Consider the following 72,089-nt stretch of genomic DNA (forward strand, 5'->3'; position numbering starts at 1 on the left):
CAACACTTCATGGAAATTTCTTGACAACGTCTCCTCGAAGTGCTAAAACTATTCTATTAATGTCTTCTAGGCAAGACCCTGCAAAATATTTATGAAAATAGCCACTTTCTCTTTGACCTCTAAATCGTACTCCCATTTAGGTTCTAGTAGGCCAAAGTCGGCAAGAACTTGGCACAACAATAAAAAACGTTCTTCGACATACCTATCACATCTTCACAATGCCTATGATTGCCCTGAAACAACTCATAAATCTATAACCGTCTTGTTAGTATAGAGGTATTTCATGGTACTTTGTGGAAATTATTGTAATAATATGTTGCTACACTGTTGCACTCTGCTAACAAGCTCGAATCAATTTCCTCTACCATGTCGACAACAATTTCATCAATTGCATCTCATAGTGATTGGTTACCACCGAAATTAATAGGACTGACCTCGTTATTGATTTTACCTATGAGAAGCTATAATGGAATGATTGAGGACAACAATCACAAACAATAAGGACACTTGTGCAACTCATAAATTTGTGAAGTACTGTAACAAATATTGTAATTGTTTCTTGATGTTTCGTACTTTCCACAACTTGAAACATAAAAACCTTTATTTAAAATATATATATATATATATATAACCATAGCAAACAAATCTGTTGGGTAATAACCAAAATTTTTATGTAAGCATTTTTTGGGTTTATCTTTGTGAAAAGGCAAAAAAAAAAAAAATGACGAAAGCAATAACTAAAAAATATACCGATTTTTATGTAAAACAAGAGAAAAATTGTTTCTTTGCCAAACATTTTTTTGAGAACCAAATGAAAAGTACAACTCACAATCCAAAAAATACCTTCAATTATGTGTTTTCAATGGCCAAATGAAATAATTCACACCCTTGAAAAAAAAAATTATTACAAGACAAAAGTATTTTGAAAAAAAAATAAGGACCAAGACAAAATTTTAATCTTGCTATATGTAAAAAAAAATTGGTATTTTTTTAGAAACATTACCAGACCAAAAGTCAAATACAGACGTTGCATTATGAAATAAATTAACTTGGTGGAAATTGATTTTTGTTGTGCAAAAAAATTACAAAACCAATCGACATTTTTTGTGAACAAAAAAACCATTGAAGCAAAAGAAAAACATCCATTAAAAATAGGTTGAAACACATAATGAAATAAACAAAACCTGCATAAATGGATAAACCAATCATAGTGTGTTTTGATAACAACAACATAACATAAAAATAAAAAATAAAAAATAAAAAAACTAGAAATCAACAACTCCTTATTGCTGAAAATACCACCCAAAGGAGAAAAAAAAGAAGAAAAAAAATAACCTTAAATGTTTCTATAGATTGTTTAAATTCTTTCAATTCTTGCAAGCCTCCCTCAAGTTTTGGTTATGACTTAGCTCAAGTTCTTCAGGCCTTAGGATAATTTGCAGAAGCTTAGAGTTGCTGTAGGTGAGGGAATTTCATGGCTAAGGCAAAGAGGAGAAGAAAAAGTGGTGTTTGGCTCTTAAGTGCTCTCAAAATGCCTCAAAGTATTAACCCCTTGAAGAAGAAGGGGAGGAGCTCTTTTTATAGGAGGAGAAGGTTTTGGAGTCTCTTCTAGGGTTCCATCGCTTGTTCGCTTTGCCTCCCACCAAACATGCACTAAAATTGAGTTTTAAAAAATAACTCTATCATGCTCGGATGTGCGCATACACCATTCTCGTGTGCACGTGCAACGATTGTGCACACACACAGATAAGGTGCGTACGCACTCTTTGCCATAGTACACGTGTCATCCTTGCATACATTCCATGCTGTTGGCTTGCTTGTAGCCCAAGTAAGTCCGAATTGTCTTTTGATCAATGTTTTTGATAAAAACAGGTTACTAATTTTGGAAAATAGGTTTGATCAAAGTAGAATGAGGCTTATCTCTCTTTTTTGATGTTAAAAAGTTAATTTTTTGGCTAAAAACGGATTCAGGGGCAAAATGGTCATTTTTGTAAAAAGTTAATTTGTTACCAAAACAGGTTTACATAGAAATTCCAAACATCCATAAGTATTCTAAAGATGATGTAAATACCATTTTATCATCAAGAGGCTCTGCAAGTGCCCGAACTCTTAGGGTCAATCAAAATGAGGTGTCTACACCAATGCATGTATAAGAAAGAGATGTTGGAAATTGGGTCAGGTTTAGAACCCATACCCGATTGGGTCGCCCTTGGTGGCATGCCGCATGAATCATTGAGAGATCCAATTAGAAGTGATTCATTTTGAATCTACTTGACCTAGAGATAAAAGTATAACCCCACTATCTCATTTCTTAAGAAGATAGAGTTATGCGTGGTTATTAAATAACACCCCCATTATAATGTATGTATTTTATGGGTGAGATTGATTTAACTGCATGTGAGTCTACTAGTCTCTCTCTCCTACTCTCTCTCTCTATCTCTCTCTCATTTTTTCTCTCTATAGAAACATAGAACGAAGCGTTTGTACTGTAAATAGTATAGGTAGCCCTCTAGTAGTTCTACTCCACTGCTGGGAATTGTTCAAGTTCATCATGAAGGCACGTGATTCACTCACATGGTTCATGGATTCGATTTGAGCATAAAATGTATGCCCGAATCCGTTTATTTTCGCTTTGTATTATTAGTGAAATTCCTACACCTAGGGCTGTTCACGGGTTAGACTGGTTCAGATTTCATATGCATCCACTACTCAAACCAACCACTTCGGATGGGAGAATCCAACATCCGATTCCGTCCGACCAACTGCTTGAAATCGGCCACTTCGAGTCAGAGATGTAGCGGTCGAGTTTCGGTTGAAACTATAACAGATCTTCTCTTCAAGAACATATCTCCACCAAACAAATTTGAGTGGGATGAGGAAAAGAATGATTTTAGGAAAAGAGAATCGAGAGAGATTAGAAATGAAAAGAGACGAGATGAGGGCCACTGCCGAGAGAAGATCAAGAAACCACTACTGGAGATGATTAATGTTCAGATCGAACCAGTTGATACAAGAGATCAGGAAGACGTCTCATCAATCTGAGAGAAAGAGAGCACGCCACATCTTTATTAATAAGAAAGCAAAGAGACATGAGAAAGAGAGAGAGAGTTTGATCAGTAATAGATATAGATCTCTGTAAAAATAAACAACAATGTTAGGTGACCTGAAAAAATGTGGCTCGAATGGCTCGAAACACCCAAAACGACGTCGTTTGGGGTGTAAAACGACGTCGTTTTGGCATATTCGAGCCATTTGAGTCATATAAATTCGGGCCACCAAACATTTTCCAAAAATAAAAGTCATAATGACTCATTGGGACTATGAGAGAGAACATAGTTGAATTGATTAGGTATAGTCAAAGATAGTGTGTGTTCTTTTGATAACCTATCATATGCTGCCAAGTGTATTTGGAGAGTTTAAATAGACAAGGGGATAAGTCTCTAAAGATAAAATGTATTTTTGACTTCTAATCCTAAAACACCACGTATACTTCACATTATAAATTTGGACGGTTCGGGTGTAGTGAATAATTTTCCTTGGGAGATCGAACACCGACCGATATATTAAAAAATTTAGCCTTTTGAAGCCGGTGACCGACCGTGCGGTATTCGAAATCGACCGTGACTCATCGGTTCGAGTTGGCCAGGTCGGTTTATTCAGATTTTACGGGTTTGTGAACAGCCCTACCTACACTTATATTAACCTTTATGAAGTTATTATACATTTTTTTTTCTTTTTCTTTTTTTCTTGTCTCACCTTCTTTATCCCCTATTTTCTCTCAAATAGTAAAACAAATCATTTTCTATGTTCGATCAACACCATAGTCAAAAGTGTTTACCAGCATTTTGTGTGTCGACGATGAGGGTTGGAGAATATTCTAGTGGTGTAAACAGATGGATTTGGTGGTTGGTGGATGAAAATGAGAGTAATATGATAATTTTATTTTGGTATTATAGGTTATTTGCATAATTTATTTTTTATTTTTGTTGTTGTTGTTGTCGTTGTTGTTGTTAGGTCAATTGCAGAAAATTTTAATGAGATATTTGTAATTTTCAAAATGTGAGGAGGGAATTCATATTTTTGACAAGCTTCAGGGATATTTTTTTAATTTACCTTTTTATTATAATTTCAAGAAAAATACAAAAATAAATAAATAAAGAAGAAATAATGAAATAAAACAGGCATTATTTTGAAAATGACGACAAACAAACGAACAAATAAATAAAAGATCTAATAATTATGCATGTAGAGATATAATGATATGATATTTTAAATAGTAACTCATACAAAAGAAGCATATGTGCTAGTTATGAAAAATACTCTCTTTCAATTAACCCAAATGCAGAGGACCTAGAGATTAAATATTTGCCTTGGAGGAACTTGTTGAACCAAATAGCAGAGTCTTTGGGGTATCTTCTCAAATCATGCTCGTAGTCCACAAAAGTGATCCCAAAACGAGCCGTGTAACCAAGTGCCCACTCAAAATCATCCATGACTGACCATATAAAATACCCTTTCACATCAGCCCCTTTTCTGCAAAAAAATATTACATGCAGTGTCAATGTCTATGCAGAAAAATTACACCCAAATTTTGTATTAAGAATATTATTAAAAAATATAAATGTGTGATCAAAGATGACTTTACAATAGACGATTTCAATTTGAGAAATGTTACGCGTAAGTCATAATATTTGTAGATTTGATTACCATAAATATTATAATTTAGTCTTGTAAAAGTCATAATTAAAATAAAAAATATATAAAAAGAATTATAACAAAATACCACATAAAATATAACTAAAGAGCTCTTAAATTATAATTTCACAATAAATTATAACTAACACAACACTATATTATTATCAAATATAATAAAAGTCATAACTAGCCCTTTTGGTTATATTCTAAGTCATTTTAGTCATATAGAACTGTGAGTACTTATGCCTTGTTTGGGAAGCCTTTTTCGGCTAAAATAGTCAACAAAATAAAATAGAATAGTTAATAAGATAAAATGTTATATTTTACACATCAATAAATAATTTTTTCTCTTATAACCAACTAATCAAGTACAAAAAAATTCACAAATCATCCCAAATATAATTTTGTTTCATTTCATAAAAAAGTAAAGGGTAAATTACAAATACACTCCTTGATGTTTGTTTAAAGTACAGATTGCCCCTGTGATTTGAAAAATTACAAATATTCTTTTGTCAGAATTTTTTATTTAACAGAATTAAGTAAAAAAGTGAAATTCATAATTGTTCTCCTATACAATAATAAAATTACTTAAATTATTAATTCAAATGTATTTCTAACATCATTAAAAACTATTAATTGACTTGATGATTTATTAATAAAATGAGCGATTTGTTATGAAATTAGAAACTCTAGGGAGTGAAATATAATTTCTAGAACTATAAGAAGCGATTCATATTTTAATCAAATCTTAAAAGATATATTTATAATTTATTCTAAAATAATTAAAAAACTAAAAAGCTAACTAAAATTGTCTAGTTCCATATCTATTTTTAGGGTGGTCCTCCTCATTCCTCACTTTTTACTTTGTATATTTTGGTTTATATTTTTAATATATAAAATGACGCTTGGTTCATAAATTTAAATTTGAATTCATATTGTCTAAAAGTCTAGCCTTTTTTGGGAAATGCGTTAAAAGTTACTTCTCAGCTTTTAACCTATTTTGGGTTATATCATCTCTTATATTTTTTTACACATTTAAAAAAAAAAATCAAAAAATCAACTTTTAACCATCTTCCCAAAACATCCCAAACATGATTGTATAAAATGACCAAACTATCAATCTATTTATCTATATATATGAATGGGTAAAACAAACCAAACCAAACCAAACCAAGCCTTAAGTCCCATCAAATGGGGTTGGCTACATGAATCATCCTTCTCCACGCGGTTCTATAAAAGGCCATTGCGTTAATCAACTTAAGTAGATTCACATCTCTATTTACAAAGCTAGCCAACGTTAATCTAGGCCTACCTCGTCCCCTAACATTCTCATCTACCGTTACAATATCGCATTGCATCATATCTCTTCACTACTGCCTCTGTTGGTCTCCGTTGAATGTGACCAAACCATCTCAATCGATTCTCTCCCAACTTATCTTCTATCGGTGCTACTCCTACCCATTCCCAAATACACTCATTCCTAATTCTGTCTTGTCTAGTCTTACCACACATCCACCTTAGCATCCTCATCTCAGCCACACTCATTTTATCTACATGTTGTTTCTTGGTTGCCAAATACTCTGTTCCATACAACATCGTTGGTTTAATAGCCGTTCTATAGAACTTACATTTTAGTCTATTGGGTATTCGTTTATCGCACAGTACCCCAGATGTACTTCTCCACTTACACCATCCCGCTTTAATTCTATGAGCCACATCTGCATCAATCTCCCTCACTGTTGTGATAATTGACCCTAAATAACGAAAATATTCACTCTTAGGCAGTTTTTGGTTCTCAATCTTCACTTCTCATCTGCTTTCATTATTACTGTTACTAAATTTACACTCCATGTACTCTGTCTTAGTTCTGCTTATCTGGAATCCTTTAGATTCAAGAACTTTTGTCCAAATCTCCAACTTTGTGTTAACTCCTTTAGTCTCATCTACTAGCACAATATCGTCTGCAAAAGTATACACCATGACACGTCATCCTGAATATTTCTCGTCAACTCATCCATAACTAAAGCAAAAAGAAAAGGACTTAAGGCAGATCCTTGGTATAATCCTACAGTGATAGGAAATTCATTTGTCTCTCCAGCAGGCGATTTAATAGTGGTCACCACTCCTTCATGCATGTTCCTAATCACACCAATATAACCTTTTGTCACCCCTTTCTTCTCTAACACACACCATATTATATCTCGGGGCACTTTATCATATGCTTTCTCAAGGTCGATAAACACCATATGAATGCCTCTTTTCTTTTCTCTATGCTTTTCTATTACTCTCCTTAAAAGATAAATCGCCTCCATTGTTGACCTGCTAGGTATAAACCCAAATTGATTCTCTGACACCTTTGTTATATTTCACAATCGGTGTTTCATCACCCTCTCCCACACTTTCATTAGTTGGAGCGTATAGCAATGGGCTATTTTCAAGACTTATTCTCGACAAATAACCCACTAGGTATTGTTACAGTTTTGGCTTCAATTAAACCTTGTGTTACATATGATATTAAAGAGAATCGGAATTGTTGATTGTATTTTCTCAATGAATGAATTTACAGAGATGATGATTCATCATATACAAATATAACATGTATCTTAACCTAACCATAACTACCTAACTAACTATAGTTAACTTCTAACAAACTAACCACTCGATTATACATATGTTGGAAATGTTGAAAGACTAAACACTAGTGCTGCAGCCTGAGCTGTGGTTTGTCTAGAGCTTGTGGTATTACCTGATGCTGCAGTGTAGACTGCAGCTCATGTGCAATAGGGTGCAACTCTTGCGTAGCTTGTGCATGAGGCTTAGACTCTTCAGGAGCATACTTAGGATGATCTGGCTTACTATTCCTCCTCAAACTCATAGGACTAAAAAAGAACTAAGAGTTTGCTTTGAAGATACTAAAAACAAGCCACGGACAAAGGTTTAGTAAAAATGTTTGCAATTTGATCAGTAGTGGGAACCTGAGAAATATGGAGCTTCTTTGCTACAACCCTTTCTCTAACAAAGTGATAGTCAACTTCAATATGCTTGGTGTGAGCATGGAAAACATTATTGGCCATAGTAATAGCAGATAGGTTGTCACACCAAAAAGTAGGAACAGGCACAAGAATATGAAACTCTGCTAACAACATTCCAAGCTAACTAAGTTCTACTGCAGCTTGAGTTAAGGCCATGTACTTTGCCTCTGAGGATTATCTAGAAACAATGGGTTGTTTCTTAGCAATTTAAGAGATTAAGTTGGAATCAAGATAAACACAATGGCTAGTGGTGGATCTCCTACCAAGGACCCTGCTAGCTCAATCAGAGTTTGAGTATGCATTAAGAATGAGAGGACCACTAGTGAAAGGAAGACCATGAGCCAAAGTCCTTTTCAGATACCTAAGCAACCTTTTAACACCAGCAAAATGACTATTTAAGGGTGTTTGCATATATTGAGAAACATGATTCACTGCAAAGGCTAGATCTGGCCTAGTGATAGTAAGATACTGAAGAGCACATTCTAAACTTCTATACAAAGATGGTTGAGAAAATGGTAAGTCATGACGAGAAGAAGAAGAAAAGATGGAACCCCTAGCCATATGTAAAGAATATGGCTTACAGTCACTCATACCTACCTTGGCCAAAATATCATAAGCATAGTTGTGTTGAGAAAGGACATAGCCTGGGGAGGACTTGGTAACAGAAATTCCTAAGAAGTAATTAACGAAACCAAGCTCTTTCATGGAAAAAGTAGCATGCATTTGTTGGATAAGAGAACCAATGTAAAGAGGATCACTACCTGTGAGAAGAATGTCATCTACATAAATAAGGAGAATAGTGATAGAAGTAGGAATCTTTTTGACAAACAAAGAAGAGTCACAGTGACTAGCAACAAAGTTTTGAGTGAGAATAAAAGAGGAAAAGTAGAAAATCAAGCTGTAGGAGCTTGCTTTAGACCATAAAGAGCTTTATTTAACTTGCATACAAGAGATGACTTTGTTGGATGAACTAAACCCTATGGGTGAATCATGTACACTTCCTCTTCGAGAACACCATGTAAGAAAGCATAAGAAATGTCAAGTTGCTTGATTAACCAATCAAAATGAAAAACAAGACACAAGAGAACCCTAATAGTTGGTTGTTTTGCTACAGGGCTAAAAGTTTCATGGTAGTCAATACCTTCAGTTTGAAGAAAACCCTTGGCTATAAATCTAGCCTTATGCTTAGCTATAGTGCCACCTGAATTTTTCTCTAACCTGTAAACCCATTTGTAACCAATAACTTGTTTGCTAGGTAGAAGAGGCATCAATGACCAAGTGCCTTGTCTTTGAAAAGCCTCGTATTCATTAAGCATAGCAGCTTGCCAAGCAGGAGAAGAAATAACCTCTTTATAGGTTTCGGGTTTAAAATTATCAGTAGAAACAGTGAGATAGAAAGGACTTCTGGTCTTTGATCTGGTAAGCATAGGATGACCATTAGTTGGAATGCATGGAAAATCAATGAAAATGTAGGAAACAAGAATCTGAGAAGATTGTGGGACTGCAGGGATAGTAGGTTGTGAGGCCGAAGAGATAGGGTGTTGATCTTGAGCTTGTGTAGAGGGAGGAGAGTGTGATGTGGTTGAAGAAGATGGTGATTGATGTGCTCCAGAAGTACAAGGTTGATGTGCTGCAGATGTAGTAAGTTAGTGCTTAGAAAAAGAGATAGGAGAAGAAGAAGAACTGCCAGCTTAAGAAGCAGGCCAAAAGAAATCAAGTAAATGCGGCACTAAGGAAAAAGAATGAGAGGAAGATTGAAAAGAACAAGAAGATTCATCAAGGATCACATGTCTAGAGATGTAAATTTGGCCATGTTAGTAGATATTGGTGGGGTCAAAGGGGAGGATAAGTAGAAGATTCAATAGAAAAAAATGGGATTTTTTGTGCTTGCAAAAGCAGGCTGGCGGTATGGGCTTCAAGTGTTTGAAAGATTTTAATCTTGCAATGCTAGCTAAGCAAGGATGGAAACTTCTCAAGCATCCCGATTCCCCACCGGGTCGCATTTTGAAGGCTAAATATTTCACCAAGGATCCTCTAGAGTTTTTTTTCCCTAAAGTTTCCTAAAGTTGTGTGTTGTATGGGTGAGATTTAATGCTAAAAAATTGATGTAACTTGTCATTAAATCTCAACCATACAACACACCACTCTAGGAAACTTTAGGGAAAAAAAACTCTAGAGGATCCTTGCTCTAAATATTTTCCACATACTTCTTTTTTGGAAGGAGAAATTGGCACAAATCCTTCCTATACTTGGCGTAGCATTATTCATGCACAATCTCTCTTGGCTGCGGGTATTCGTTGGAGGGTTGGGTGTGGTGAGAATGTTTAGATTGTTGGAGATAAATCAATACCAAGGCCGAATTCATTTCAAGTAATCACTGTTGAATTTGCCAAGTGATTTTAAACTTCCGAATAAATCAAGGTGTTCGTATGGAAAGCGTAATAACATATTGCTAGTGAAGTCTCTATTGTGGAGTCAAAGAATTCAGATTGATGATACATGTTCGGGTTGTGTGCATAAGGAAACATTGCTGCATTGCCTCTGCTATTGTGATGCGGCAGCTCAGTTGTGGAAGCTAACTCCATTGCGAAATCTCATGCAATGGGCCCATAATCAGGATTTCAAGGAGTGGTTTTGGCAGGTCATGACTCTTGCGGATGATTCTAGCATGGGTTTGTTTATTGCCTTCTGTTGGGCATTTAGATGCAGCGTAATCAGGTAATATTATCTTCTGCGAAAACTATTTTACTGCAGAGGCCATGATGAATACGGTGTGTGGTTTGGTTAATGATTTTACTCAAGTGCATCAAAGAATTCAGGGTACACTGTAGAGGGTAAGTGACATTCGTTGGTGTGCTCTGGAGGAAGGGTGGTTCAAGATTAATTTTGACAAGGCGAGGTTCCGAAAACAGCAATTTGTTGAGGTTGGTGTGGTTATCCGCAATTATATGGGTGAAGTTATGGTTGCTATGTCGGAGCAACTTCTGTTCTAGGTAGAGGTCGATTGTGTGGAAGCATTTGCAGCTACTAAGGCAATTGGATTGGCAAAGGACTTGGGCTTTATTGATATTCTCTTAGAAGGGGACTCTTTAAAGATTGCAAAAGTTTTGCATGAGGAAGATGATTTCTTTCTTATCTGCATATGGCCATTTTTTGTCCCAAGCAGTGAGTGCTAGTAAATCTTTATGGAGCTTTCAAGCAATCCACATTGGTAGAAATTGCAATATGTTGGCACATGGCTTAGCAAGAATGACTAAAGGTTTGAACCACCAACAAGTGTGGATGGTGAAGGTCCAACAATCCTTGATTGATGTTGCTGCTTTTGATGTTGTTTGCTAGTTGTTTTCTTTGTAATATGTTTACCATTAAAAAACAAAAAATAGAATGCAAAATAACAAGACTTGAACCAATTATTGGAATTATGACTCGAGTAGTATGTAAATTAATAAATATTCTAATAACTTAAAATTTTTAAATGGATTTAATAATGCATATTGACTTTATAATTTTCTCCTTTAATCCATCATATCCTTTTTTTTCATGTGAGTAGACTAAACTATACATGTAAGCTAAATATAGTATACAACAAAAAGACTTGAACCAATTCTTAGAGTTATAACTTTGATAATATATTAAGTCAGTAATAAATTAAATTTTCAAAAATTAAACTAACAAACATAACATAAAATATTGCATATTGGACCTGTTTGGTCTAGCTTATTTTGAGCAGATTATAGCTTTTGGTTTTTTAAAAGTTATTAGAGACTGTTTGGTTGAGTTTAAAGGCAGCAACTTCAACTTGTATAGCTTTTTTTTGAAGGCAAATTCGCTTAAAAATCAAAAGCAACTCTCAGCCGCTTCCGCAAGTGGATTATGCGGGGATGGGGGGCTTTGAAATTACTTAAATATCCTTAGTATTTGAAGGTATTTACTCTTATACCACTATATATATATATATATATATTTAACCCTAATCTTCTATTTACTGTTCACTGAGACTCAAAGAAAGAGAGAGAGGGGAGGCAATTTTCGGCGGGTGATCGGCGATTTCCGGTGAGGCTCCCCTCTCTCTATTCTGATCAAGAAACCCTCTCCTCTCTCTGTTCGTTGCCGTCCCTCCATCCTCCATCGCGATTGATGGTGAACAAAAGCTTCATTTTTCAGTGAACCAGAGCGCTCTCTTTCTCTCCGGCGTTGTACCGTGTCTGCGATTTCTGACTAGGATTTCAAGCTGTTCTCTGTCTCTCTCTATTTTTCTCTCTTTCTCTCACGACCCGTAGGGAAAAAGCCCTAGCATCAAGATCAACAACCCTAACCCTAACCCTAACCCTAACCCTAACCACCGCCAGGAACGGCGTGACGATCGACCTTCCGTGCTCTCACCGGCATTGCGAGATAGCCTGACGGTGATGAACTAGAGCTCACCATCGCATCTGCGATCTCAAACCAGAGTGATCCTCATCCTACCGCCATCGCGTTGCTTGTCGCCGTCGCGATCGCAATCTGCGATATGAAACCCCAGCCACCAGCGATGGTAGCTAGGGTTTGTTAAAAAAAAATTAATAAATTAATAAAATTGGTATATTTTGTAATGAATTAATAAATTAAAAAAATAACAATTTTTATATTATTAATGGGTATTCTAATGAAAAAAATTAATAAAAAAGAATCACAATTTTTTTAAAATTAAAATTGAAGAAAATGAAAAATTAACAATTGTTGCTAATTGATATTAATAAAATCACAACATTAATACAAATACATGAATATTAATTGATATTAATTATAATGAATTAATAAATTAAACAAAATTAACAAAGAAAGAAGAGAAGGAAAAAAAAATGACAAAAGAGAAAAGAAAAAAGAAAGAAGCGAAAAAAAAGGAGAAAAAGAAAAGAAAATAAAATAAAATGAAGAAAAAAAAAGTATTGTAAATAAAATCACAAATTTTATAACTTATAAAGACAAAAAGGACATTACACAGTAAAAAATTATTTTACAGCTTATTTAACTAAATATTACTTTGTTGATTAAATCTATAATCTCATAACTGCACCGAATAGATTAACAACTTATGTTCAAAGCTATAATTTATAATCTATTAAGCCATAATCTATAATTATTTTTCTATAACTACACCAAACAAGGCGAATATCTCTATTTCTTCTTTCTTATTATTAATTATTATTTTGGGGAGTGGGGAGAGGGAGGTAAGTCTCATGGGATGATCTCATAAAAGGTTAGGTTCCACAACTTTTCATTAATTCATGATGTCATGTTGACTTCGATTATTGGTAATTTAGGTCCTTGATTTTAATTTTCATAAAAGATTGGATTAGATTTTTCCTTCTCTTATGCGTTTTGAGGCATTGTTAAGGTGTTTGATTAGTTTATATATATATATATATATAAATTTTAAATTACACATTCGTACTTTTAAAATAACAACATATTTTACTCATGTTATGCAATTTTTGTATAATTGTCAAAACTTCCATTATTAGAAGGGAAAAGAAAAAAAAAGGAAAATAGAAAGACAAAAGGACAAATTATACTAAACGTCCCATAGTTTAAGGCTTGTTTTATTTTGATTCATGACTTTTTAATTGTGACACATTTGACCATAAATTTTGAATCTTGTTTCAAATAAGGACGATTGAATATATTATTGCTCAATTTCAAGGGTAAAGTCATCAATTTAATAAAATATAAAATAATTTGACAAAAATAAATGTCAACAAAATATTTTTAAATTTTTGAAAATTATTTCTACCCACCAAAGATAAAATTATGTAAAATTGATAAATCTTTTACACATTTATTTTTTTTTTTACGAAATTAATTTTTATTATGTATTTGGATGTTGATCGTGTAATGGGTGAGCGGGGCGATGAGGATGCCGCAGACGCAGCCTGGGATATTTCGATGTTGTTATTGCAAGATCAATATGTCCTCAGTAGAAACTTCAACCGACGATCATAGATCTGAGATCATCGGCTCGATCGTCGACGTTTGAGCTGGCCGTCTGCAATGAAAAATCAAAAAGAAAACAATCCAGAGTGCTAAATTAATAGAAAAACTCGGTCTTTGAAGCAAATTCAAGGTCTGGACTCTCGGGAGTAGAACGAGATCGTATTGAACGTAGAGAGGAGTGGACTGAGAGAGCATCCATGGAAGAGAAGAGATGAAAAGAGGGTTGTGGAAGGAGATGATCCATTTAGAGAGAGAGAGAGAGCAAAAGCGAGGAAGATGAAAGAGAAACTGGAAGGGAGATAGAGATAGGGATGTGGATGGAGATGGGAGTAAGGGAATGTGCGATGAGAAAGCGAGGGTGAAGAAGATTCTGGAGAGTGGGATTTGGTCATCTGCAATTGTTCCAAAGGGTTATGGCGGTGGTGATGGGAGAGAGAGAGAGAGAGAAAGTTGAAATGGGTTTCAAGCCAATATTATGGACGATTATGCGATGAAAAATGGGCAAAGGTTCTTGCGTTTTTCTAAATGAGCACAGGTAAAAAAGCTAGTCTAAGACTACAAGTTTAGGGTAGCCACTTGGAATATAGGAACCTTAGCTGGTAAAATGATGGAATTGGTAGATGTTATGATTAGGAGAAGAGTTAGTATAGCTGTGAACGTGAAACTAAATGGACATGTGAGAAAGCTAGGGAAATTGAGGATACCGATTTTAAGTGTATTATAGTGGTAAGGATAGATGCAGGAATAGGTTAGAAATTATAATTGCCAAGGGTTTTATGGAGAATGTAGTGGCGATCATTAGAAAAGGAGATAGGATTATGTTAGTTAAACTAGTTATTTGAGGGAATACAGTGAACATTATTAGTGCATACGCCCCTTAAGTAGGATTAAATGATCAGACTAAGTGGGATTTTTGGGAGCAAATGGATGAGATTTTACAGGAGATACCCATAAGAGAGAACCTGGTTATAGATGGAGATTTTAATAGCCATGTAGGAATAGATAAACTAGGCTATGAAATGGTGTATGGTAGATACAGTTTTGGTGACAGAAATGAGGCTGAAGAGAGTATCTTAGATTTTGCGCTAGCATCTGACCTGGTGGCGGCCAATACTATGTATAAAAAGATGGAGGAGCATTTGATAACCTTCAAGAGTGGGTCAATTAAAGCCAAATAGATTACTTCTTAGTGAGAAAAGTAGACCGCCTAAAATACAATGATTGTAAGGTAATTCCTGAAGAGAGTCTGGCCTCTCAACATAGGATTTTGGTACTAGATTTATGATTTAGAGGGCAATACCAAGCTAGGAAGGATGGTGGGCATCGTAGGACGAGAATGTGAGACCTAAAAGGGGTAAATTAGAAATATTTAAGAATAGAATGGATAAGGAAGGTACTTGGGACTTGGAAGATGATACTAAGATAATACTAACACTATATGGAACTTGATAGCCAATTGTATGAGGAGAATCTCAAAGGAAGTGCTTGGAGAATCGAAAGGGACGGGACCCAACTCTCAGGAAACTTGGTGGTGAAGGGAAGAGGTTCAAGCGGTAGTTAAAGCAAAAAAAGAGTACTTTAAAAAGTGGCAGAATAATAGAACTGCGGAAAACCTTAAGAGCTATAGATTGGCTAATAAGGAGGTCAAAAAAGTAGTGAGAGAGGCTAAGTTGAAAGCTTATGATGACTTATACACCAGACTAGATAGTAAGGAGGAAGAAAAGAGGGTATAAAAACTTGCTAAGATAGGAGAGGGAAAAACAAGAGATTTTAATCAAGTTCAGTACATCAAAAGTGAGGATTCTAAGGTGTTAGTGAAGGATGAAGAGATTAAGGAAGAAGAGATTAAGGAAAGATGAAAAAGCTATTTTGAGAAACTATTAAATGAGGAACATGGAAGTATGACAATAGGGAAAGAAATAAGATCAGTAATACGATAAACCAAGACTATAAGTTCTATCACAGGATTAGCAAGTTTGAAGTGGAGATTGCACTTAAGAAGATGAAATCAAATAAGGCTTTAAGACTCGATGATATCCTTATTGAAGCTTGAAAATGTTTGGGTAAAAAGGGAGTTGGTTAGTTGACTAGATTATTTAGCAAAATTTTGTTGACTAGGAACATGCCAAATGAGTGGAGGAAAAGCATTTTAGTACCAATCTATAAGAATAAAGGAGAAATTCAGAATTGCAACAACTATAGAGGAATCAAATTAAAGTGTCTTGATTCTAGTGCGAAAGTCGATCACTAGTTTGTTTCACATTTTGAATAAGCGTATCCATTGAAAAATCTTCTGTATCCACCCAACAATCTTACACAATTGATTCATAACTAGCATCACATAACCACATTCGAATCAATAAATTTTGGGTTGTCTTCCTAACAATAAATCACGCGTCTTCTTCCCCTCAACATCCACCAAGATGGGTAAGTGATTCGAAAGCCAAGAATAAAAGAGAGTAGAACCTTGCATCTAGAAACTGCTACATCCATTCATCAATAGTAAAAGCCCAATCAAGAAGCTCCTTAATTAATCCCGAAGGTAGATTATTGCACCACATAAACTTGGGCCTAGAGAAACCCAAATCCACCAAAGAGCATTCTTCCATCGCCTCCAAAAACCATCAATCTAAGCTCTTTGCCTTGTGTGTATCCCCAACTTTTCATGAGAGAATAGAATCTCATTAAAATCCCCATGGACCAACCATGAATTAACTGAAAAATGGGCTAACCGCCTCAATAATTCCAATGAATCCCGTCGTTTAGAAACATCTGGATTCCATAAAAACCCGTCAACCTCCAATTGACATCATCTACACCTGAATTGACAATAGTACCAATATGTTCACACGGATAGGTCTTAATTGTTCCTTGAGTATGTCCTTTCCAAAAAAGGGCTAAACCCTCACTCAAACCAACCCAATCAACAAAAAAATCCACTGGAAAAACCAAACTTACGTTATAACTTTTCTGTCCTAGCCACAGTACACTTGGTTTCCATTAAGAAAACCACTTTAGGATCTTTAGACTTCATAATAAGTTGGAGCCCTCGAACTATTCGTGGGTTCCCAAGCCCACGACAGTTCCAACCTAAACAATTCATTGCTCTCGGCGGAACTGCAGGGCTGCCGCCACTGTTGGTTGAGTTGGTTTTGACACCAAAAAATTGACATCAGTGGGACAAAGTTTCTTTCCCAACTTCTAATCCATGCCACTACCCTCACTAGCCTTATGACATTGCTTTCCACTTGAGCATCCACTCAGCAGCAGTAGAAGAGAAAGATCGACATGCAATTTAGCAGTACCACGAGCAAGTCGTTTCCACTTTTTCCCTGTATGAACCTTTCCATCTACACCCCCATCATACTTCGAGCTAAGGAGAGAAGCAGACAACCACCATTAATCTGGGTCATCTACTAAAGTCTGTCCCAAAGTAGATACTTGTTGGGCTTCTAATTGAGCAGAAGAGACCTCCAATTCCTGGCCCATGACTGACTCATGTTGGTTTTCTAGGGAAGTCATCAAAGGCCCGCCACAGCCCAGCCTCCCAACCCAGTCCAGTTTCAATAATCATATTACACCCATCTGGTCTCCACACCCCAGAACCGTTATTAGCCCCACTTTTACAAATTTGTTTCTGGGTAGGTAGGATAGGCTTCCCTCTCATAGAGGACAAGCCTAGATCATCGCCATAATCACTATGCAACCCACTCCCTCGCCCTGTTCCTCCGAAATCCTGGGAATCGTGGATCCGAACACCACCCTCTCTCCGCTGAACAAAAACCGCCAAAATGAGACTCCCTCTGTTGGTGAACTCGTCGTTCCGTTCATGAGTTTCCGGCGTTCGAAAACGTTCCCTTTCCATAGTTCTTGCTAGAACATGTATAGTTTAATCTTTGGCCTCTGTTTGTTAATAGCCTAACTTTTGGTAATTGGTGATTGACTTAATATTTTCCATATAAGAAACATCTACACTCTCTTTCAAACATTTTCATTTGTGTTCTTAGAATGGAAGGACAAACATGTCTTCCACAAACTTTATTTAGAAGATATAACCTAAGTTTTACTCACTAGGCTAGAATTTAGTATTCATTGCCCTTCCTTTAGCAAAAAAGACTTTAAAATTTTCTTTTCTAATCATACGCTTCAAAAAGAAATAATTTCTCAAGGGTTTAGAGTTTAATTTTGGTACATTCTTATGGATGGTTTTCCATTACTCTATCCCATATATATCGAGTAATTGTTAGCCACAACTACAAAGAATGCCCTAAAGAAATCAAACGCTATGGATTCGAACTCATAACTTATGCTTACCAGTCAAAACTAACCCTTTAGACATGTAAAAGTTACAAGTTTTCTTGACATATAATCCTAACATTTTAATGTACTTACTTGATAGCTTTCAAAAGATAAGTTAGATGCTCGTAATGGTAGGTTATCCTCAGCTCGTCCTCTAACGATTCTTTAAGTGATAAAGTTGGATTGTTTGCTTCAGCAACACCTATTCAAGAGCATAACACAGTTTGAATTGTGCAAACATTGATGTATCAAACTACTCATATATAGCATCCAATGTTAAGAATCAAAAATAAAAAGAAAGAGAGAAAGAAAGAAAAGATTTACCATTTTCAGTGATGATAATAGGTGGATTGCCATAGTTGTGTTTTATATAAAGCACAACCTTCCCAATTCCTTTTGGACATATATGAAGCCAGCTCAAAGCAGTCTACAAAAATCATCCGTACCCATTATTATTGTCTCAGTAAAATAACATAAAATTTTCTGTATTTGCATAATTTAGTGGATATATATGCATCTTAAAATCTTATGATAATAGAACACTTTGTAACATGTAATTTATTTTGAAAAATTTCCATGAGAAACAAAGAGAGGTTACCGGTTCACCAATGGGAACTCCATTTTTCACATCTGTTAGAAAAAGAAAAAAAAAATAGAAAAAAAATATATATAATAAAAGGAAACAGAAAAAGATAACCAACAAAAATGAACAAACAAGAAAAATGTAAATAAATGAACACATTGAACAAGGTGAGCATACCAGAATTTATAACACGATTATCAGTAGTAACGCTTAATTTTGAAATATTAAAGAAGACAGCATTAGCTGCATAAAATGACGTGTAGTAATTTATTCCGAGGAAATCATAAGAGTTTTTTAGTATCTGAGACTCTAACTCTGTGAATTTGGGCAATCGATACCCCACCAAAGACTTCATGATTTTGGGATAGTCACCATATGTCATTGGATGTAAAAACCTGCACGATTACACTTTCATATAGAGCATTAGATCAAGAAAAGTTGAAAGAGACAGATGCAAAGCTTTTGATAAATCACAACAAATCAAAGTAAATATGATCATCACATACCATCCCAACATGAAATCAAGGGCTCTTTGGGCAGCCTTTTGGTTGACTGTATTTTTTGAAAATGGAACAAACCACTTGGATGATAATGTAACCCCAATTTCACCCTTTTGAGAAACCTGAATATATTGAGTCAAGAGCATTATATTCATTAGATTACAATAATGTTGGGTTTGTATTTATGAATATGAAATGAATAGAGTTAACAAATTCAAGGAGTATAGTTTTTAGTGAAATTGAGTATTTTAAATTGAAATATATTAATAGATTTGAAATTACTTGTGAACATAATTATTTGAAATACTTCCATGAAAGATTTTATTTGTACAAAATTATTCGAAAATGCATCTCTCCCATCTTTATATCATTCTTTACTTTGGAGTCATCAGTCTACATCCAATAACTAATCTCCTTGTAATTTTGTAAAGTTCAATTTCTAATAAGTTCATTTCAAACTCCAAAGGGAGCTAAGTTTCAACTTTTTGTGTACAAGACTTATTGTAAAGATATTTATGTATTCATGTTTTGCAGTGCTATTCAAGCTGACAACCGCTTGGATCCGAATAATGTTGTAGACACTGAAGTTTTGAGATGGTTCAATCATCTTCTGATTATTTATGATAAATTAAATTTTCTTGATGGATCGAAATCAAAATGGTCAAAATATTAAAAAAGCAATAGATCCTACCAAAATCATGGAAGTTAACCTATTTAAATTATAGGTCATATCTAGAGCAAATAGTAAACTCAATTTTGACAATTGGATCAAGTGGTTGGGTCGACCCAAGGATACAGGACTCATAAGTACACTAGTCAAAATTCTCCAATGAATGAGGGAGTATTTAAATTCATATCCAAAATTAAATTATTTCTATAAACTAAGAGACAAATTTATCTTATTTTTAGAAATTAAAATCTATTAAATATCAATTGAAGGGGGTTTCCAAAGCAAACACCCCATCCTTTAAGCTTATAAATAGAGGCTTTCATTTATAAAAAAAGAGGGCATTTGACTGAAGGCTCTGCAAAAGATCTGAAGCATTCTTCACAAGTCCTCAAGTTTTTAAGCATCTATCAAGATGCGTAGAAGATCACCAAGCACATCAATGAGGTGTCGCATCTCTTACGTGCATCAAACCCACCAAAGGATTGATTTGTTGTTTGTTCGAGATTAAGCCATTTAAGCCCTCGATCAAGCTTCTCTCTTCAAGCTTCTTTGTGTGAAGACTTGAAAAAATTCATTAATTTGTTCGATTCAACAATAAACTTCTACAGTCGTTGGATTGTAACCATACTAGGAGATTGAATTAGAGGATCACCATTGTAATTGGTGTAACCTACAGATAATTGTACTCATTTTATTGTCTTAATTATAGGATACGAAATTTGTGTATACAAATGTAACGATCACTAATTGGTCTTTGTTAGAATGGGCCCATAACACTTACCAACAAATGTTTGGTTGAAAAATCGATCACATTAGTTGGATTCAAGTTGATTATTAACTTGTATACTCCTATCATTTTCCATTCATCTTTAGATGTTTTTTTTTTTTTTTCTTTTTCTGTTTTTTTCTTCTTATTTTCCCACACATTTTTTATCCCACTTGACGGGACTCGCAAAAAAAACCTTTTGGGTTGTTGCTTATTTGTGAAATGAAGGTTTCTAACTTATTTGTGAATTCGATACACCTTCTAACAGTGTTTTAACATATGTTGTTAAGCTTGATAATGTTGTGTAATTTTAATTTATACCTTAAATTACAAAATATGACTTTTTTTAATCAAATACTTTGAAATACATACCTTATATTTTTCTCTGTACAATGTTACAGCAGCTGCATGAGAAAGGATTAGGTGGTGGCCAACTATATAAGGTTCAGTTGCAGAGTTGCCAGATGTACAATTTCCAATATACTCAGAACATCGACCAGGTGCATAGATACCAGATCCATATCCATATACAGTAAACTCATATGGCTCATTCAATGTCAACCAATGCTTCACTCTGTCACCAAATGTAGTGAAACAAAAATCGACATAGTCCAGATAATCATCCCTGTTCAACATAAAATACTATCTCAATTGAATTATGTGGAGCTTCTTTTTTTTTTTTAAACATAAAACAGGACATTTTATGAGAGTATCATAGAATCTGTGGACCTTGGCATCGGGGTAATCAATTATCGGTCAAATTTAGCTCAATCCATAAGAAGAGACCCACTACCAAGACACCTAATAGATCTCATCATGGGCCAAAGAAGAGGTCAAGTTTCGATCAGATTACAACACAGTCTAGAGCAAGCCAGCGTGCCTCCAAGATTTGAACCTGACTCACCCTATGGAAACGCAATGCGTTGTCCACGAGGCCACCACCCCCGGTTTAAAAAAAAAATTGAATTATGTGCTTACGTAATTTTCAAGTGTTTTTGATGAATTAAAAGTGGAAAACTCACACAATTTTAGGGCTTAAGAATCCACCATAGTCATCATCGAGGGCTTGAGGAAGATCCCAGTGAAATAGTGTCACATAGGGCTGTAAACCTTTATGATAGAGAAAATTAATCAAAGATCTCACATCGAAACAAACAACGAAAGTAATAATAATAAGATGGGATGATTACCGTGTGATAAAACTTCGTTGATGAGATTATTGTAGAATTGGACACCTAGACGATTCACTCCCCCACTGATTTTCCCCTCTGACAAATTTAAAAAAGAAAAAAAGAAACACATTTGAAAATGCACATAACGGTAATAAAAAGAAATTTTATTTTTTTATTTGCGTTTGATTAAGATGAAATTTTTGTCGGAAATTTGTCAAAAAATAGTGAAGTCAGATAACATCACGCAACTTTTCCAAGAATAGAACTTTGTAATTTTTTTTTTATTTTTCATTTTTTGCCAAAGTTGAATGTCAAGATACAAGTTATACTAGTTCAAAAAAAAATTTAAAAAAAAAAGACATGTTATACAACAAAATTAACTTTTTTGCACTTCATTTCGTTACTCTCATGTTTATAAATGCAAAAACAAAAAAACAAAAGTTCAGATTTTTTCTTTATCGCACTTTCTACATTTTCATCCTAACTCAACCCATTAAAAAGTTATTAGCCTTTTTTATTTTATTTTATATATCACTTGATAAAAGAAAATTTTAGAAAATATCAAGAGACTTGCATAGTATGATGGTACAACAATGCAAGATTAATATAGATTTATGGAAACTCCTCATATGTACCACATGCACTTTGTTATTTAATTTTAGATACATATACTTTTTTTTTATAACAAATGTTAAATAAAAATTACATATTTTATGATAATATTATATATTTTTTATTTTTAAAATACAAATTATCATAATTAGAAAAAAATATATACAATATTTATTATAAAAATATGTAACTTGTACTAAAATAATTATAATAATGTGCAAATAACACTCATAGGTAGTTCGAAGATTCATAGATAGGTGAACCAACATTACTCTTTTCCTATTTTTGCTAACAGCAATGGCATAATAAAGAGCTAGAAAAAAGCGTGTCAAATTTGAAAAATTATTGATTATCTATGGATACTATGTAGCCAAAATCCTCATCAATTATAATTTGTCATACTTTTTATATATTTTTTAATTATTTAATATAAATTTATAAATTTTATTTTATTTTTATTAATTATAATATTATTAAAATATTATGTATTGATATCTAAGACTAACTAATAACTTCACGTCAAATCTGGGATACATACCGTTAAAATGCGGACAGCTGGTTAAGACTTGTAGCTGTGAATCCTACCTGCCACTTGCTAAGTGGATAGGGTGCACATGTTTTTGAAAAGCAGTTCATTGTTACAATAGGTTTGGCTTAGGCTGCTGCACGTGCGTTTGAAAAGTCCATCATAGTTTTACATCAAAGTGTGTCGATATTTGATATTTGATGAAATAGTTATCGATATTTGATAAATATGATCTTTTACAAGTATATCGTACTCGGCGAACTTTACATATTGAACGGTTTGAATTATCAAACGGGACCCATGACAGTTTTCACGATCCCAATAGAACCCTTTAATCCAATCACGAACTAATGGGAAGCCAATCCCTATTACAAAATATATAATTTTATTATAAAATTTTATAACATTAATTATAAAATTATGTAGCATTATCACAAATTAATGTAATAAAATATCTAAAATTCATGATTGATATTGTAAAAGGTTATAACTTAATTACAATATGTTTTATTATGTCAATTTATGATGAGATTGCGTATTTTGTGGTTGATATTACAAAATTTTGTGAGAAAATTACATATTTTTTAGTAGTGTGCATATGATATCGTTTGAGAACTCGAATATTTTAATTGCCTTTTTAGCGATTTTAACTTAGTTAAAAAAATTATATTTGGGACGATAATTTTTTTTTTTATAGCTGATTTTAGGGTTGTCAAAAAAAATAAAATAATTATAATTTAAATGTAATATTTTATCTTATTAATTATTTTTAATCTATTTCACCCTTATTAAGGCCTCGTTTGAGAATAGACTTTTTTAGTAACTTTTTAAATTTTTTGCTAAAATGTGATGTAAAAAAAACTAGTATGTTTGAAATGATTTTTTAACTTTTCACGAAAAAATATACAAAAATAAAGAGAAAATAAAATTTTTAACTTTTTTAAATGAATTATTAATTTTTAATTTTTTAATAATTTTTTAATTTTTAAATTAAAAAATTCACTTGTCGGGACGTAACTACTTAATCAAAAAAAAGCTAACCAACCCCAAAAGGTCCACAAAATAGCATTTCCCAATAAACTATTCAACCAACAGTATTACAGATACACAATTAGTTATATAAAATAATTATAAATATATATGACATTATGACACTCATTATAAAATATATATATATATATATATATAGATTAATTTCTGTTTTAAAAAATATTTTTGAATTCATTTTTCATTTATATATTTTTTTGGTAAAAGAAATTCCTATTTTTAATAATTTTTTAAAAACGTTTTAGATATACCTAATAATCTATATATAAGGTAAAACATTTGTAAATAAATCTATAAAAAAATTAAAAAATTAAAAAAATGTTTTAATTTTTATACTTGGTAATTTATTTTAATTTATTTTAATACAAATATGCTAGTTTTTAAGTGTACTTATATTAAGTAGATTAAAAAAATTAAAAATAACAAAATATATTAAAATAAAGTTCATGAAAGATAGTAAAAAATACAAAAATAATAAACTCAAAATTCAAACAGAAATAATAAGAGCGTGTTATTTCAAACTTGACCTAACAAGACGTCGACTCTAATCTAAACATTTGAAGCCCGATCCTAAAGAAACTCTTAAACTCTAAATTTGACCACTAAATCCATTAGATATAGACTATTAACTAATTATTTTATTTATTTTATTTTAGAAATATTAATAAAATTTAATTGTAAAATAAATATGATCTTTTAAAAAAGATTTTAATTTAAACCTTAAAAAGAAGTATATATCTTTTTTTATTTTTTTATTTTTAAAATTTATTTAATAACAAAAGAATATATTTAGAATTAAAATTGTATATATGGGCAGAGCGAGGTGGGACCAAGCAAAACGGCGTATCCCAAGTCTAGTCCGAAATGTCTTTTTTGTTATTTTTTTTTCTCTCTCCTGTCTTGTACACTTAGGCCAAGTTTGACTACAAAGAAAAAAATGCACTTATTTCATCTTTTTATCTTTTTTAGGTCACATCAATCAACATTTCCTTTCTACTTTTTCTACACATAATACAAAAAAAGTCAAAAAGTGCACTTATTTAATCTTTCCAAACTAGGCTTATAATTCTTAACCATTAATTGATCCTTTCTAAAAAAAACAATTAATTGATTTAAATTACAATTAATCGTCAAACCTTAATTATTTATTCTAATTTCTAACCTTTTAATCTAATTTTAATCTAATTATATTTTAGATTACAATTAACTCTAAATCCTAAATTATTTATCGCAATTCTTAACATCTTAATCTACTTTTAATTTAATTATATTTTAGATAAGCCCTTAATTTTTTGTTATATTTTAAATCAATCATTAATTATAATTTTATTTTAATTAACATATTAATTGGATTTTAGGTTTGGATAAGATTGGGATAAAATTAACTTATTATTGTGTTTATTTTATTTTATTTTTCAAAATAGCATGCCTATTCTAAAAAATATTGTTTTTAATATAAGTTAATATTTCAGTCCAAAATCACATAATAATTTTCTGACTATATTTAAATTATAAGTGAAAAAAAAGAAAAGAAAAAGGAATGGCTCTCCTCCATTCTCTTATAGTAAAACTCCGGCCCTCAAACTACGATGGGCAAAAATGTCCTATTATATTTCTCTCGTATAGAAGCCCTCACCACCATTGATTGTCGCTGAAGAAGGGGTATAGGGGAGATGAGGTGGCGTGGCGGACACTAGTTGGAATGGCCGCAAGATGGTGGTAGACAGACTGTAATGGTTAATAACCTGATAATTTTTTAAATAGTGTGTCGGTGGTGTTTTTCTTTTTTAATAATTGGATTGTTTACCTAAAAACTCTTAAATTATGGAAAAATATCATTTTGACTCATAAATTATGAAAGCGTACAAATATAAAACTTTTAAATTATTGAGAAGTATCGTTTTGCCCTTTAAATTATAAAAGTATACAAATAGATCCTTTAAATTATTGGCGTGTTTCACTTTGACCACTTCCGTTAGGGGTCCAACTTGTACATTTTTTATAGTTTAGAGAGTCCATTTGTATGCTTTTATAATTTAGGAGACGGAGTGATATTTCACAATAATTTAAGAAATTCATTTGTACACTTTTATAATTTAAAAGGTAAAAATAATATTTCTTTAATAATTTAAGGAGTTTCATGTAAATAACCCTTAATACTTAGAGTTGGAGAACCAAATTGATGTATCTAGTAGTATTATATAATTTTGAAATTATACTATGAAATCACTACTGATTTTACAAATTGAGGATTTTAATATTTTTTATTTTTTAAATTTAAATATCAACCGTCCAACTCAATTCAGTTGGACTTGAGTTGTCTTGATTTTTTATTTTTTATTTTTATTTTTGTCAATAGATAGAAGACTAAATACAAATATGATAAAACTAATTTCATATTTAGACGGTCAAAAACTATTCTTTAGAAGTCCTACAGTTAACAATCAAGCAACTTCCAATAGTCTATTTTCCATAAACTCGAAGTCAAATTCGAACTTGAGGCGATAAATCTTATTTTCAAATCATTACTTCTCAATCAATTTATTGAATCTTATTCACAAGTTTTTATTATTGATTTTAGAAATTAAACATGGTCAAATAATTCTTTATATATATATATATATATAACATGTACCTACTTGTTTATGATAATGGGATTAATGAAAACATTTACACTGTGTTTGGTTAGGGGATTTGAGGAGGAATTTGGAAAGGGAAAATGAAAAGTTAGGTGAAATGTGAATAAAATATACTTACATTTCACCTAGTTTCACACACCTTTGCCCTTTCCTTTTCCAAATCCCTTCCTAAATCCCTCAACCAACCACACCATTAAAAATCAACCAAGCTAATTAAATTGGGCAAAAAGATCAGTGGTTTGAATTTTTTTGTGATTTATTCTCTCTCACTTTCAGAATTGCTTTATAAAATGGGAATTTTTAAGCAGACCTCTGATGGTTGCATAGGAGAGAGAAGATTAAGAAAAAGGGTGGTGGGGTTGGCGGTGTGGTCACACTGATGAAGATGGGTTTGTTTGTTGTGGACGAGGATGAGTGCCTTTGATTTGAAAATATCATGGATCCTGTTTGGTTTGTGATTTGGGTGAGCTCTCATTCTATTTTTAAATTAAGGATATATTAATAAATTATACTTGCGCCAACATCATGCATGGGACACATGCTTTTAAATTTGTTTAAAATTTAATGCAATGCACAAATCTAGGAGTAATTATTTAGTAATTTTAGAATATAAACTCGTGATATTTTATAATATTATGATTGGTGGAGAATGTGATTAGGTGGGTATTGTTTTAGGTGATTAAGGAACATTTGGGGACATATTGAATGATATTTAGTTAAGGAGTATAGACACCTATTTACCTTTTTCATTAATCATAATATTTTAAAATATCACGTGTCTATATTCTGAAATTACTAAATAATTATCTCTAATTTTGGAGAAATTATTAAACAAAACTAGTGGGTAAATTTGTTATAAATGAGTTTTTAAAGATGAAATTGATAAGGTCTTTTATTTCCACATTAATATTTTTATTCTGTTCAAATATTAACTATCAAATAAAATTTATTGCTTCAATATTAGACTACCAAACAAAGTTATTTATTCGGATATCAAATACACTGTGTTTTTGTTAAATAATTGATATTTAAACTTTGAAATTTTGTTCAAAATTTGTTATTTAAACAAAAATATAGTGCAAGTTGAGAAATTTTGTGATATGTAAAATTGGTGAGAGCGATACTTATTTAAATTGTCCTTTAATTTATGAGGTTCAAACAATTCATACTGTCTCCTTCTTATTATTTGTTTTCAAACATCATATACTTAGCTTCTCATGTTGTTGCATCAGGTATTAATAGACACAAGTTTTTCATGTATATATATATAAATTGTTAGATTTCTCTAAAATTTAAATTTGAGCATCAAAGAATTTGAGGTGCCCAGGGTTTATCTTGGGATCTGTTTTGATAATTTGAATCGTTCATTTTGTAAGATCTTACGTATATGTTATCTATGAAAAAATTTGGGTCGGTCTGATAATCATAGCATTTTCTTTTTTATGGCGTTTGTCTCCAAAAAATAAATGATCCATTTTAAAAATATATTTGTCGTACATTTTTTCAGAGACAAATATAATAAAATGAAAAAGTTTACGATTATCGAATTAATTTAATTTTTTCTATGAAACAGATTAAAAATCTTACAAAATAAATTATTTAAATTATCAAAACAAAGCCTACGATAAACGTACGAGAAATTCAATCCATCCCTCATACGCATTTCACGCAATCTATTTGAAATAAATAAAGTAAATGAAGTACACAAATGAGGAATTGTAATTGAGAGTTTCAAGGGTTGAGACATTACTTACTAGGTAATATTCTAGGCCATGATATGGAAAATCTGAAAGCATCTAACCCAATATTTTTCATCAGAAGTATGTCTTTCTGTTAGAACATCCCTTTAATTTTGTTAAAATAAAAAACTACCTAAATTAAAATTCAGTATATGTTGAAATATTGGAATAATTTTTACAAATCAACCATACCTTGTAGTTATAGCTATAATAAAATTCATCCGCTACGGCCCCTGTACTGTGGTCCTCTATTTTCTCTGCCATAAGACCATAAGATCTGTCAAAACCACATCACTATAGGGAATATTGTAGTAAAACGAACTAGCTACTCAATCTTGTTGACGTTGTTCAATGCTTCTTCAAGAATTTTTGGTATGTAAATAAGTTAAATTTAAATATATTTTAAATCTTTTTAAAATTTTAAACTATGTTTGAATAATATATTACTTGATTTGACTTAATGCTCATTGAAGCCAGGGCCATCCGAGAAGTCCAGTACCCAACGTGGCTGTCCAACACAGTAGTAGTAAAAAAGAAGAATGGCAAGTGGAGGGTTTGTGTAGACTTCACCAGCCTCAACAAAGCTTGCCCGAAAGACAGCTTTCCTCTGCCCAAAATCGACCAACTGGTAGACGCCACCTCGGGACATGAAATGATGAGTTTTTTAGATGCATACAGAGGGTACCACCAGATTGCTATGTACCCTCCAGATGAGGAGAAGACCGCGTTCATCACCCCGAAAGGCCTGTACTGTTACAGGGTAATGCCTTTTGGGCTGAAAAACGCAGGAGCAACCTATCAGAGGTTAGTGACAAAGATGTTTAAACACCTGATTGGCAAAACGGTAGAAGTTTACATCGATGATATGGTCGTAAAGACCAAGGAATCAAAAGGTCATCTTGCCGACCTAAAAGAGGTCTTTGACAAGGTTGCAAAGCCTTAAAAGCACACTTGGAAGACCTAGTAAGACAAGGCCTTCTGAGGGACCTGGTCGATGAGGCCAGAACAAGGGAAGAACAGGCAAGGTTGCCTCAAGCACCAGCGGCACCCCCTCCCCCAGCACAGCTACCACAAGCAGGAGAACCAAGGGTGGTTAATGTGATCCATTCAAGGGTCAACGAAAACGAAGTCAGAGGAGAAACCCAGAGGGTAAGACATTTACAGCATATCTATCAAGTCGGGGAAAAGAGACATCGGCCAGAAGAATGCCAAGGGCCGATGATAGCCTTTACTGAAGCCGACCTAGAACTGGTCCAACATCCGCATAATGATGCCTTGGTAGTATCCCTCCAGGTTGGGGAGTGCCAAGTAAAACGCATCCTAATAGACCAAGGCAGCTCCTGTGACATCATGTACGTCAGATGTTACAAAGAGCTAGGCCTTCACCCCGATGACCTAGAACAATCCAGCGGCCCGATGATCGGCTTTAATGGAACGCCGACATGGCCACTGGGTGCAACAAGCTTGGAGGTACAAGCCGGCACTAAGAAGATCAGGACGGAATTCCTGGTAATTGACACACCCGCACCATACAACATCATCCTGGGAAGACCGTGGTTGCATGCAATGGGGGCAGTTCCCTCGACGTTGCATCAACTACTCCGGTTCCCAACAGAGCATGGGATTGAAGAAGTCAGAGGGGATCAACTACAAGCCAAAAATTGCTCCATGGCAGCAATAAAGTCCACCTGTAGTATACGGGAGCCAAAGAAAGCAGAAGTTGAAGATGAGGACATGGAGGTCCTAGAAGACGTCGGGAAAGAACCAGCCGAGAAAAGCGAAGAGGCGTTAAAGAAAATCCTCGTCCAGGAGGGCGACGAAGAACGATTTTTTCTTCTCGGCTCAGGCTTAGCTAGAGAAGAAGAAAAAGAACTGGAAGATTTTTTAAGGACAAACATAGAGGCGTTCGCCTGGACACCTTATGAAATGCCTGGCATTGACCCCGAGGTCACTTGCCACAGTCTGAATGTCGACAGATCGGCAAAACCTGTGATTCAACGAGCCAGAAGGCCGACGTTAATGCACGTCGAAGCAGTCGAGGAAGAGGTAGACAGACTCCTTGAAGCCAGGGCCATCCGAGAAGTCCAGTACCCAACGTGGCTGTCCAACACAGTAGTAGTAAAAAAGAAGAATGGCAAGTGGAGGGTTTGTGTAGACTTCACCAGCCTCAACAAAGCTTGCCCGAAAGACAGCTTTCCTCTGCCCAAAATCGACCAACTGGTAGACGCCACCTCGGGACATGAAAGGATGAGTTTTTTAGATGCATACAGAGGGTACCACCAGATTGCTATGTACACTCCAGATGAGGAGAAGACCGCGTTCATCACCCCGAAAGGCCTGTACTGTTACAGGGTAATGCCTTTTGGGCTGAAAAACGCAGGAGCAACCTATCAGAGGTTAGTGACAAAGATGTTTAAACACCTGATTGGCAAAACGGTAGAAGTTTACATCGATGATATGGTCGTAAAGACCAAGGAATCAAAAGGTCATCTTGCCGACCTAAAAGAGGTCTTTGACATACTCAAAAGATATCGGCTCCGACTCAACGCCTCAAAGTGCGCCTTCGGAGTTGGGTCAGGTAAATTTCTAGGATATCTAGTAACAAGAAAGGGCATTGAAGCCAGCCCAGACCAAATCAAGGCCATCCTGGAACTACAGAGTCCAACATCGGCAAAGCAAGTTCAAGTGCTCACTGGAAGGGCCGCAGCCCTAAACCGATTCATCAGCAGAAGCTCAGACAAGTGCAGACCCTTCTTTAACCTGGTGAAAAAAGCCACAGACTTCCTATGGACGGAAGAATGTGAAGCTGCCTTAGCCGACCTAAAAAAGTACTTGACCACAACCCCGGTCCTTTCTAACCCAATCCCAGGGGAGGAATTGTTTTTGTACTTAGCAGTCTCTGAACACGCAGTCAGTGCAGTGCTAATCCGAGAGGAAAAAGGGGGGCAAAAGGCTGTCTATTATGTAAGCAAGACTCTGGCTAACGCGGAAACAAGGTACCTACCACTGGAAAAATTAATGCTAGCCTTGGTAATGGCCTCAAAGAAATTGAGCCATTACTTTCAGGCACACAAGATTGTGGTTCTAACAGAACACCCGCTGAAATCCTTATTACATCAAGGAGACTTAACAGGAAGGATAGCAAAATGGGCAGTAACACTAGGCCAGTTTGACCTAGAATTTAGGCCAAGAACAGCAATAAAGGGCCAAGTTTTGGCCGACTTCGTCGCAGAACTCACACCTGAAGGCATCACACCTCGGGCTCCGTCGAGCCAAGATGAGCATCGGCCCGACAAGCAAAAAGAATCCCAGTCAAAGACAAAAAAGCAAGAGAAAGAAAAGCTCAGACCATGCAGCATCTACATCGGCGATTCATTCAGACTATTCGTCGATGGAAGTTCAAACCGCCAGGGAGCAGGAGCAGGAGTACTGCTGATATCTCCAGATGGAGAAATTGTAGAACAGTCCATTCGCCTGGGGTTCAAAGCCTCCAATAATGAAGCAGAATATGAAGCATTAATTGTAGGGCTAAAGCTAGCAGCAGCAGCAGAGGCAGACGAGGTAATTGTTTTTTGTGATTCACAATTGATTGTTAACCAATCAACAGGAGAATTTGCAGCCAGAGACGAAAGAATGTCGGCATATGCAAAGGAAGTCATCCGACTGGCAGCCCTATTCCAGAACTGCAGATTACTCCAAGTAAGCCGAGATGACAACACCCACGCCGACGCGTTAGCCAACTTGGCCAGCTCAATTCAAACTGGAAAAACAAGGACAATTATGATCGACTACATGTCGGCCCCGAGCATAGATAAACAGAGCATTGAACAAGAAGCAATGTGCGTGGGCCTTGGACCAAGTTGGATGGATGCAATCATTACATTCCTAAAAGAGGGGAAGCTGCCAGAAGACCATAAAGAAGCACATAAAATTAGGCTAAAATCTGCCAGATTCAGTCTAACAGCGGAAGGCCATCTCTACAGGAGGTCCTTCACTGGACCACTTTTAAGGTGCGTACATCCTTTGCAGGTTGAAGATTTCCTTTACGAGATTCATGAAGGAATTTGTGGAAGCCATGCAGGGGGCAGATCGTTAGCCCACAGGGCCATTACCCAGGGGTATTGGTGGCCCTACATGCAAAAGGACGCCGAAGCCTATGTAAAGAAGTGTGAACAATGTCAAAGGTTTGCACCTTTGATACATCAACCAGCTGCCGACCTAAACCCAGTATCCAGCCCTTGGCCGTTTGCCCAATGGGGCATGGATCTGGTTGGACAACTTCCCCAAGCAACTGGGCAAAGAAAATACTTGCTGGTAGCAACAGACTACTTCACAAAATGGATAGAGGCAGAACCTCTTGCCAAAATCCGAGATGTGGATGTCAAGAATTTTATTTGGAGAAACATAATCACCAGATTTAGGATTCCAAGAGCAATTGTTGCCGACAACGGGACACAGTTCGACAGCAAACTCATCAAAAACTTTTGTGCAAAATTCAAGATCAAGAATTATTTCTCAACACCAAGTTTTCCTCAAAGCAATGGGCAAGCAGAAGCATCCAACAAAGTAATCCTGGATGGAATAAAGAAGAGGCTGCAGGCAGCAAAAGGAAAGTGGGTGGACGAATTGCCCAACGTACTTTGGGCGTATCGGACTACGCCGAGAAGATCAACAGGAGAATCCCCCTTTGCCATGGCCTATGGCACAGAAGCAGTCATCCCATTAGAGATCGGCATCCCAGGGATCAGAACCCAGGGAGTAGAGAATGGCACCAACGACATACTCTTAGCCCGAGACCTGGATTTATTAGAAGAACGAAGAGAGAAAGCTGCAATTCAGCTCGCAGTATACCAGCAACAGCTTGCCAGAGCTTACAACAAGAAGGTTAATCCAAGAGATTTTCAAGTTGGCGACCTAGTCCTAAGAAAAGTCGTCGGGAACAAGAAGGATCCCAGGAAAGGCAAGCTTGGCCCAAACTGGGAAGGACCCTACAGAGTCACTTTAGTATTAGGCAATGGAGCATATCGGCTTGAGGACAATGAGGGCAAAGCATTGCCCAGACCTTGGAATACTTGTAATTTGAAATTTTTCTATCATTAGATAAACATCATTGTTTGGCCGATATTATCAATAAAGTCTTTTCAGAATCCTTTCAACATGATCGATTGATAAAGTTATGCATGGATGTTTTTGAAGACATATCAAACTCAGACAAAGCTAAGCCGATGTTATTCCTTAATCCACTTGTTGAAATTTGTAGCAATTTACAAGTTGGAATTAAGCTGATTCCTTATCTTCACTTGTTGAAATTTGTAGCAATTTACAAGTTGAAGTTAAGACGATGTTATTCCTTAATCCACTTGTTGAAATTTGTAGCAATTTACAAGTTAGAATTAAGCTGATTCCTTATCTTCACTTGTTGAAATTTGTAGCAATTTACAAGTTGAAGTTAAGCCGATGTTATTCCTTAATCCACTTGTTGAAATTTGTAGCAATTTACAAGTTGGAATTAAGCTGATTCCTTATCTTCACTTGTCGAAATTTGTAGCAATTTACAAGTTGAAGTTAAGCCGATGTTATTCCTTAATACACTTGTTGAAATTTGTAGCAATTTACAAGTTTATGTTAAGCCGACATACGATCACCCGCTGAGGTACACAGAAAGTTACAGGTTAAAATAAAGGCTAAGTATATTGTTCATTACTTGTTGAAATTTGTAGCAATTTACAAGTAGGTAAGATTAAGATAACCGTCTAAAACTTGTTGAAACTTAAGAAGGAGCTTGCAAAAGTTTACATTCCGAAATATATGTTCTATACTTGTTGAAATTTATGAAAAGATTGCAGGACAGTATCTTGCCGAAGTAAAAGTTTTATGGTTATACCCGAGGTATATAACCCCGAGAAGATTGCACAAAGGAAGCAACATGCAAAGGATTTTTTTCTAAGTACAAGACTATGCAGAAGCAGTCAACAGAATATCACAAGATCAAAACATCCAGAGAAAGAACTGTTGCAGTTACATATTGAAGAAACCACATCAACCAAAAGAAGGAGTTTTGCATTATCCAGAAAGTAAAGAAGTACAAAGTACAAGGTATAAAAAAAAAAAAAAAAAAACATTTTCAAGATTCTTCAGTATCAGCCACTGCAGGAACGGGGACCTCGGACGATTCAGGTGGAATCTCCTCGGCCACTTTCTCCGCTTGTATTTCGGCATCTATCTCTGCCAATGTTGTGTCAAGACTTCTTTCAGTCAGAAGACGGTCAGATGATAGATACCCTTGAACAGACTCCCTAGGCACTTCCTCAGCATCATCACCCCCCTCATCTTGAGTTAAGTCCATAACCTGCTCAGCATGAGGAGGGGACTTGGCTTCGGCAGCATTCTTGGGTTTTCTCACCAAGGCCTCACCATCATCTTTTTCTTCATCTTCATCCACGGCCTCGGCCCCAGACTCTGATCCACCTTCAGGAGGAGGTGGAGGAAATGGTAAAGGAATAGCGTCGGCCTGGCGCAATGGCGAGTCAGCAGGAAGATCAAGCTTCTTTATCAAGGACATCCAACCAAGGGAAAATCCCCTGTTGCATGCCTGCCTGACTTGAAGCTTGTAGTCTTCTGCGACGTCGGCCATACCTTGAGCATAGGCCTTTTCGTCGGCCTCTTTGATTTCGGCCTCTTTAATGGCCAGAGCTTGCTGGAGTTCTTTCTCCGCTTGGGCCTTCTGAACCTCGGCCTCTCTCTTCTCGGCCTCAGCAACCTTTCTAACAGCCTCAGCAGCTTCGGCCTTCTCAAGAGCTAAAGTTTGAACCTTCGTTGCAGCCTCGGCCTGATCCTCCAATTTTTTCATTTTTGCTTCAAGGGCCCGTATCTCTCTCTTCATTGAAGATGCTTCCCTTTTCATATCAACCAACCTTTGACGATTTTCAAAGGATTGTATGGAAAATGAGTGGGCATGCTGAATGGCCTGCAAAAAGAACAGAAATGTGAGACAGTACTCTCAGTGAAGAACGGAAGAAAAAATCACAAGTACAAATAGAAATACTTACTTGAGCAGAGTGTTGGAGCATAAGAGCGTAATTTTCATACTCACTAAGCTTGGCATTTCGCTCCAAGTCATTTGGTAGAAGAAGAGCAGTGCTAAGGGCGACAGCAACGTTGATATCGTCAGCACTTTCACTAGCCATAATAGGCCTATCCTCCAGGGAAAGATCAGGGGCCCAGGGGACGTCGGGCTTCTTCGAAGCCGAGGTCGTCGCAGACGATGACCTTGGCTGCTTTGATTGTGTAGACCCTGAGGGTTGGCCCTCAGCAGATCTCTTTGTTGAAGTAGAGGCTGATTTTTTACTTTCAGCTAGCTTCGAAATCGGCAAAGCATCCTCAGCCTCGGCATCTGTAGCCTTGGCCTTAGGCTGAACCTTTTTAACTCTCTTTGGTTTGGGTGGGAGCATTGATTGCGTTGGTGCGGCTTCGGCGTCAGTTGGGAGATCGGCAAGAAGGTCTTGGACGACAGGCCTTGGACGAACCATTTCGGCAGTCTTTACAAGCTTTCGTCGGCGTTTACGTTCAGGAATTGGTATTAAGTAGGGGGCCGAAGTTGATGGAAGATTGGCTGGGTCAGATGTGGACTCTTGATCTGTTCGGGATGTAGAAGCAGTTAAGGTTGTGGCTGTGGGTGGAGAAAGACTCTTCTTCCTTTTTCTTGGGACGTCGGGTAAGGTGGATTTGTATGTAGGGATGAAGTTTAGTAATACTGGGGCTTTTCGTTTATGGATTGGGAGGCCAAGAAGTGTTTTCAGATCTGTTCCTGGGAAGAAGGATTGGCGAAAATTTTTCGGTGGCTGATGAAGATCTGCAAAGAAACAGACGTCAGAAACAAAGTATTAAAGTCTTAAATAAAAACAACTAAAGTGTTGACTCAGGGCTCTTACTCTTGCCCTCTGTAATTGTTCGAGGAAGAGGGTAGAGGTGGACATCTTCATCTGGGCCAAATTCCCAATTTCCAGAAGCAATGAGAAAATCATCTCCAGCCCCCTTGTTGGAGTCTGGGAGGTCGGCTATAATTTTGTACTGAGTGGATCTCGGCTTAAGGTAATAGACAAAACCCCTATCCTTCAGATCAAGAGGGCACATGGTATAACAATATTGAAGGTCGGCTAGGGTGATTCTAAGGTTTTCTTGCCTAGCTAAGGCAATAATACCGTTAATTACCCTATAGGAATTGATAGTAAGTTGCATAGGGTTCAGCTTATAGAAATGGAGAACTTGACGAAAAAGGGGATCGAGTGGAAGCCGAAGTCCACATTCGGTAAAAGCAACTATTGAAAAAGGCATTGTGTGGTCTGTGGGCATGATGGTATCATTATCCCCAGCCAGCTTAAGATGAACATCGGCTGGGATAGAGAATTCTTGCCTAAAGTATTCAAGTTTTGTCGGGGTATTTACCCTATGCCTCCACATACCCATTATGTTGGCTTAAACTAAGAGGAATATGTTTCAGAAGGTGGACGTTTTTTCAGGTTTCCCTAAAGATTAAGGGTTCCACAGACAAATCCCAAATCTATAAGGTATGAAGATAAAGATCGAGGGCACAGATCTGGGGCAGATACAAAAAAGAGAAAACAAAGATGAAGTTTCAGATTCAAGAACAGAGGTATAGTTCTCAGAAACAATAGAAATACAGAAAAAATCAAGGACAACGGCAAAGAGAATGATGAAAAAGCATAGAAGTTCAAGGTAAAAGCCACAAATTCAAGATACAAATAAATCCAAGACCTCGAACAAGATCAGTAATGGCAACAGACAAACAAAAGCACATAAAGAGAATGAAAGAATTAAAGGAAAGGGTCTTACCAGGACAAATGAAGCCGAGGCAGTGCTCGCCGAACCCAGAAATTGATTGCAACAGCAAAGAGGGTTTTTTCAAGAATAAGGGATTAAGAGCAGTTCCAGAAGAAAGAATGGAGCAATGGCAGATTCGAAGAAGAATGAGTTTTCAGAGGGAGAAAGAGCAAGAAGACGGAATGAAAAAGTGAAGAAAAGATAGAGGCAAAAGAAAAGTTTTGTCAAAAATGTGAAACGGCGGCAAAATTAGGGCAATCATTACGCCTAGGGTAACGCACGCGTCAGACGGCGCAGACGAAATGAACAGACAGCTTCAGGCGCGTCACTGACACGCTCCAATAAAGACGAAACACGTAAAAGAAACAGTTAGATATGCATGACAGCTCATGCGCATGGGAGAATACGATCGAAGCCTTGTTCTCCGAAGAGAACACGTCGGCTGAAAGTAGATAATCTTGGCTAAATAGTTTTTGAGCCATTACTCAGAAAAGAAGTGACAAAATTTCGGAATAGGTTCCATCACCTCAGAATGCCGAGGTAATAGAACCTAGGGGGCAGTTGTGGGATATATTTTCTGAATACCAACACGTGGCATGGTGACGCCGACGTGTCAGCCGAGGTGCCACGTGCCTTGGTAGTTAAGCCGAGGTAATCTCGGAGAAGCCGAGGTCATCTCTGAAGATATCGGAATCCGAGATAAGGGGCAAGAGTCCTAAGGCAAAGAGGGGACTTAACCAAGATAAGGATAAAACTCTTAGGGAGTTTATCTTTATCTCTTGAAGAGTCCAGAGTAAACAGTAAATTAGAGTCCATAGAAGTCATACTTCTAGTGGGATTTGGATTGAGTATATTATAAAAGAGAGGCACCCCCGTGGGTCTAAGGTATGTAATTGATATTTTGAGTATTCAGTTTAGTATTTGATTATCTTTAAGAGATATACTGACTTGATCGTCGGAGTGCCCCGGGTGGAAGAACCACCGCCGGAGCTTTTTTCTTTCTGTTTCAGGTTGCTAAAGCCATCTATTCTGCTTGTGCTCTCCAGCTGATCACTAAACGGGCAGTGTGGTCAGATTTTCACCCACACAATTATAAAAATTAATATTATTCAAGCTTAACTGGTGATCAAATTGATCATTGTTTGAGATCGACTTAAAAGGTAAATAGTCAATTTTGAACACAATTTTAAGCTAATTAAATTTTTAAGTAAAACTTGAACAACCTATTTTACTCGACTCGACTCGCTTTATTTACCACCCTAGTTAGGAAGAACTTGGATTACGGAATTGCCCATAACTTCTTTTTTGAAAAGAAAAAAAAAAAGAAAAAAAGTGTGTTAAAGTGTTTGGTGCTATTTTTATTTATAGCTTATAAGTTGGGAGAACTAATTACGAGAAGCAGATAGAGATGTACTTTTAGTTTTTGTTTTTAATTATCAACTTTTAATTTGTAAAAAGTTACTCCAAACAAGCTTATAAACTTAACAAAAATAATGGAATACTAACATATGTATCAACAAACACATCAACTACACATAATATTAAGTTATTCCAATATCAAGTAGTGAAACCACCTGTAATTCTCGTCTGTTAATTGGTATGTCATTATCATATTTGTTAGTATTTCTAAAGTATAGCAAAAGTGACAACCATAACATCAAATAACAAAATTTTCCTATTTTAATCTCCATCCATTTACATATAAAAACAATAATACAAATTAAAAATAAAAAAATGCTTGAACAAGAAAATTAATAGTCTACAATCATGGTAGGTTTAGGTCACTTTCAACTAAAATAAAATTCAAATACATTCTCACAGTTCATAACATTTCTGTTTAAAAAATGTTATATCTTCAAAGCAAATATAAAAAATAAAAAATTGTCCGTAATTGAATTTATGCTATACCGCACACTAACACAGAAACAAATTTTGAATAATTTCTGAATGGAAAATGATTCATTCCTTAATTTTATTCCTCCAATTTCATTTTCAATGATGTGAATTAAAGGAGATAAAGAGGAGAGAAGAAGAATGTGAAACTGTTTCATATTGGAGGTGAAATTGAAAAACAAAATTAAAAGATAGCTCTGTTTGGTAGAGCTTTTAAAGTTTAATTATACCCTTTAATTTGAGTGTGCTATTTGGTTACAGTTTTAGAAAATTAATTCTACACTCACTTTTCAAAATACTTTTCAAAACACTCACTTTTTAATATCATATGTCACATCACTCAATTCAAACTCTTTTTAAAACTCAAAACAAAACAAATTTTTTACACTTAAATCATAATTTCAAAATCCACAAACTCAAAATATAACTCTATTCTCAAATCATAATTTTAAAACCCTATCAAACACAATGATTTCACTGTATCAATAGTTGTTCCACTTTAATGCACGTGGTCGTGCGGATGGTGTACATGCGAGAGAGAGAGAGAGAGAGACCTGGATAATTGTGAGTGAAGGTATCCCATATGCTGAGTCCCCTACCATCCTGGAATGCTGCTCCTTCAGACTAAACAAGACATATAAGTTTGAATATCAATGAACAATGAATACAATTTACAAATGATCAAAAGGAACTAAATAAATGGTATTGCTTAGAAGCTCAATAGTTCATATAGCTGTCTCGTGGGACGGTAAGAAAGTCGGAGATTTAAGGTTCGAATTGATGAAGCAACTGCAACCTTTTCTTTTTAATCTAATTTACCAACTTCCTAACTTCCTTATCGTATGCGAAGGAGAAAAAAATAATGTCTATTTTCATAGAGAAAATGCATAAATGGCACACCTGATATGAAGCCGAACTCGCTCCGAATACGAAACCAGCTGGAAAACTGCTCCGGTTGAGCGTCTCCGCTGACTCATAACTCTGTTTTGCACAATCTGTGCTAGACAAAATGCAGGCCAAGATTAGAAAGCTCAAGTGATGAAGACCCCTTGTTGCCATTGTTAACTCTTTTGCTCAATTATCAAAAACAATTAGTATATAATAACAAAACTAGAGGGAGTGATATTTTTTTTTGATCGGCGACTAGAGGGAGTGATATGACGAGTTTGGAACTATTGGTTTTGATTCAAACATTCGCCATCACACAGATAAAAAGACAAAAGGACTTTTCCTTCCCATTTATTATTGTTGTCGTTCAAAGCAATTCACCAATAATTTTTTTTTTTTTTTTGGGACCAATAATTGTTTGCTTATGGCCCTGTTTGGGAAGTGCATTTATGGTTTTTTTTTTTTTTTTAAGTTAAAATCTATAAAAAGATAAAATAGACTAAAATAGTTAATAGTATAAAATATTACATTAAACTCATAATCATTTCACTTTTTCTTTTATAAATATCACATCTAATAAAAAAAAAATTTAACTATATTTTTAAATATAAAAATTTTAACTTATTAAAATAATTAAAACTTGAAATAATTTAGTAAAATGACCTACTTCTCGAGACAAATTGTGCATTGAGATCCGCATGGACAGGTAGTTATTCCACGCGGAAGGGGATGGGCAGGTGACACCCCATACCTTACTACGAGGCCTAGTGTAGCTTTTTGTAATCTAAAAGTTTATAATTAAAAAAGAGAGGTTTAGAGTGCCTCCCTCATACTTTTTACATAATTACTTTATTTAAGTTAAATGTATCTATAAATTATATATAAAAATAATAAGTGTATCAAATAGTTTAACATAAACTTGTAAAGGAAAAAAAATTATAAGAATCAATTTATTTTTACTTTAATCTATTTACAGGGACTACAAAAATCAATGAATTAGATTCTCAAACTAGAGTGCGTGGTGAAATGGACAGTCCAATCCTCAAAGAGGAGGAGACAAGTGCTGTTCATATATATAACCCTATTTATGTTGTAATTGCTTTGAATGTATCTATCTATACTTTAATAAAAATAAAACGTTGTCTCTTCGAAGTGAAACGTTTAATCTATTTTTCTTATATTTTAAAAATTTTACGATACTAAAAAATACACACGTCATTTTGTGATTAGTACAAAATTCAATTTATATAAAATAAGTTATCTCCTCGTATATGAATAATCATGATTTGTTCCCTTTTTGGTCTAAGCAAATTAATAAAAATAAATAGTATATTGTCATGTAATCTAGTGAGATAAAAAAACATTAAAAAAATGATATAAAGCAGTCCTCATTTTTAAATTAATATGATTTGTCACAATATTATTAGTATGGCTCCTTAAATCGCTTTTTTCCTCAAATAGATTACAAATAGGGAATGACTCCCCTCCATACCACTATCTTCCATACTCCTCCATGCTATATTTTATGGGTCTTATTTCGGATCCATAGTGATAATCCGCGTCGTTCATCTCGTAAATCTCGCAATGAAGACTATTTGTGCAAAAAATCAATTTCATCATGTTATGTTCTCTGTCTTCGCAATCCCGTGTTACGAACACATTTGAGTTGTATTTGCTTATTTCAGTGATATTATTGTGAGATTCTAAGTGTTAGCATGAATCCATATTCGATCCTTTAGTCTTCTAAATCAAAATCATTAAAATGCCTAGTTAAGTCTTCATGGACCACTCGAGCGATCAAAGGTGTACTCTAGCGAACTTTTGACCTTTGTAGCATCTCAGATTGAGCTATGAGATACTGAGAGGCTTCAATTATAGCTCGAGCAATGGTTTGTGCACCCGAGTGAAGAGTCAATTCATTGGTCATCATTGCAGTTTAGGGTTTGTTAGAACTACCTTTCTAGACATACTGTTTGAGTGATCTATGTGACTTTGTTGAGCTATAACTGCCTCAGATCCCTAATTCTCTGGCGATCTCATCCAACTTTCTCTCTAAAGACTCCAAAAAGAGAGTGTGATCTACATGAGAGTGTTTGTTTGATTTCCTTGATGTCTTTGTAAGATTGTCACATCTCATCGACTAGCTTGCTCACATCAAGGGGCTTTTGTTGAATCAACCTTTTTCACATTACATCAGTAGATTCCAAAGGGTTTGAGCTTGGAGGCTTTGGAGAATTTCAAAGCGGCTCATCATCATGGATTCTACATTAACGTTGTGGAATTAACGTTGGTTGAAGCAATTTTGTGATGAAGATGGTGATGGAAAAGGCACAATAAGTTGAGTTCAATTCGAGTGTGAATTCGTTAAATAATAGAGAGATCTCTTGTATGCCTGCATAGTCTTCTTAGTGGATTTTTTTGTGGCGTTGACTCATAATTTTTTTTTTTTTTTTTTTTTATCAAAATTGGAGATTATCCAATTGTGATTTTTCCACGTTAAATCGTTTTTGTTTGATTGTCAATCATGTAGGATCAATCTACATTTGTAGTGGCTTGTTGATTTAGATTGTTCTTTGTTTGGAGATTTTGGTGATTTGAATTTTATCATAGATCATGAATCACATAACTTAGGTTTTTTACATCAGATATAAATAGACACATGAACAAATTATATATATGTATATATTTTAACTGATGGTAACTATGAGTTTAAACTTTAGCCATCTATTTTGTAAAGCAAAATGTAATTTGTTTATCTATTCATCGATATTTAATGAAATTGATTTTTTCACAAATCGTCTTCACTGCGAAGTCTACAAGATGAATAGCTCGAATTATCATTGTGGACCCAGTATGACACCATAAAAAGTATGGGAGAGTTTAGAGGATAATGATATGGATAGTAGCCATTCCCAATATTATTTGGAAGAAAACATATTTTATATAAGCCCATTAATTTTTTTTAAAAAAAATTTGTATTGTGAGTCCCAAATTGAATGCAAAGCTTAAATTTAAAATTTTTCAAGCTTCAATATTTCTCAAATCATTGATCAAATTTTTACAGCAAAACTTTTTCTTTTCTTTTTTTTTTAAAAATAAAATAAAAATAAATAAACAATGCAATATGTACAACAACAAAACATAGAAAATATATTGTATGACTAAGATTTTTTTTTTTCAAAGTTTGGCTGACAACCCAACGAATTTCAACCAAACGAAATATTTTATGTGCTTTATATTATGTTTGTGTGCATTTAACATTTCTGTGGGTGTTGAATTTGAATCTCAAAATCAAATCGAATCTTTTCGCCGAGATATTGGGAATTAAGTCGTAGAGCACATGTAGAAATAGAGAAGCCCAATACTTGCACATAAAAAGACAACAAGACCGGTAGCTCATCCACACGGGGACACTTCAATGATCAAATCAGTCAAACAATCTCTCAAAGATATCAGCACAAATAAACACACTCGTTTAGAACATACCTTAGACCCACAGGGGTGCTTTCTTTATATAGCAATTGGTGCCCTACTTCCCCCTAGAAGTCTTACTTCATGAGACTCTATCTTTTACAATGATATTACTTATTGAAGACTTCTCCTATTTAGATTAGGATCAACTGCCTTAAGTGTCCAACCTTATCCAAACAGGTGGCCTCACATCAACTAGGATTCTTGTACTCTATCCAAATATATCGGATTCCGATATAATCACATCATATCTCGGCAATCTAGATTACCCACATGGCACCTCGGCATAACCTAAGCTACGTGGACAACTCCAAAATTATGTCCCCACAACTTCTATTTAAAAATTTTCTAACTTAATCATTTAATTTAGAAATGAGTATAGCATTGTTCTATTTTTTTTTTTTTAAATCTCTAAACTCATGGCATCTCTCTCTAAGCCTTTCTCCCTAAGCCTTTTGTTGAGTGTGTGACTTGGGGTGGAGAGGGGTTCTGGCCACCGGCCTCCTCTTTCCTCCTTCCACCTCATTTTTCTCTTTTTCTTTGTTTTTTTACTTAATAATATTGGAAGCTTATCCTTCCAACCCTTTTCGGCGCCACCACAACCACACCGCCACCAGATCTACCACCTTCCCTCCTCCATGGATCCACCCTCACTAGATCTACCTCATCTCTTTCAAATCTGTCTCGGGCCACCGATGTTGCGTTACCTCTTCTTGTTTCCAATCTTTAGAATCTAACATTTGGCTTGCACCCACATTTTCACCCTCGCGCCCAAAACTTTAAGGTTTGGTTTCAGATCTCCTCACAATCCAAAGATCGGTGTTGTTTAACACATTCGTTTCACGTTAGGCGACCAACTCAACCTCAATGTTCTATCTTGACCAATGGATGTGGGGTCTTTAGATTTCAAGTTGAAGGTTGTGGTATAATGGAGTTTTGGATGCATTTGGCGACTTGGACCTAGTTGCTTTCGGTTTGTTTTTTTATTTTTTTATTATTTGCTGTAATAATTCTTCTTGTGTTCAAGTTGTATCCCTCCTTTGTGAGGGATTTTTTCCCTCTTCTATGGAGGTTAGGATTCCTCTTATAAAAGTTTGTTATCTCTTTATGAGATCTTTTACTATTGTTGTACGAAATTGATCCAATTTTTTATCGATTTTACAATAAAATTTTCTCCCCAATTTAAAAATATATATATATAATTTAGAAAAGATTTTCCCCCCACGTATCTCTCATATATATAATCATCCACTAACTTATTTCTCTTCTTCAATCTATCATTATTATATGTCTACTGAGAGGGTAATTTTTGGGAAAAATTGGGCCGAGCTGCAAGTTGGGCTTTGAGGCCCAAAACGCCAAGGACTAAGTAAGAAAGCCGTAAAGGACACTCCGGCCCAGAGAGCAATGTTACTCCGGCTGGGAGAAGTAAATGTTACTTCGGCCCAAGAAAGAGTAAAACTACTCCGGTCTGGAGGCAACTCACAGTTAGGCCGATCTCAGAGTTAGTCCGGTCGTGACTTACAATGGTTAGGTCGGTCAGAACTTGTTACTTGGAAGTCTGATCTAAGCGCATCAAGGTTGAACAGGGCAGCCGAAGTAAAGATTTGGAGGAGAGGACCGAGCTAAGGATAGTTCGGCCTTCTGTGACTCGATATAGCCAAGTTTACTTCGGTCGAAAGGAAGTTCGGCCGTAAAGAAAACCATCCCACTTGGTTTGAGCAGTGGGGGAGGGTGTAAAAGGATAAGCATTATCCTTAAGAGATTGAATCCTAGGAGGACTCTGTATGGAGAAATACAAGTCCTACTAGGATTGTGCCATATGAAACTTATAAAAGCTCACAAGCATCACCTTGGAGGAGGTAATTGAACACAATCTTTCTGAGAACTTAGAGATTTGTCTATTTGTCAAGTTTTCTGACTTAGGCATCGGAGAGGTTTCCGGCACACACCCGCCGGCTAGCTCACGTTTGTGTTTTCAGGTGACAAAGCGACGTCGTACGGAGGAGCGTGGACTTGGTCAACAGGATTATACGAGGAGAATTATTTCCTCCCCGTACATCTACCAACTTTTCCCCTTTATCAAGCGATTAGTATTTAAATATTCCTATTTTCTACATCTATTGTATATGGATAAATAACTTTCTCTAATCGGATTTATTTCTGTTTATAGGCTGGTGTTTTTTAAAACCTACATCACATCTTCAATAGGATTTCAAATTGTATTCCTTTTTACGATCTCAATATTAATATCAATGGGGGTTGAGGTTTCATTAAGGCATGAGTTGTTCGGTACCAATCAATCCATCTATAAAAACAAATATGTATAAAAACAAAAAACAAAATACAAAAATTGTCTAGCTAGTATTCAATCAAGTAGTGTTTTAACAAGCAAGATTAATAGTGGGAATTAATAATTCATGAAATAATATAAGAGTGGTTATTCAGCTGGATCAATAGTTATAAGCGAATAGGGAATCTCTTCCACCCAATTTGGTGGATAGAATGTCAATCGGACTGTAATCTTAATAATAAAAATTGTAACCAAACACGGTAATATAAATCTTTTAGATTAATTATCTCAATCATATATTATAATTCACCCAATTAAACAAGCCGTTAATGAATTGAACGCTACGATAGTTCATTGAAAAAAGGGGCAAAGAAAGACAACCAAAACAAAAAGACAAAAGGCAAAACAAAATAATAATAAAGATAAATACTTTTACATTTTTATTAAAATCTCGCATTGGTAATTTTATTTTAAATTGTGATAGTCAACTCCTATACTTTAAATTAATTCCAATCACACCCTTCCATTCATCCATGTTAAATAAAGTTAATGAAAATTGAAAGTTGACGGATTAAAGTAAGATTTTGATGAAAATATGAGAACTAAAGTAAGATTTTAGTGAAGGAAAATGACTTGGACCCCCACAAGGGGGCACTCCCTTGACCCTCTCTCTCTCTGATTGGTCAATTTTTCTTTTCTTTTCTTTTCTTTTCTTTTTTCCTTCTCCTCCAATCACCAGCTACCACGTGTGTGTAAGGGTGGTGATTGAAGGAGGTCTCAATCATTTCTCTTTAGTGAAAGTGTAAAAGCACTAATGAGACAATACATATGCTTCAAATGACAATTTTTGTCAACTTTGTTAATAATTGATGAATAGAGGGGTAAGATCGTAACTTGACTTAAAGTATAAGATATTAACTATTATAATTAAAAGTTTAAGAATTAAAGTGAAACTTTGGAGACTAGGGGTAATTTATGGTTCCTGTGGTGCTTGCCATTAAATTATTTGGGGTATTTATTCATAAATTTCTTTTCACTCACTTATGTTTTACTTAGTTCAAATTATTTTCTTATGAGTGGTGCTACATGCACCAATTAGTGTGCTAACTAGTATACCAACACTAGTTATAACATTATTATTGGCCCCACTCATTATACAAATTACAAATACCAAGAATATCTTTAATTATGTCATATCATCAATTAGTACACAAATTAGTACACCAATTGATGCATATAACATTAGTCATTTCTTATATTCTAATAAGTCTTATAGGTGACATAATACACATTAATATTACATTGATAGTGTCAAATTTATTTAATATGAATGTTCACATCACTAAATTGTTAATGGTTCAATTTATTTGATATGAATGTTCACATCACTAAGTTGTTAAGGGTTCAAAAAATATTTGTAAGGGTAAAATTATCCATAAAATACTTTCAATATGAGGATTAAAATTTAATGGATCAAATGTTCAAAATAATAGAACTTATTAAAACAGAACAATACTTTATGGACTAATTAAAAAACAAGTAATTGAAAGAGAGTTTTTTTTAATAAATTCTCCAGAATTTCGATCCTTCACATCATCCATGACGACCTAAAATTTGCCTGAATAATTAGTACTTTCTTTAAGAATGGAGAAAAAACCATGCTACATGAAGAGGCCTGCTGTTGAAGCTACAGATTTCTTCAATTTCATATTGCGATCTCGAAGATTTGTTTCCAAAAGCATTTAGAATTGAAACCTTAGCAATCGCAATCCAAACTCTAGCATTTGTAATCCAAATCATAGTCTACTCCAACTGATTTCAGAATTTAAAATATGGCAAAAAAGAATAAGTTATATCTAATCGATACTCTACTCTAATCCTTCTTCAATATCTTATTCTTGTTGTTGATTGCATTGCTTATTTGTTCAGATATCGCTGCAAAATTCATTGTATTCAAATTAATTGCAGCAAGTCACTTGATTCTCAATTTTGTTTAAGAGATTCAAATCGAACTAATTAAAATTATTGTACGGGGGCGAAATATCCTCAGCTTTCCGTACTCCTTGCACTTCAAGCTTCTCTTGACGGCGTCTACCTGGTAACACAGAAACGGTGAGCTGCCCGGCGGTGGTATGCCGGATAGACCCTCTGACGATCAAGTCAGTCCACTTGAGGAAGGAGAAGACAGATAGAGAGAGAGTATTTTCTTCCTGGGGGAGAGGTTACATACCTCTAACGTTCGTCCTCCTCCCTATTTCAAGGCTGGCCATGCAGCCTCAAGATTATGCGCGTACTACCTCTGCTGTCCTTCCCAAGATAGGTGGCAGTACTCGCCTCTCACCACCTTACGCGTGTAAAGGCTTAGTCCTCCCGACAGTACACGCAGAACTGCCTAACGGTATTGAGGCATACGTGAAGCAGATGTCCCTTCCCTCGTGCCATTAGCCCAGGTGGCATACCTGACCGCAGTACCACGACCGGCCTATCTCCCATGAAGAATTATCGCTACAGGGTCTCAACTGCGCTATGCTCCACCGGACTGCCCCTTGGCAAAGGGGCGGCGGGGTGACGCCCATGGACCGGGCTGGAGTTGACCGGTTCGTCGTGGCATACCGGTCGCGAGGCATGCCGGCCTCCGTCCGTTCTACCTTCATCCGAGGTTCTTTGGAATCTGCCCATCTCGGCTCATCGGTCAGAGACGTACCAAGCCTTGCTTGTCCATAGTTTAGCCCGAGCTATCTGTAGCCCGGTCTCGCCACTTGGCTGTGTGCACTGCCGGATATTTGGGAGTCGCAGCTCGGCCAGGCTTAGTTCACGCCGGTCAGCCGGTCTTTAAGAGCGAGCAAAACAGATCTGTGCCGTCTTAGCTCGGCCGTACTAACGGCGCAAATCTCCCCTCTCAATTGCCCCTTAACCCCATCCGACCTAGTCGTGACTGGGGTTACCATCGTAACCGAGCTAACGGATGAGTTATGCCGTCACCAAGCCGAGCATGATTGGGGGCATATCTGTCGTCGAGCTGTCTCGTTTGGTCTGCCATTTCCTCCGCAGTCTCATCAAAGGTCGTACAGCCGTACTGACAGCCGCATTTCCAGTGCCATGTGGCTTCACGCCACTGGGTCGTACAGCCAGCTGTTCTGCACGCGCAAAATTCAAATGGCGCAGCCGTTTGGGGTTCCTTCCCCCCTCTTTTGTATTCCAACGAAGGGCCTAAAACCCTTCACTTTCGCCTTCTCTTCCACACAAGCCCTAAACCTCCCCAGCTTTCGAACCACTGCCATTGCTGTTTCTGTGCCATATCCCCCATTTCAAATCCTTTCGAAGGCCACCATCGAGCTCTTGAGGTCGCGTTCACCCTCGCGCCTGTCCTTCTGGTAAGTCACACTACCCCCCCTTGCATCTTTTGCTTCTACTTCTCAAAGTTTTTCCATGCATGTTCTTCATTCCCGTGTCACTGTGCTTCGTATTTTTGTTTATTTTTGTCTGTAACCACCAGTGCCCCCTCTCTTTGCTTAGAACCTGCACACCCTAGGGCAAATGGTAACCTTGAGAATAGGAGGGGGCCTCTGAACCCCCCGTTCCTCCCTGGTTCAAACGAGTACGCCCCACTTCTGGGATGAACAGCTGAAATCTGGGTAGAACCGAGCTAAACACTCATTTAGATCCATTGGTAGGGCTATAGCCGAGCAAAAACTGGTTTGTGGCTTCTTACAGAGGTCTCAACCGGGCAGGATACTTTAATTAGATTGGTAAATAGGAAGCACCGAGCTGAATACCCCATAAAATTCGCAAATTGGAATGAACCGAGCTAGGAGATCGAGCAAGTAATCTAGCCGAGATAGGGGTCAGGCCAGTAAAACACCAAAAATCCTTTTACTGAGCTATTTCCAATAGGAGCCGTGGAATTTATGCCGCGCTAACCCTTAGCCTCATTTTTTAACAATGCAGAACAAATAGGCCCGACCAAGCCAGCCCAGCACTAACTGGTGGAGGTCAGAGTCCGAGCAGACCCACCAACATTTTTGACCGAGATATACACTATATCCAATAAGACCGAGATAGATGGGCAAGTACCCTATATGGTTAGCTCGCCCGGTGCGATAGCCGAGTTTCGCAGGGATTACAACATCCCAAATGACGTCATCTTAGAGCTCGCCAAAAAAGGAGACACCCCTTGGGGAGATCTAGACCGATGCCCCTTTACGGTCGTGCCAATAGTAAAGGGAGGTCTCCGCTTCCCAGTCCAGCCTTTGATTTGCGAGTTTTTGAGGCAGACAAGGCTTTGCCCGACCCAAGTTTCAAATAACACTTACAAAATAATAAACGGGGTCGCCGAACTGAACCGGAGGCTCGGTCTAAATCTTGGTTTGGCTGAAATTTTCCATCAGTATAGTCTTAGTAGAAATAAGAGCGGGTTTTGCTGGTACCTCAAAGTGAAGAAGGGCCGAGCAAAATTAATAGAGGGTAACCCGGACAAGGAGACCAACGACGACGACTTCCTGTGGGTGTCCGGTCGCTATGAAGACACCGAGGCACCCATTCCGGGATGGTATATTAGAAAGGATTTTGGTAGTGCCGGTGAGTTGCTCGGCTGACCGCGCTATTTTCTTTATGTATCAATTATTTTCCATGCCGATCTAACACTCGTCTTCTTTTTGCAGATAAGTACCTAGCAACAGACTACTACCGGGCCAACCAAGAGGCCATCAGAGTCCTACTGCGCCATCCTGTCGAGGAGAGGGAGGCTTCGAAATTGCTCGGCTTCGATCAGACCTACCATTACACCGCGCCGCATAGGAGCCGGGTTACCGATTTTCTGCGTGCGCCAACCCCAGAACCGGATCCAAACCTACCACCGATCAGGCTTATTCCACTCACCGTCGAGCAGGAAATAGCGAAAATCAGGGCCATCAAGTCCTTGATCACCGGGGAAGAAGACGAGCCCCAGAACGTAGAGGCAACCGGTGGGACATCCTCCGCACCCGTCGTGCAGGGAGATGGGGTAGTGCTGGCGCTTGCCAGCGAGCAGCCAGCTGGTCGGTCCAAGAAGCAGCCGAGGAACGAGAAAACTGGGCCGCGTCTGGCGGATGAAGACTCCGCCGATCACATCTCTACCGAGCTCAGGGACCAGACCGAGCAACCATGGACCAGCAAATCCAAGGGCCCAGCCCCCCCGGTCTGGGCACCCGAGTTCAAATACCAAGGCCGAGCAGTTTCTGCTGAAGACTCTGTGTATGCGGACAAGGACTACTCGCTTGGTTTCAATTTGACCAAGGGGTTGATCTTGCCCGCCGATATGAAAAAACATGACGAGCTTTCCGACCTCAAGGTCCTCCGCTCGGCGGCGAAATCCATAGTGCTGGTAAGTTCTCCATTTTTTTACGTCAAACTGTTTGCTCGGTTTTTGCGCGGTTTTTCGAATACTGACGATCTCTCACTTATTTTCAGGTCGCGCAAAAGAACTACTTGGCCCACGACCGGAAGATCAAAGTGCGGCAGAGCCTGCGGGATGCCATAGCTAAGAATAAAGCTCAAAAGGACGACATAGCGAAGCTCAAAGCAGCGCAGGAAGCAGTTGAGGCCGAGCGAGATATCCTGAGCCAGAAGGTTGACCGAGCTAACGAGGACAAGCTTCGGGCCGTGAAGTCGACGAAGGCTCGGTATCTCGCCGAGCTGAGGAAACTGCGCGATGTGCACAAAGCCGAGAGGGACAAGGCCGTAGATGATGCAGAAGACCGGGGATATGCGCAGGGCGAGAAGACCTATGAACGGAAGGTCCAAGCGACCAAAGACATCTTTTTCCAATGCGGCTGGAAAGCTGCCGTGGAGAAAGTTGGCCTTGGTCAGGATTCTGACATGTTCATCAATCTGCCTGCTGCCTATATCCCGGTCTACATGCAGACGTACTCCAAGGCCACCCAAAACTGGCTCATCGCGGATGCAAGGAAAGAGGCCGAGGAAAAAGCCGCCGCCGCGAAACTAGCCGAACAAAATCCTCCCGAAGCATCTCCAGGTGCAGAGGAAGAGGCTGATCGGGATGTTGCCGTGGTGGAAGGAACTGACGATGACACCAAGGAAATCCTGTCCGAGCAAAACGTGGAAGAGGTCGAGCAAACAGTACAAGTCGCCGAGCAAACGGTTGACGTACATTTGGATTGACCCTTTTTTGTTGTTGTTGTTTTTTTTTTTTATGTAACCGGGCTATGTTCCCCCCGTCTTGTACTTAAATTTCCATTATCAATGAAGACTTTCGACTTATTCCTCGCTCATCTTCTATTTCTGTTCGGTCTGCGTCTGCATGGATTTCTTAATTCAATTGATGACAATTCACAACTGCCAGGTCGGCTGTGCCGTACAATTCGACGAGCTAAAATCACCTCAAACGTTTGCTAATCAGTAGTAGTTCGGTTCCATGAACTCACAAATGAACTGATATTTTAACTCGTCCGAGCAAAATCTGTTCGGCCTTCATTTGTTTGTAAATTTCTTGTGATCTTGACGAGATCGAGCAAAATCAGTTCACCTTTTAAGTTGGGCAAGCCGCCAACATTTCTTTTAGGCCAAGCAAATTCAGCTCGGCTTCTTATCGATTGGACAAAATTCCAACATTCCGAATTCTGCCGAGCAAACTCCGCTCATTTTCCATATTGGGCAAGACGCCAATATGTCCACTGGGCCGAGCAAAATCAGCTCGGCCCTTACACTGGGCAAAACACCAATGTTTTAGTTGAGTTGGACATGACTCCAACACTTCAACCGGGTGAGCAAAACCATCTCGGCTCTAATGCGAATAGATCCTTACGCCAATTACATCGTTTGACAATGCAAACTGTTTGTGCGGTTTGCATTCGTTCCGGCGAGAGGAAATCAGTCTGGTCCCATTCAGGCCGGTCTCTTGCCCCTGGTGTTCATAATTGCCTTGCGTCCTTGCGAATCCATTGTACAAAGATGTAATTCCAAACAACAAGAGGGCTATTTTTCATTACAAAAGCATTGCTATCCTTTACATTAAGTGCCAAAGGGCTAAAAGTCCAAAGAAAGCTAAACAACACAAGCAAATTACATCTTAAAAGTAAAAAACCTTAAGGTTGGCCGTATTCCATGGTCTGGGGACAGCTTTGCCATCTATATCTTCCAGATGGTACGCCCCTTTACCGGCAAGACCAATCACTTTGTATGGTCCTTCCCAATTTGCACCGAGTTTTCCTTCACCAGGGACTACTGTGTTGCCAAGCACCTTTCTTAATACCCAGTCCCCAATCTTGAACATCCTGGGATGCACAGCCTTGTTGTACTTTTTGGAGAGTTCTTGTTGATAAGCTGCTATGTGGATCAATGCTCGTTCCCTCCTTTCTTCAGCAAGGTCCAACTCCAACGCCAACGCTTCACCATTCAGATTTGGCTGGAAACCTTTAGAGCGGATGGTTGGCATGCTAATTTCCAACGGGATGACAACCACCATGCCGTAGGCCAAAGCAAAAGGTGTTTCCCCGGTTGACCGCCTTGGGGTAGTGCGGTATGCCCAGAGCACATTAGGGAGTTCTTCAGCCCACTCGTCCTTAGCCTTCTCAAGCCGTTTCTTCAGCCCGTCCAAGATGGTCTTGTTTGAGGCCTTTGCTTGACCATTTGACTGAGGATAGGCCGGCGTCGAATTGTAGAACTCGATCTTCAACTCCTCGCAAAATCTGCGAAAGAGTTTACCATCGAATTGAGCGCCGTTATCCGAGATGAGGGCCTTGGGAATGCCGAAACGGGTGATCACGTTTTACCATACAAACTTCTTCACGTCCTTTTCCCTTATGGTCGCTAGTGGCTCAACCTCAACCCACTTGGTGAAATAGTCGGTGGCAGCGATGAATAACTTACGGTTTCCTGGTGCAGCTGGGAGTGGCCCAACAATATCCAACCCCCAAAGCGCGAACGACCAAGGACTTGTGAGGGAGAGCAAATCTTTAGCCGGCTGGTGGATCTGGTGGGCGAACTTCTGACACTTCTCGCACCTGCGAACATATTTTTGCGCATCTGCCTGCATGCGCGGCCACCAATAACTGTGAGAAAGTGCTCGGTAGGCCAAGGATCTGCCCCCAATATGGCTGCCACAAATGCCCTCATGTATTTCATAGAGGAAAGCCTCCACCTTGGTGGGGTGGACACATTTCAAATACGGGCCGGTGAAAGATTTCTTGTACAAGGCCCCGGACGGGGAGAGCCAAAACCGCTCTGACTTTTCCCGGATCTTGTGTGCCGCCTTCTTTTCTTCTGGTAGAATTCTATCTTTCAGGAAGGCGATGATAGGATCCATCCAAGAAGGGCCCAAGTCGGCGCAGAGTACCTCGGCTGATTCTGGTTCCGCAATGCTTGGCCTTGGCAAAAATTCTATCATCAAGGGGTTAGGAAAAACTGTCTGGGCAGAAGCAAGTCCGGCCAATTCATCAGCTGTGTTGTTTTCCTCGCGGTCGATTTGTTCCAACCTTATTGCTGCGAACTTCTTGATTTTTGCGCATACCAGCGCCTGATACTTGGCCATTCTTTCGTCCTTTGCTTCATACTCCCCTGAGACCTGATTGACCACCAACTTGGAATCACTAAATACCATAAGGGCTGTGGCTTTCATTCTCAGTGCGCTTCTTAGTCCGGCAAGGAGAGCTTCATACTCAGCCTCGTTGTTTGATGCTGGGAAGCCGAGTGTAATTGCCTGCTCGATGATCAGCCCGTCCGGCGAGTTTAGCACGATGCCCAGCCCAGCCCCATGTCTGTTGGACGCCCCATCAACGATGAGCTTCCACATTTCGCCAATAAACAACTTCTAGCAATCAGAGGGGTTCTGTGAGCTTCTCATTTCCAAGTCTCCGTTCGGTTCATTCTGGCCCCTTTCCTTGTCTTGGTTGGGCTCATCATCGTCGGACTTTGTTAGTCCGGTCGTGCTCGTCCCTTTTCCTACTTGCGGACCTACATTGGTTTCTGTGGCCAGAACCATGGGTTGTGCTAAATCCACACTAACCAAATCAACCGGGCATACTAGATGCATCCTAGGGGCAAATTCTGCCACAAAGTCGGCAAGTGCTTGAGCCTTGATTGCGGTGTGCGATCGGAACTTGATGTCATATTGTCCTAATTCCACGGCCCATTTCAAAATCCTCCCAGTGAAGTCTGCCTTTTCAAAAAGCACTTTAAGCGGGAATTCGATTAACACAACTATTGTATGGGCATGAAAATAGTGTGCCAGCTTTCTTGACGTCATCATTAGGGCCAACGCCAATTTCTCCAAGGGCAGATATCTCATTTCGGCTATGAGAAGAGTCTTGCTTACATAGAAGATCGGTAGGTGCTGGATGCCTTCAGCACGCACCAATACCGCGCTGACTGCGTGTTGAGAGACAGCCAAGTAGAGGTATAACTCTTCGCCTGGCTGAGGCGTGACCAAAATAGGGGTTGAGGAGAGATACGCTTTCAGGTCTTCTAGTGCGTGGTCGCACTCGTCATCTCAGAAGAACTTGGACTTCAGAGTTTTAAAGAAGGGCCTGCAACGATCAGAAGACTGGCTGATGAATCTGTTCAACGCGGCTGCCATCCCGGCAAGATGTTGCACGTCCTTCGTGGAGTTGGGACACTCCAGATCTTGTATGGCCTTGATCTGTGATGGGTCAGCTTCAATCCCTCGATTTGTGACCAGAAAACCCAAAAACTTTCCGGTGCCCACTTCGAAGGCGCACTTTGTGGTGTTCAAGCGAAGCTTGTGGAGCTTAAGTATGGCGAACATCTCTGCAAGGTCGGCGAGGTGCTGAGACTTCTCCTTACTCTTCACCACCATGTCATCGATATAGGCCTCCATTGTTCGGCCCAGAAGAGGAGCGAACATCTTCATTACCATCCTCTGAAAAGTCGCCCCGGCATTCTTTAGTCCAAACGTCATGACTTTGTAGCAATATAAGCCTCTGGGGGTTGTGAATGACGTGATCTCTCTGTCCGGTTTATACATGGCTATCAGGTGGTAGCCGCGATATGCGTCCAGGAAGCTAAACCTCTGATGGCCAGCGGTTAAGTCCACCAGCTGGTCAATTCGTGGGAGGGGAAAGCTGTCCTTGGGACAAGCTCGGTTGACAGTCTTGTAGTCAACGCAGACTCGCCACTTGCCGTTCTTCTTCGGAACAACCACCGTGTTGGATATCCACCGAGGGTACTGCACCTCCTCAATGGCCCCAGCTTCCAACAAATTCTTCACTTCTTCTGTGACCACTTCAGTATGGTGCAAGGCTGAGCGGCGCGTCCTTTGAATGACTGGCCGTGCATTAGGGAAGACATTCAACTGATGACAAATGAAGCTCGGGTCGATGCTAGGCATGTCGTAAGGCGTCTAGGCAAAGGCCTCCAAATTGGAAACCAAGAAGTTTACATAATCCACCCGCTCGGCGCTAGACAAGGATGATCCCAAGAGGAAGAATTTAGTGGGATCGTTCTCGTCAATGCGCATTTCTACCAAATCTTCAACCGACTTTTCCTCGGCCTTTCTTCCTACATCTTCAAGGACCTCTTTACCCTCGGGCCCTTCAATCATTTGGACGAACCCTTTGGCCGCCCGGCTTCCATTTACCGCAAAGAAGCATTGTTTTGCCGTCACCTGGTCCCCCCAAACTTCCTCTATTTGTCCGCTTGGTGCCGGAAAGCGCATGACTTGGTGGAAGGTCAAAGCCACTGCTTGCATGGCGTGCAGCCAACCCCTGCCTAAGATCAAGTTGTAAGTTGATGGAACTTTAAGCACCCAGAACTCTACTTGCTTTACGACCGATCCCGCTTTGACCAGCAAAATAATCTTTCCGATTGGCCATTCTGGTTGCGAGTTGAAGCCGACCAAAGGGGACGTTGCGGGGACCAAGTCCTTGTCTTCCAACTTCATTTGTTTAAACGCGTCATAATACATAATTTCTACCGAACTCCCCTGGTCGATCAAGATTCTCTTGATGTCAAAATCTTTGACGCGAAGAGTGACTACTAAAGCATCATTGTGCGACATCTGAACTCTTTCCAAGTCCTCCTTGGTTGAGAACGAAAGGATGTCCCTTTCTTCGGTCTTTCCTTTCTTCACAGCGAGCTGAACAGAGAGCACTTCCCTCATGTGCTCGGCCTTCTTTATCATCCCTCTCAGCTCGCAAACCCTGGCCAGTTCAATGATACCATGGATGACGTTGATTACACCTTGCGGGGGCGCTTCTAGGGCGGCCAGGCTGTTTGGCTCGGCTTGGTCCGCTGGCGTGGCCTTGATGCCCCCATCTATGTATTGGCCAAGATGCCCCGCCGCCACCAACTCCTCTAAGTGTTGTTTGAGCAGCAAGCAATCCTCTGTTCAGTGCCCCCGTTCTTCATGAAAGGTGCAGCGATATTTTAAATTGAAGCCCCTCTGCGCACTCCCCAACTTAGCCGGCCAATGGACGAAGGGTTCACCTCGAATCTCGCTCAAAATGCGGTAGATGGGGATTTTAAATACCGTGGTGATCCCAGTCCGTGCCTTTAATTTTCCTTTGGAATCCTCCGCCGCATCACAGGGAGGGTCAGCCCGATTGTTTCAGCGGCCCTTGTTTCTGTCATCACGGTTTGAACCATGGTGCTAGTCTTTTGACCAGTTGTTTGGGCGGTTATCCTCTTGCCCTACCGAGTGAACTTTCCCCGTAACCCTTTTGTCCGCCGCGCCGGATTAGCCTTCTCGGTCGCGGAGGCGGCATCATCCTTCACACGAATGTGCTCATTGATCCGCTGCATTAATGACTCCATGGTTGCAGGCTGATGCATCGTGAGTGAATCTCGCAGCCTATGTCCGACTGGGAGACCCCGTTTGTACTGAGTGATCGCCAGATTGGTGGGGCAGTCGAGGATCTCATTGTAAGTTTCCCAGTATTTCGCATTGTATGCCTTCAACGAACATCCAGACTCCATCTTGACGCCCAGGAGATGGTCGACCTCCTTCGGCGTTCGTGTGTTGGTTTTGAATCTGGTGACGAAGGCTTCCGCTAGTTGCTGCCACCCCTCAATACTCCCCTCCGGGAGCCTCTCGAACCATTTCAAACCCAGCTCTCCCAAGCTTGTTGGGAATATGAGGCACATCAAGGCGTCATTCCGCCGGTGTCCAGCCATTACTTGCCGGTAATGGCTCACATGCATGTATGGATCCGTCTTGCCGTCGTACAAAGTGAACTTTGGCTGGTGGAATCCGGCGGGGAGTGGTGTACTCTCAATCTCTGGAGATAGCAGTGTGGCTGTAAGTCGCGCCAGCTCTTTGTCCACCAGCTCAGGGGCCATCACTTTGGGGGTTGGCATCGCTACTTCCTCACTGTAACGAACTGGAACGCTTAACCTCTGGAATGCCGGCACTCTTCGAGCTTTCCGACGGCGCGCCCTCTCCTCCAATACATCCCTCAAGTCCCTGGAACGTGTGAAGAAAGAGGATCCCAACGTCGGCGTCGGGTGTGAGGGGCGGCAGGTGTTGTCGCGAGAGAGGGACCTGCCCTCCCTTTGGTCGGAACCTCCAACCCCATAGTTCCTGGTGATGGAGAGAGAGGGAGTCGTCCCCTGGCGGCGACTGCTACAACGAGGGGATGGGCTGCGCTCACTGAGGTTGCCCTCTCCAGCAACACCCTTCCCTTTAATCTGGCATTTCAGCAGCTCCATCTCCGCCGCCATCTTGCGAATGACGGCGTCTTGGTCCTTGAGTTTGTGCTCCAAGTGCTGCGTATGGGACTCCCCCCGGCGTCGGCGGCCCTCAGGACTCTGTGAGCGATCAGTACTCCTCCCGCGTTTCTCTCGTGCACTTCGCGAAGGAGTCTCTAGGCCCGCCATGGCTGGTATATTCGGAGGACCTTCTCTCAAGCGGACGTACTCTGGTGTGATGCCATCGACGACGGACAGTGGGGCTTCGCCATTGTTGGCCATGGAAAATGGTAGAAGAAGCTCTAAGAACAAGGGTTGAGTATCAAAAAAACTTCCCACAGATGGCGCCAATTGTATGGGGGTGAAATATCCTCAGCTTTCCGTACTCCTTGCACTCTAAGCTTCTCTTGACGGCGTCTACCTGGTAACACAGAAACGGTGAGCTGCCCGGCGGTGGTGTGCCGGATAGACCCTCCGACGATCAAGTCAGTCCACTTGAGGAAGGAGAAGACAGATAGAGAGAGAGTATTTTCTTCCTGGGGGAGAGATTGCATACCTCTAACATTTGTCCTCCTCCCTATTTCAAGGCTGGCCATGCAGCCTCAAGATTATGCGCGCACTACCTCTGCTGTCCTTCCCAAGACAGGTGGCAGTACTCGCCTCTCACCACCTTACGCGTGTAAAGGCTTAGTCCTCCCGACAGTACACGCAAAACTGCCTAACGGTATTGAGGCATACGTGGAGCAGATGTCCCTTCCCTCGTGCCATTGGCCCAGGTGGCACACCTGACCGCAGTACCACGACCGGCCTATCTCCCACGAAGAACTATCGCTACAGGCGCTCAACCGCGCTATGCCCCACCGGACTACCCCTTGGCAAAGGGGCGGCGGGGTGACGCCCATGGACCGGGCTGGAGTTGACCGGTTCGTCGTGGCATACCGGTCGCGAGGCATGCCGGCCTCCGTCCGTTCTACCTTCATCCGAGGTTCTCTGGAATCTGCCCATCTCGGCTCACCAGTTAGAGACGTACCAAGCCTCGCTTGTCCATAGTTTAGCCCGAGCTATCCGTAGCCCGGTCTCGCCACTTGGCTGTGTGCACTGCCAGATATTTGCGAGTCGCATCTCGGCCAGGCTTAGTTCACGCCGGTCAGCCGGTCTTTAAGACCGAGCAAAATAGATCTGTGCCGTCTTAGCTCGGCCGTACTAACGGCACAAATCTCCCCTCTCAATTGCCCCTTAACCCCATCTGACCTAGTCGTGACTGGGGTTACCATCGTAACCGAGCTAACGGATGAGTTGTGCTGTCACCAAGCCGAGCATGATTGGGGGCATATCTGTCGCCGAGCTGTCCCGTTTGGTCGGCCATTTCCTCTGCAATCTCATCAAAGGTCGTACAGCCGTACTGACAGCCGCGTTTCCAGTGCCACGTGGCTTCACGCCACTGGGTCGTACAGCCAGTTGTTCTGCACGCGCAAAATTCAAACGGCGCAGCCGTTTGGGGTTCCTTCCCCCCTCTTTTGTATTCCAACGAAGGGCCTAAAACCCTTCACTTTCGCCTTCTCTTCCACACAAGCCCTAAACCTCCCTAGCTTTCGAACCACTGTCATTGCTGTTTCTGTGCCATATCCCCCATTTCAAATCCTTTCGAAGGCCACCATCGAGATCTCGAGGTCGCGTTCACCCTCGCGCCTGTCCTTCTGGTAAGTCACACTACCCCCCTTGCATCTTTTGCTTCTACTTCTCAAAGTTTTTCCATGCATGTTCTTCATTCCTGTGTCACTGTGCTTTGTATTTTTGTTTATTTTTGCCTGTAACCACCAGTGCCCCCTCTCTTTGCTTAGAACCTGCACACCCTAGGGCAAATGGTAACCTTGAGAATAGGAGGGGGCCTCTGAACCCCCCGTTCCTCCCTGGTTCAAACGAGTCCGCCCCACTTCTGGGATGAACAGCTGAAATCTGGGTAGAACCGAGCTAAACACTCATTTAGATCCATTGGTAGGGCTATAGCCGAGCAAAAACTGGTTTGTGGCTTCTTACAGAGGTCTCAACTGGGCAGGATACTTTAATTAGATTGGTAAATAGGAAGCACCGAGCTGAATACCCCATAAAATTCGCAAATTGGAATGAACCGAGCTAGGAGATCGACCAAATAATCTAGCCGAGATAGGGGTCAGGCCAGTAAAACACCAAAAATTGAGGGATTGAAGGTCTTGCCCAATTTTATTTCAAATCATGGCACACTCTCCACCAGTAAATGTGTTGAAAGATTGTTGTAATAATGCAAGTGAGATGACATCTTAGCAAACTGGATTAAATGCACACCAAACTTTAACCAACTGGATTCATTGAAATTAGTGAACTTACTAAAGAGGACTCTGGGCCTACAACAAATTAAGATTTTCAGATAAAAATTTAGAGATATACAGTTATTTTTTGGAAAAGAAATATTTTAATTGTCAAAAATATTATTATTATATTTTTAAATACAAAATTAAATATTTAGTAATAAATTATTATCCTTTTATAACCAATACTTTCATCTCAAAAAGTAAATATTTTGGCACGAAATTATTTTGTTGGATATATTACATTTTCTCACATCTGCACTTTACACCAAATCTTACGTTGGTCCTTGTACATAAAATCATGATAGTCATGTTGGAAAAAATGATTTTTGTTGACTTTAATTTAATATTAAAGTGTGGTGACTTTAATTAAATATTAAAGTGAGTCCCAACCTTTTATTGTGTTAGGTCCAAGTGAGCCAAAAATCATTAGGTTTTGAATAAGAAATTACCAAGAAATTGCCTCATGATGTTAGATTCATGAATAGGATTTTAAAGAGTATTTAAATCTTTTTTCTTGGCCAAAGGGTGTGAATCCTTTGGGCATCCAAACTTTCATATTTTTAGAAAGGGGCTATGGATGCTTGGTGTTTTAATGACCAGCCTTAAAGGCTGGAGGGTCTTCTTCTCTCCCCTTTACATGTATAAATTGAGACCCTCCTATCAAGTTTCAATATAGAAATTTTTTACTTCCATTTTACAAGTCAGTTTGCCAGAAAGTTCCTACATTGAGAGAGTGCTGCCACTGTTCTTGTTCACTAAGTTAGACAGAAAGTGCTTCTACCGTAACTGGTTTTGACTGTCGTATCCTGGGAGACAGACGCCGGGATTCCTCAAGCACTCGACTCGTGAGGCAGCGAAATCTGTTTTAAGAAAACTGCTTCCGTGCAGGCTTCGGTTTCGTCTCTTTACCCTTTTATTGTTTTGTGTATTTCTATTGAAATTTAATTGTAATTATTAGCATATGTTCTTGGTATATAATTTGATTTTTTCATAAATCTATTTATTTAATTTCACAATTTGAACAACAAGGTTAAAACATATTATATATATATATATATATATTCTATGAAATTGATCGAATAGATTTATATAGACTATTAGGTTAGCTTTGTATAATGTTATTAGGAATTGTTGCGGTATTGCTCACTATTTCAATGATTGTAAATTATGCAATGGTACTCTGTAATTGCTTAGTTTAGTTAGAATTCTCTATCATAATTTGCATGGAATTTAAGGTTATAAAATATAATTTATGGATGTTGCAATTTTGACATGTTAATTCTATTCTAGTTTTAATTTGTTATGCTTATTATTTTCTAGACTAGATTACATAATTTAATGTATTTTGGAGTTATAGAGTTTTTTTTTTTTTTGAATTGTGTACATGATTAATGTGAATTATTTAATTAGGTGCATTAATCTGAATTATCTAATTAGGTGCATTAATGTGAATTATTTAATTAGGTGCATTAATCTAAATTATCTAATTGGGAGCATTAATCTAAATTATCTAATTGGGTGCATTCATGTGAATTATTTAATTAGGTGCATTAATCTAAATTATCTAATTGGGTGCATTCATGTGAATTATTTAATTAGGTGCATTAATCCAAATTATCTAATTGGGAGCATTAATCTTAATTATTTAATTGGGTGCATTAGCTTTGAATTTAATTTATTTATTTGGAGTTAATAGTTTAAATGTTTATTATGAATTAATTTCATTCATAACCCATGAGTATAGAACTTTATTTTTAAAGTTTTAATTTAATTGACATTTTAATGCATTGGTTACTTATATAATTAAAAGTTGGCTAGATGGTTTCATTTAATTTATTAATTTTTTTAGATTATCTATTTGTATTTTGTTGTGGTTTGCTACTAACTTTCTTTGTAGGGATACCAATGCGAAAAACAAATATAAAACCAAATGAATAGTATTTGGGATGTAAAAACAAAAATATTTGGACTACTAACTTTTGTGTTGAATAGAAATACCTAAGCGTGGAAAGGCTTTTGGACTAAATAGAATCCTTATGGATTGGCTATTTTATTTAAATGTTTGAAGCATATTTGCTTGAGATGTAGTTGGTTTGTTTACCAATTTGTAGTAAGTTTTATTTGCTTATATTGTTGTAGCAATCATTTTACATTGCTTGTAAAAATTTTGGACCTTGGTTTGTTTTAACCTAGTTCATCCCTAAGAAAATTTAATTCTTAAAATTGTTTATCACGGACTAGGAGTCAACATGCTCTTAAAAGTTTTGTCAAAAGGTTAACTGGATTTTAAGTGGGACCGATGTGACCCCTCCAATCTTCCTGGGAACTTTCTTGACCATGTTCGATTCTAGGTTTTGTGGTAAGACTAATTTTTGAATTAATTTTTCTTCTAAGGGATTTTCTAAGCGTTAAGTTTAATTTCTGGAAACACAGAAGTGTTATTCTGGTGTAATTTTCAGAAAATAGCAACTATCACTGATGCTGCTGCTACTGCTGATTTTGGTGGGGAATTGAACCTCGGGGCAACTGGATTACCAACCCCTACTACTGTGACCTCTGTGGTCAACCCTGGTGTTACTCCGGCTGTTCCGGGAGGACCGCTTAGTCACCATGAGCGCCCAGAAAAATTTGCTGGGGACAATTTTAAGAGATGGCAACAAAAGATGCTGTTTTACTTGACCACGCTTAACCTTGCCAAGGTTCTGAGCGAGGATCCTCCAGCCGTGGCAGAGAATGAGCCTGACAGGCAGAAAGTCATGGCGCTTGACACATGGAAGCAGACAGACTATCTTTGCCGGAACTATGTGTCCAACAGCTTGGCAGACTCACTCTATAGTGTGTTTTGTTCCAAGAGCTCAGCAAAAGAATTATGGAAATCTCTGGACAAAAAGTACAGGACTGAGGATGCTGGGACAAAGAAATTTGTGGTTGGCCGGTTCCTTGATTATAAAATGGTAAATTCTAAAACTATGATAAGCCAAGTGCAGGAGTTCCAAGTGATCTTGCATGATATTCATGCTGAGGGGATGCCTTTGAACGAGTCATTCCAAGTTGCTGTGATCATTGAGAAACTTCCCAATGGTTGGAAGAATTTCAAGAATTACTTGAAGCACAAGCACATGGAAATGTCAGTTGAAGAGCTGGTTGTCCGACTCCGGATTGAGGAGGATAGTAGAAAAAAATGAGGGAGTACCTCCTCAGTAAAGGCCAATGTCGTTGAGCATGGCAAATCTTCTGGGATAAGGAAGAAGCTCCCTGTGAACAAGAGCTCTAAGCTGGGGCCAAGGGGTGGTGTTGCAAAGAAGTTGGCTTACAAGCCCGGGAACCAGGTTATCGGTTCTTTGGGAAGTGTTATAACTGTGGTAACGAGGGGCATCGGGCTAGTGACTGCCGCAAGCAGAAGAAGCCATACAAGACCAAACCTCGTACTCATATGGCAGACTTACAAGAGCACTCCCATGAGAATGATGATATGCACTTGTTTGCCGTTGTCTCTGAGGTGAATCTGGTGGGTTCAAACCCAAGAGAATGGTGGATTGATACTGGGGCTACACGCCACATCTGCTTCGAGCAGAAGCTGTTTACAACTTTTGAACCGGTTATAAACGGTGAGAAGTTGTTTATGGGAAACTCTGCTACCTCGATTGTTGAGGGGAAAGGAAAGGTGGTCCTGAAGTTGACGTCAGGAAAGGAGCTGACCTTGAACGAAGTCCTGTATGTTCCGGACTTTCGTAAGAATCTTGTCTCAGGGTCTCTTCTCAGTAAACTGGTTTTCGCATGGTTTTTGAGTCCGGCAAGGTCGTTCTTACCAAAAGTGGAATGTATGTGGGTAAGGGTTATATGTTGGAGGGTATGTTTAAACTCAATGTTATGATTGTTATCCCAAAGATGAATAAGGGTGCATCTTCTTCTATTTACATGCTTGAGTTTTCTAATTTGTGGCATGGTAGACTAGGACATGTGAACTTTGAATCTTTATGTAGATTAATCAAGTTAGATCACATACCATCTTTTAAGATTAATCCGAAACACAAGTGTGAAACTTGTGTTGAAGCAAAGTTGACAAGATCTTCGTTTCATTCTATTGAAAGAAGTTCAGAACCGTTGGATTTAGTGCATAGTGATGTGTGTGACTTAAAATTTATACAATCACGTGGTGGCAATAAGTACTTCATCACTTTTGTTGATGATTGCACTAAGTATTGTTATGTCTTTTTGCTCAAAAGCAAAGATGAGGCGATTGACAAGTTTATTCTTTATAAGAATTAAGTTGAGAATCAAGTAGGCCACAAGATTAAGGCTTTAAGAAGTGATCGTGGTGGTGAGTATGAATCACCGTTTAATGAGATTTGTGCTCAATCTGGGATTATCCACTAAACCATGGCGCCTTATTCTCCTCAGTCTAATGGGATTACTGAGCGGAAGAATAGGACGCTAAAGGAAATGATGAATGCAATGTTGATAAGTTCTGGATTGCCACAGAACTTGTGGGGGGAAGTAATTCTCTCTGCAAATTACATTCTGAATAAAGTACCCCGGAAAAAGGTGGACAAGACGCCGTATGAGTTGTGGAAAGGTGTTAAGCCTTCGTATAAATTCTTACGAATGTGGGGGTGTCTTGCAAAAGTGGCGATTCCTACACCCAAACGGGTTAGGATAGGGCCCGAAATCTGTGGATTGTATATTCATTGGTTATGCACATAATAGTAGTGCATATCGGTTTCTTGTACATAAGTCTGAAATCCCAGACATACACAGGAATACCATCATGGAGTCAAGGAATGCATGTTTCTTTGAAGACATTTTTCCTTGCCGAACCCATGAAGGGGTTTTAAGGTCTTTGGAGCAATTTGATGAGCTTGCTAGTGAGGATGATCATGTTGATGATTCAGGTGATGATCAAATTGAGATTTTAGCCCAGAAGGAGTAAAAGGGCTAGGATATCCAAATCTTTTGGTCCAAACTTCTTGATTATATGGTTGAGAACAAACCTCAAACTTTCCACGAAGCTGTGACTTCTCCTGAGAGTCCTTTATGGAAAGAAGCAATCAAAAGTGAGATTGACTCCATCTTACAGAACCACACCTGGAAGTTGGTAGATTTACCTCCAGGTTGCAAGCCTTTAGGCTGCAAATGGATTTTTAAAAGAAAGATGAAGGCCGATGGGTCAATTGACAAGTATAAGGCGAGGCTCGTTATCAAAGGGTACAGGCAACGAGAAGGCCTGAATTACTTTGATACGTACTCACCTGTAACTAGGATGACATCCATTCGCATGGTGATTGCGATAACAGCTTTGCGCAATCTTGAGATACACCAGATGGATGTAAAGACAGCTTTCTTAAATGGGGATTTGAATGAAGAAATCTACATGGAGCAACCTGAAGGGTTTTCAGCTCCAGGACAAAGCAAGAAAGTCTGTAAACTTGTCAAATCTTTGTATGGTTTGAAACAAGCGCCTAAATAATGGCCTGAGAAGTTTGACAATGTAATGTTGTCAAATGGGTTTAGAATCAACGAATGTGACAAGTGTATTTATGTCAAAGACACTGACAGAGGTTATGTCATTTTGTGTCTATATGTTGTTGATATGCTCATTATCGGTAGTAACGATGACATGATCAAAACTACCAAGAAGTTGTTAAACTCTAAGTTTGACATGAAAGATATGGGCATTGCAGATGTTATTCTGGGAATTAAGATTACCAGAATCTCTGGCGGAATTGTACTATCTCAGTCTTATTATGTTGATAAGATACTTGAGAAGTTTAGTGGATCAGATACGAGTGTGTCATCGACACCTGTAGGCTTAAGTCTACATTTTACCAAGAATAATAATGAAAGTGTCTCACAGTTAGAATATTCTCGGGTAATTGGAAGTTTAATGTATCTGATGAGTTGTACTAGGCCGGATATGGCTTACTCGGTTAGCAGGCTTAGTAGATACACAAGTAATCCCGATGCTTCTCATTAGAAGGGCATTGTGCAAGTGTTAAGGTATTTACGCTACACTCGGGATTATGGGCTGCATTATACTCGATATCCAGCGGTGCTTGAAGGATATAGTGATGCAAATTAGATATCAGATATAAATGACTAAAAGTCCACTAGTGGATATGTGTTTACTCTTGGTGGGGCAGCCGTGTCTTGGAAATCTTCTAAGCAAATGTGTATATCTAGATCAACGATGGAATCAGAGTTTATTGCTTTGGATAAAGCAACGGAAGAAGTAGAATGGCTTCGCCATTTCATTGAAGATATTCCACGTTGGTCTAAATCTGTGCCAGCTATTTGTATTCATTGTGATTGTCAATTTGCAATTGGTAGGGCACAGAGTAATATGTATAATGGAAGGTTTAGACATATCTGTCGTAGACATAATTCCATAAGACAACTACTCTCGATTTAGACTTTGTAAAGTCTAAGGACAACATTGCGGATTCGCTAACCAAAGGGTTTAGTCGAGTGTTAGTCGAAACGTCGTCAAAAGGAATGGGGTTGAGGCATTTGGAAGTTATCGGAATGGAAACCCAACCTAGTTGACTGGAGATCCCAAGATCTAGGTTCAATGGGACAATCTAATTGCGTGTAACGGTGGTATGTCACTGAGGAGGTTAAACCTCCAGCCATTCCTTTTATCAGTGACACCTGCAAGTGTAGAGGTTAAGTTAAGCTTTTAATGACTCTAGTGTGTTAAGCTGTTGAGCTGAGTATTGCAGGATACTCAAGTAGAGTCACTTATGTGAGTGTGAAGTGGGGCCGCTTCTAGAAGAATTGGGCAGGCCAAGATTCTTTGAAACCACTCGCTGAACCAGGCTAGTGTCCAGGGCTACACAGGGCACACCAGTGAGAACAGAATGGTGGTAGGAGTAATTCCCGTGTGAGATCTATTGTCTCAGTTTACATAAACGGCAGAGCAATTCAAGATGTCTTATTCACTGATCAGCCAGTAAACTTGATAGGTTTTCACTGGGAGAGGTTCAAAAGACAAAAGCTACCTTCTCTGATGTCGGGGTTAGTTCGTTTTACTCTCTCTTCGAGTCATTATTGTTGAACGATGTCCGTTTGTTGAGTCTTTCGGTCAATTTTTATTCATGTGGAGGATTGTTGGAAAAAATGATTTTTGCTAACTTTAATTTAATATTAAAGTGTGGTCACTTTAATTAAATATTAAAGTGAGTCCCAACCTTTTATTGTGTTAGGTCCAAGTGAGTCAAAAACCATTGGGTTTTTGAATAAGAAATTGCCTCATGATGTTAGATTCATGAATAGTATTTTAAAGAGTATTTAAATCATTTTCTTGGCTAAAGGGTGTGAATCCTTTGGGCATCCAAACTTTCATATTTTTGGAAAGGGGCTATGGATGCTTGGTGTTTTAATGACCATCCTTAAAGGCTGGAGGCTCTTCTTCTCTCCCCTTTACATGTATAAATTGAGACCCTCCTATCAAGTTTCAATATAGAAATTTTTTGTTTCCATTTTACAAGTCAATTTGCCAGAAAGTTCCTACATTGAGAGAGTGTTGCCACTGTTCTTGTTCGCTAAGCTAGACAGAAAGTGCTTCTGCCGTTGCTGGTTTTGACCGTCGTATCCTGGGAGACAGACGCCGGGATTCCTCAAGCACTCGACCCGTGAGGTAGCGAAATCTGTTTTAAGGAAACTGCTTTCGTGCAGGCTTCGGTTTCGTCTCTTTACCTTTTTATTGTTTTGTGTATTTCTGTTGAAATTTAATTGTAATTATTAGCATATGTTCTTGGTATATAATTTGATTTCTTCATATATCTATTTATTTAATTTCACAATTTGAACAACAAGTCAATACCTGTACTTCTAGCCAAGTGTCAACATCACCCTTATGTTACTATATTATTTTTAGTTTTTAACATAATCCAGTCATATGACAAGCATGTGACTACAAAATGAGAGTAAGAGGAAAATCATCATTATTTTTCACAAATACACACTTTGCTCACGTGATAAACATGTGAGAGTTATATTATAAAATATATATGTTTATATATTCATATACTGAAAATAGGTACAAGTAGACAAGAAACCAGAGCTTTTGGAATAATAAATATAACAAAGAAATCAAAAAGAAATGAAAAAGAACAGACAAAAGATTGTATTATTGGAGAAAATTGAGATTTGTGATTCTAATTTATACAAAAGTCTAGTTTTTTTCCTTAATCGTTCACAATCTACATTTTGTTTTAGTCAAATGCAGTCATAATTTAATATAAATTATGAAATGAAATGTGTAGATATGTTCATGGGTCGAGTTGGGTTGGATGACCTTTCATCCACTATCCATTCGAATTTAGGCAGATTGAGAAAAATCAATTTGCATTCGTCTGCATAGTTAGCAGATACAGATTGAGCGGGTTGTACCGGTTACTGGATAGATATGGATTAATTTAGTAGTTTGGGCTTTATTGTTTAGGGCACTTATTTTAAAATATTTTTTCAGTAATTTTGTACTATTTTGTGCCTAAAAAATTTTATTGTTTATTTTTTTATAATAAAGGCCCAGCTTTTATGTTTCATAATTAGCACATATAATTACTAATCGTTTTTCTAACACACAAAGCATAAAAGCATAACTTCATTTTCTTAGGAGTGTTGGCAGATCGGGTTCGGTCGAGTGGTCTCTCTCTCATCCGCCATCCTTCCAAACTTAGGTGAGTTGAGAAAAATGCATCCGTATCGTCCACTCAAACCATTGTTTATTTTTTATAATAAAGGCTTGTAGACACCTCATTTTTGACCGTTCTCAAGACTTGAACGTCATCGTTTGAACACTCGGTGATCATCCATGTTCGTGTTCATTTGGAGATCCCGAAGGACTCGGTTGCGCGCCTTGCCTTAGGATCTCTCGACTTGACTGTTTTGTGCTTGGTTGTGGACCAAAGACTTGTGGTTTTTGCACCTGAGGGTAGGAAGTGGCTTGTTAGCCATCTCTTAAACCCACCGGCTGTGGCATGAAGCCACCGGCCTTGCTTTCTTTCTACTGACCAATTTTTTGGTCGATCGGCACAGATATTTGGTCGGTCGGCCATTTATTTGGCCGATTGTCTCTTTTTCTGGCCGGTGCCTCCTTTTTGCCTTTTTCAGGCATTGTGCATGCCAGCTGGAGTGCACGGACTTGTCCTCCATACATGTGTACGGAAGACTTGCACCCTTTTGCTCTATGCTTCTTGGAGAAGCTTAGACCCTTTGTCTTAGCTTCCTCCAGAAGGCTTGCACCCTTTGTCTTAGCTTCCCCAAGAAGCTGGGACCTTTGGTCTAGCTTCTTAAGGAAGCTTGGCCCTTTTGCCTTAGCTTTTCTAAGAAGCTTTGGTCCTTGTTTGTTCTATAAAAGGAGGCCTCTCCTTCCTTTAGAGAGGTTCAGCAAAATCAGAGATATATATGATATATATACCACCCACTCTCTATATCTCCCTCTCTCTCTCTACATTTGTGTGTGATAGAGTGTCCAAAAGTGAGCTTTGTTCTTAGTTTTGTACTAAGACACCTAGTGTTACACCATACCTTGGTTACTGAGGTGTTGAGAGGTTGTTCTTGGAGCTTTTGAGTTGGTTTTGATCAGAAAAGGGGGCTGGAGTTTTGGTTCTTGAAGTGTTCTTCAAGGGTGAGTACTATTGCTTTATATTCCCCATTCTTGCACCAGCTGTTAACCTACTTTGCATGCTGTTTTGAGCTTTGCGTGTAACTGATAAAAGTTCTGATTTTTCATGTTTACGATGTTTCATTAAGGTCATTTTTGTGTTTGGGGTCGACCTCCCCCTTTTAGGCCTTGTTTGGCCCTTTTGTGCCTTCTTTGTTTGAGCTTTGAGAACTTTCGTGTATTGGCCTTCTCACCACTGAAATCTGGAGGATTTTCAATGGTGGTGAAGGGGTTTTGAGGTCTTGGATAGGGGAGGGACACCCCTCTCCCCTTATGTCTCATATGCTTGTGTTTTTGGCTCATAAAGGTAGCATGCATGCTTAGTTGGTTTTAGTTCCATCTCAGAGGTTTTTGGGTGTTATTTGGTCATATTATACCTCTGTTTTTGGTCGGATTGGTAGTTCATTGCATGCATCATACACTTGCTTTGTAATCCCCTTTATTGTTATAACATGCGTCTTGCATTCGGACCATCATGCTCACATATTTTGGCTTAGCTTTGTGAAGTTTTTAGTCATGTTTTACCATGCTTGAGGTTTGTCCTTGGTTGTCTTAGCCATGTTTGCCATGCTTTGTATAGCTTCTTTGCATTCTAGCTTGTAGGCTTCGAGTGTATGAGTTATGAGCATGTTTTGCTTGAGCCATTTCAGTGATTTGGAATCACTTATCATGCTATTTCAGTCATGTTTTATGCTTGTATGCTTGTATGCTTGCATCTACCACCTTTTCAATGTCTTGAAGAGTTGTGGTCTTATGCTCCATGTTTGGGCCATTGTGCATGCCTCTTTGTTTAAGTCATTTAGATGCCATCTAAGTGGGTTTTGGGGGACATTTTGGCATATTGAAACTCTGTTTTTGGTTACATAATCCATGTCATGTGTGGTCATGATAGTTGTAGTGGAATGCTCTCTTTTATGCCTTAGTTTTAGGCCCATTGGTGTGCATGTTTGCATGAGCACTTGTCCATCATTTCCATCACTTTTGGCCACTGTTTATGGCAAGGCTGAGGTCTGCCCTTTTGGGTTTAAGTCCACTATTGCATGTTTGTCGCATGTTGGTTGCATATTTGGTTCATTGTGTGTTGTCACATGCTAGTTCCATTGCATATTTTTCCATGTTTGCCACATTGCATTTTGCATGCTTGGCATATTGCACATTTGCATGTTTAGTTTGCATTACATTTGGCATGCTTTGCTAACTTAGCCTCATGTTGCATACTTGAGCCATTTTACATATTTGAGCCATATTGCATACTTACATTGCATTGTGTTTGGTTTGGGGTGTCAAGCCAAACATGAGGAATGAGATGTGTTCGTACTTAAAGTGACGAAACATGTCTCACTCTTTGGTCGCCGACGTCTTTGATCTTAACATGATAGGGCGTGAAACATCCATTTGTTTTGTTACATGCATTTACATTGATTTGCAAACTTGGTGCATTTGGCCATCATGCGTCGAAATGCGTGATTGATGGTCCGAGTACCAAGGGCCACACTCCCTTGAGATCATAGCATGATAGGGAGGGTGGCTATGCACACACTGTCTTGAAAATTCCATGCCATACACTGTCTGTCCTCTGTTGCAGCAAAACCAGTATTCTGCAGGAAGAAATAGCCGGCCGGCCACTCTTACTGCCGACCGACCATTAAAGTCTAGCCGGTGGTCCCACTTTTGGTCGATGATAATTTTCCCATGGTTGGTGGACATACATCTAGGCTGGTGACATCACACTACACTCAGAGAGTGATTCAGACGGGTTCTGGAAACTTTCATAACTTCCAGAGGAACAAGGTAGT

At 38.4% G+C, this 72,089-nt stretch overlaps 1 protein-coding gene across 3 annotated transcripts; it reads right to left on the reverse strand.

The window, feature by feature from the left end:
- Positions 1-4,196: 4,196 nt before the first annotated feature.
- On the reverse strand, positions 4,197-40,295 carry LOC114308777 (beta-glucosidase 17). Of its 3 annotated transcripts, XM_028254441.2 has the most exons (14): positions 39,888-40,295; positions 39,542-39,611; positions 28,446-28,510; positions 28,269-28,344; positions 21,709-21,786; positions 21,541-21,628; positions 20,891-21,143; positions 19,089-19,204; positions 18,760-18,977; positions 18,598-18,629; positions 18,324-18,426; positions 18,093-18,201; positions 12,153-12,265; positions 4,197-4,533 (listed from the first exon to the last, which is right to left on the reverse strand). In XM_028254441.2, the coding sequence occupies exons 1-13, from the start codon at positions 40,044-40,046 to the stop codon at positions 12,169-12,171; spliced, it is 1,464 nt and encodes a 487-aa protein (XP_028110242.2). In that variant the 5' UTR covers positions 40,047-40,295; the 3' UTR covers positions 4,197-4,533; positions 12,153-12,168. The 3 variants fall into 3 exon arrangements, with proteins under 3 accessions (XP_028110242.2, XP_028110240.2, XP_082772177.1); XM_028254439.2 differs by lacking the exon at positions 12,153-12,265; XM_082916051.1 differs by lacking the exons at positions 4,197-4,533; positions 12,153-12,265; positions 18,093-18,201; ... (7 more) ...; positions 28,269-28,344; positions 28,446-28,510 and adding exons at positions 34,250-35,220; positions 35,303-36,105.
- Positions 40,296-72,089: the final 31,794 nt, after the last annotated feature.

This window comes from Camellia sinensis, chromosome 2, assembly GCF_055761805.1.
Source record: "Camellia sinensis isolate YWXY chromosome 2, ASM5576180v1, whole genome shotgun sequence".
NCBI classification, from domain to species: domain Eukaryota; kingdom Viridiplantae; phylum Streptophyta; class Magnoliopsida; order Ericales; family Theaceae; genus Camellia; species Camellia sinensis.

What these genes read in the sequence shown, in the direction of transcription:
- LOC114308777 (XM_082916051.1), bottom strand. Translation starts at nt 40,046, where the DNA reads ATGGCAACAAGGGGTCTTCATCACTTGAGCTTTCTAATCTTGGCCTGC. An exon ending in CTTCACTCACAATTATCCAG is followed by an intron (nt 36,106 to 39,541) that starts GTCTCTCTCTCT and finishes GTTTCTTTGCAG; the next exon opens with ATCTTCATCAGCCACCGAAA. An exon ending in TGCTCCAACACTCTGCTCAA is followed by an intron (nt 35,221 to 35,302) that starts GTAAGTATTTCT and finishes TTCTTTTTGCAG; the next exon opens with GCCATTCAGCATGCCCACTC.